Below are 72,089 nucleotides of genomic sequence, written 5' to 3' on the forward strand. Positions count from 1 at the left end.
TCAGGTACCATGATTGTCAATTTTCAGAGCATGATTGGCCTATACATAACAACTTTGATATTGATGAAGTTCAGCTCGACCCAAGAGCTCTGTCCGATGTCACTGATGAAGAAGAAGTACAAGTTGATCCTCGAAAATATTTGGATGGAGATCGTGAAAAGTACTTGGAGGATCCTGCTTTCGATACCAATTACTCTACTGATCCTTGTTGGCAGTACCCAGATCATCATGAAAACAAATATTGTGATCTAGAGTGTAGCCATACTTGTAACTACAAAACAAGGTCATCATCATATTTAGATAACTTAGTTTGGAGAGAGAGTGAAGTTAACCATTATTATGAACCCAAGCTTATTATAGATCTTTCCAACTGGAAAGAACAAAGCAAAGAAAAGTCTGATAAGAAAGGCAAGTCAAAATGTGAAAGAAATGGATTGGTTAAAGCCCAGATAGCTCTAGAGGAAGCATCACAGCAATTGGCGGAAAAAGAAAGGGAAAAGAATCAGGGATTTGACTTTGATTCCTTTATCGCAGGAACTATTCAGCTTAGTTCACAACATGAGCCTACTGATGTTGTTGATAAATTAAATGACTTGAATAGCTCAGTGTCCCAACTAGAATTGAAAAGTTTGATATCTAAGTCAATAAGCCGAGAAAAACAGGAGAAAGGAATGGCAAATCTGGCTCAATTAGAAGCTTTGTACCAATCTTCTTGGGATAGCCAGTTTATGGGTGGTGGGGAGGATTGTTTTCTCATAAATCAGTTCTGTTGTGAGGTAAGGAAGGATGAACAAATTGAGAAGGAAAACACGTACACCAGTTACTTGGACAAGTTCTTTAGCAGGAAAGAAGATACTGAAATGCTAGAAACTGAGCCAGTAGAGGATGGGAAGCTTGGGGAGAGAGGAAATGAGGAAGGATTTCTGAACAACAGTGGGGAGTTCCTCTTTAACAAGCAGCTGGAAGCCATAGGCATCCCGCAGTTTCACAGCCCAGTGGGGTCCCCACTTAAGTCAATACAGGCCACCTTAACACCTTCTGCTATGAAATCTTCCCCTCAGATTCCTCATAAGACATACAGCAGCATTCTGAAACATCTGAACTAAAACACTCAGCAGACATTTCTCTTTGTATTCTTCATGAAATGTGTTTTGTCTTTTTTATTACTAGTGTTTCATTTTTTTACTTGAATCATACGGTGTCATTTAGAAAGGATTTTATTAGTTCTTGGTTTTTAAAATCCAGACTTTTTTTCTACATGTGAGATGGTTTTCATTTTAACTGGCATGTCGTTTGCACACAAAAATAAAGAATAGAGCAAAATAATGCAATGCAGGAGGCGACAAAAGAAATGCACTAAGACAAGTAAAAAACATTCTCTCATAGAACAATGATCTGTTTTACAGGAAACAAAAATCTTGCCTTGAAATTTACACAGTGAGACTGTACATAACTGCATGAGAATATCTATTTTTTTCCTAAAACATTTTTCATTCATGAGTATTTTCAAGTTTTTCATACTGTACACATTTCTTAAAACACATGATACCAGCAGCAACTGAAAATGAATGCCGAATTTGGTACACATGTGTTATCTACCTCAAGGTAACAAAAGTATGTGGCAAAACATAGACCACCCATAGTGCTTCACATATGCACTTCTATTTAGCCAGCGTTTATTGTAGTAAACTATTCTTAATAAGATTCATGCACCGTTTATAAATGTTCTGGTATGCATTCTTTATAGTGAAGTGTTACTACATCACATCTTATTTATTTTAGCAAATCAGTATATTTTCTGTATTTAATTATAAAAAGTTAACTTAGTTTTTGAAATTTATTTGCAAATACACTTTTTCCATTTGGCACTATGGTTTGTTGCCTACTTAGCTGAATATATAATGTCAGCTCATCCTAAGGCTGTCCACGTACTTAATTTACTTAAGTATTCATTTTAAGTAAAGCGCTCACTGTGTATAGGAATTTGTATTTTGGAGGTGCTTGATCTATCTACAAAGAAACATTAGGAATTACTTTATTATAAAATGCTCCTAGAAGTCTTAACTGTGTTTATTTTTAAAAAAAAACAAAAACAAACCTGTAATGTTAGACTTGTGTGCATGGAAGTAATTAAGGTACATCATTATTGTAGTTTAAAAGTTGTACATGATAAGACATATTTTGTTTTTACTGTATGTTTTTACTGAATGATCTGTTCCCCATCCAAGGCAAGCATGAATAAAATTAGGTTAAATGTAGCATGTGGCATTGCAGTCTCTTAGAATTTGTTTCATCTATTTTATTTTATTGAATACTGTCTGTATCTTTGGTTATCCTGTTCAAAGAAAAAGGATAAATAAAACATGGCCAATGAATATGGCTCCTGTTGAACTCTTTAGGTAATGCAGATTACCTGCTAGAAAGAATAAAAATCACAAGCAAAACCTTTATCTAGTTCTACTCTCTTTGGCATCTTTTAAATTGTGGCCATACTTTATTTTTTAAAGATTTTATTTAGGGGCTCCTGGGTGGCTCAGTTGTTAAGCATCTGTCTTCGGCTCAGGTCATGATCCCAGGGTCCTGGGATCGAGCCCAGCATCGGGCTCCCTGCTCCGCAGGAAGCCTGCTTCTCCCTCTCCCACTCCCCCTGCTTGTGTTCCTTCTCCTGCTGTCAAATAAATAAAATCTTTTTTAAAAGATTTATTTATTTATTTGACAGAGCGTGCAAGCACGGAGGGAGGCGCCAAGGGAGGTGGAGAGAGAGAATCTCAAGCAGACTCCGTGCTGAGTGAGGAGCCCAATGCGGGGCTCGATCTCACAACCTCAAGATCACGACCTGAGCCGAAATCAAGAGTCAGATGCTTAACTGACTAAGTCACCCAGGAGCCCCCAAATTGTGGCTGTACTTTAAACTCTGTAAGACTAAACAGCTTAAAAGAAAAAGGTTCTTGGTCTCCACACAAAAACCTCTTATTGACTTAGCTTCACATATTAATATGGAATAAAGCTTTATATATTTCAAAACTATCAGATGTATGTACAGGCTTTCTAGGATGCAGGCAGAGGAACCTCCTTTAAATGTATTTGCTCTATGGTACATGATCCTTCCTTTGATCAAGAACTCATCTGTTTACCTATCCAAATATAAAACCCTTTTTCCTTTAACCTCACTTTTCTGTTTGTCTTCCATCCTTGTTTTATACAAAGCCAGTTCTATTAATATCCAGAATTCTGCCTTCCCAGTGACCTATTCACTGATTTCATTTGGTTTCACAGACCTTTAAAAAATACGGCTATTTTCTGGATGAGTATCAGTCACACGTGAATTTAAATATATATTCCAGTTATCTTAAAAGAGCAAGCTCTTACTTAGAATGGACACTTTCAGGTTTTCACCATTGGTTATGATGTTAAGCTAAGGATTTTCATATATGACCTTTATTATTTTGAAGTAATGTCCTTCTGTTCCTACTTTTGAGTGTTTTTTATTCGTGAAAAGGTGTTGAATTTTGTGACATGCTTTTATGGCATCTATTGAGGTGATCATGTGGTTTTTGTCCTTAATGTGAATTATATTGATTGATATTCATATGTTGAACCATTCTTGTATTCCAGGAATCCTGCTTCGTTCTGATTGTGTAATTTTTTTTTTATTTATTTTTTTATTTTTAAATATTTTATTTATTTATTTGAGAGAGAGAGCACATGAGAGTGGGGAGGGTCGGAGGGAGAAGCAGACTCCCCGCCGAGCAGCGAGCCTGATGCGGGACTCGATCCTGGGACTCCAGGATCATGACCTGAGCCGAAGGCAGTCGCTTAACCAACTGAGCCACCCAGGTGCCCCTGTGTAATTCTTTTAATGTGCTGTTGGATATGGCTTATTAGTGGTTTTTTTTTTTTGTTTTTAAGGGTTTTTGTATCAGTACTCATCAGGGATTTTGATCTGTAGTTTTCTTTGTAACACCTTTGTCTAATTCTGGTATCAGGATAGTGCTGGCCTCATAGGATGACTTTGGAAGTACTCCCTCAATTTTTTGGAGGAGTTTGAGAAGAACTGTTAATTGTTTAACTGGTAGACGTCTCTAGTGAAGCCATCTGGTCTGGGGCTTTTCTTTGTTGGGAGATTTTTTTATTATTGATTCAGTCTCCTTACTAGTTAACAGGTCTGTTCAGATTTTTAATTTCTTTACAATTCACTCTTGGTAGGTTGCATGTTTCCAGAAATTTATCCAGTTTGTTGGCATATAATTGTTCATTATAGCCTCTTATGATTCCTTTTTATTTCTGTATCAGTTGTAATGTGTTCTCTTTTCACTTCTGATTTATGTTGAGTTTTCTCTCCTTTTTCTTAGTGTAGCTAATGGTTTGTTGATTTGATCTATTCTCTATTTCATTTCTCTAATTTTTATTATCTCCTTCCTTCTGACAACTTGGGGTTTATTTGTCCTTTTTCTAGTTCGTTGAGGTGATTTGAGATTTTTTTTTTAAGTAGACTTATTTTTTTAGAGCAGTTTTAGGTTCACAGCAAAATTAAGCACAATGTACAAAGATTTTTGATATGCCTACTCCCCCCACATGCACAGCCCCCTGCATTATCTACTTCTCTTATCAGAGTGGTAACATGTTACAATCGACGAACCTAGATTGACACATCATTATCACCCAAAGTCCATAGTTCACATTAGGGTTTACTCTTGGTGTTGTATACACTGTACATTTAGACAAGTATAATGACATGAATCTACCCTTTTAGTATCCTACAGAGTAGTTTCACCTCCCTAAAAGCGCTCTGTACTCTACCTCCTCGTCCCTCCCTCCTCCCTTAACCCCAGGCAGCCATTGGTCATTTATTCTCCATACTCTTGCCTTTCCCAGAATGTCATATGGTTGGGATCATAGAGTATGCAGCCTTTTCCGACTGGCTTCTTTCACTTAGTCCTGTGCATCAGTTTGCTTGATTGTGTCTCCTAAGTCCCTTAGACTTTTTTCACTTTTGTTCGTTCTTTTTTATGTACTTCTGACTTGGTAACTTTAAATGAACAGCCTTTGAGTTCACAGATTCTTCTGCTTGATTGAGTCTGATGTCGATCCCCTCTAGTGAATTTTTCAGTTCAGTTTTTGTATTCTTCAGCTCCAGAATTGCTATTTTTTAAATATATAGTTTTGATATCTTTGTTATCTTATTTTGTTCACACATTGTTTTCTTGATTTTGTGAAGTTATCTATGTTCTCTTGTAGCACATTAAGCTTAAGATGATGATTTTAATTCTTTATCAGGTAATTCATAGATCTCCATTTCTTTTTGGTCACTTTATGGAGATTTATTTTGGTTTCTTTGATTGGGCCATGTTTCCCTGTTTATGTGCCTTGTTATTTTTTAATGTGATTTTTGCATGTGAGAAAATAGCCGCCTCTGCCTATCTTTATAGACTGGTTTTGTACTGGGGTAGATCTTCACCAGTCATCCCAGCTAGAGTTTCTGGGGGCATCTCAAACTTTCTATGGGAATGTGTCATCTCTGTACTTTCTGTGTGTAATCCAGCCCCCTCCTTACTCCAGGTTTGACAGTTCTTTTTCAGGATGTTGTAGTCTCTTGCTCTGTCGGGGGTCTGAGGTATCGTAGGTTCTCTGGCGCTGCGATAACCCACAAGCTTTCTCATGCTCTCAGGGGCCCCCAGGCATCCAAAGCATCATGCTTTGAGTCAGGCTAGACTGAAGCCAGTCTCTTGGGAAGACCCCCCCAAACCTGGAACACTTGATTGTTCTGTTCTTCTCATTCCTTCCAAGGGAGAAGCTGTGAGGTGGGCTTTTCTTCCCAATCATGAGCTATGCTGGCATGGGGGAGGGACTGACATCGTTGAAATGAAACCTCTTTTCTTACCCATTTCAGTGCTCCTGTTCTTGGCTTTGAGGTTGTCTCGGAAACTGTGACTTCCTAACTGGAGTTTTCTTTTCTTTTTCTTTTTCTTTTTTTTTTTTTAAAGATTTTATTTATTTATTTGAGACAGAGAGAATGAGATACAGAGAGCATGAGAGGGAGGAGGGTCAGAGGGAGAAGCAGACTCCCTGCCGAGCAGGGAGCCCGATGCGGGACTTGATCCCGGGACTCCAGGATCATGACCTGAGCCGAAGGCAGTCGCTTAACCAACTGAGCCACCCAGGCGCCCAAACTGTGACTTCCTAACTGGAGTTTTCATAAAGGAGACCATATGAGGTCTTTTTGGACCATATATTGTTAAGTCAGTGTTTCTGTGGGATGTTGAGTTCTGGGGCCTCCTATTCTGCCATCTTATGTTCAAAAATAATTTACTTTTTAAATGGCTTATTCTGAATTAGAGGAATGTTCTAGCTGTTGTGCAGCTTTCTGACTGGGGAATGATCTGTATCATTAGGTTTGTCATGTTACTGAACTGATGGTGGGACATTTCAACTTGTAGACCTATTTATTAAGCTTCGATATTAGGCTTAATTTGGAGCCAGTAGACCTCCCCACCCTCCCACTCCCACACTTTTTTGATGGTTTTTTAAATGCAATTTCAAGTGTATAGAAAAAGTATGGAATTTAAAAAGAACGTACATACATCACTTGCTTTGTTAGCTCATCTTGTTGATTTGCATCAGATAAACACCTATAGATAAAATTGAATCCCTCTGTTTAACCCTCCCACATTTTCCTGCCTCTCAGAGGTAGACACTTTGCTGAACTTTTTTTTAAAGATTTTTAAAAAAATTTATTAGCAAGCATGAGGGAGAGGCAGAGGGAGAAACAGACACCCCACTGAGCAGGGAGCCCGATGCGGGGCTTGATCCCAGGACCCCGGGATCATGACCTGAGCTGAAGGCAGACATTTAACCCACTGAGCCATCCAGACGCCCCTCACTTTGCTCAATTTTATACTTCGACTATGCATGATTTTGTAAACAATATTTTGCATGTTTTAAAATTCCATGTGGCATATTGTTCATATCTTCAACTTACATTTTTCACTCAACATGCCTCTGAAATTTAACTATGTTGACACATGTAGCTCTAATTCGATTTTCACTGCTGTGTTGCAATGTTTTTATCCACTTCTTAATCACTTTTATTCACATTTTATTCAAAATGACATTTGTTTTCAAAATTTTGCTCCTGTAAACATGTTTGCAGTAGGATTTTTTTTTTTTAAGATCTTACTTATTTTTGACAGAGAGAGAGAGAGCACAAGCAGGGGGAGCAGCAGAGGGAGAGGGAGAAGCAAGCTCGCCGCTGAGCAGGGAGCCCGATGCGGGACTCCATCTCAGGACCCTGAGATCATGACCTGAGCCGAAGGCAGATGCTTAACCAACTAAGCCACCCAGGCGCCCCTGCAGTGAGGATTTTTGTGAACCATGTCTAAGAGTGTCTTCAGGGTATAGATCTAGTTGCTGGGTCCCAGAGAATGCCTATCTTCAAGTCGTGAGATGCCATATTGCTGTCCAAAACGATTGTACTGATTTGCCCTGCTGTCAGCTGTATGCGAGGCTTCTTATTCATCCACAACCTCCCACACAAGAAACCAAGTCTTTGCCATTCAATTAATCCTAGCAGGCCTGCTGTGTGTAGTTTACTTTAGCTGCAATAGGAATCGAACTTTCTAATTCCAAACAACTGCATGACAGCCATGATTACACCTTAGGGATCTTTACGCAGCCACTTCAATTATGATGTGTAAGTCTTGTTTCTTATTTCCCACTGCAGTCGTTGTAGTTGGGAACAGGCGGTTTAAACCTTAAAGGCCAATTATATGATTGACACTGGGACCTATATCCAAGGAATCAAAGTAGAGCATCAAGTGGTGTTTTCAAAATAAAATTCAGCATGGTATCACTTTTGCTTCTAGGTTAAAATAGTGTGGGTTTTGCCCAGTATTGCTCCTTAAAGAATTCTTGTTTTATTTAAAAATACTGTTTTCTATCAGATGCTATGTACTCGATAGCATGTTTAATTTGACTGAATTGCTTACCTCCTAACATCAGCCTTTTCAGTTCCTGTTTACTGTTGAATTCCAAAGTAATAGAGGCTCCACCCTAAATGAGTTTATCATGTATCTAATATTAGTTGTGGTTTTACCCTCTGCCTGTTCCTATTAAAACTGCTTATCATTCAAGTCTGGTATTTTACAGTAAAATCTCCAGGATAGAGAAGAAAAAGGACAGACTGGGAGTTGGGAGGTCTGAGTCCTGAATCCATTTCACCACTGACTCACTCTTTGTCACTTGGGTGTCACTTATCGCTGTGGGCCTAAGCTTCTTATTAACTAGAAGCAAATTGCTGAGCCTAACAATATCGTCTACCTGGGACAACTTCTGAACAGGACACTGCCTTCTCGAATTTTAACCCAGTGTAATAGCCACAATGATTACCTTGTACTGGTATATACTGCTTTTAAGTCTTATTTCCATAATAGCTACATTGGACTGGGCATGTTAATCGTCTTTAAAGTAGGTTGAGAATGAAATTTTGTGTTCGCTGCACCCTTAACCATTTGGTGGCGGGCAAGAATCAAAAGTATTGGAACACCAAGATTGTTTACCTTTGAAAGAGCAGTGTGAGGGGCGCCTGGGTGGCTCAGATGGTTAAGCATCTGCCTTTGGCTTGGGTCATGATTCCAGGGTCCTGGGATCGAGCCCCGCGTCGGGCTCCTGGCTCGGCGGGGAGCCTGCTTCTCCCTCTCCCTCTGTCTCCCCTCACTTTTCATGCTCTCTCTCTATCTCTGTCTCAAATGAATAAATAACATCTTTAAAAAAAAAAAAGAGAGAGAGCAGTGTGAATTCACCCAGCTCTTTCCTCATACTGCCTGGAGGGGTCTCTTTATATAAGCCAGGTAAAGGGGAGCCTGGGTGGCTCAGTCGGTTAAGTGTCTGCCTTTGGCTCAGGTCATGATCTCAGGGTCCTGGATTGAGCCCCGCGTCAGGCTCCATGCTGAGCGGGGTGTCTCCTCCCCTCTCTCGCCGCTCGTGCTCTCTCTCTCAAACAAATAAAATCTAAAATGAATAAATAAATAAGCCAGGTGAAGAGAGGGACCTTTGTGAGCTCTTCCAACTGTTGGTATATAACAAGTATCTTACGGAAGAGAGGGATGGTTTATTACCCATGTTGGAGCACTATCTCAGTTCCAACGTAAAGATCTAACAATCAAATTCCATTGGATTTACATGTTTATCTTGGATGCCTTGGGATAATGCAATGGTGGTGGTAACACAGAATACTCCCCTTCTATCGCAACCATCAGCGTCTGCGATGCCTTGCCTCGCTCTTGGTACTGCTGCAGTAGGGTCAGGGGGGTGGTGTGCCAGATCCTGGGCTCCTGGTTCAAACTCCTGTCCAAAGCTGTTTCATCATGCCCAGAGTAAACCACAAACTTGGATCCATATTTGTCTGTATACTTGGACTCTGCCTCCACCCGAGCTTACCACTCCCACACCAACCTAGCTCGAACCTCTGAGATGGCTTCCACTGCCAAGTGAGACACTGAACCTTGCGGTATTGCATAGTCTTCAAGCACACGTGCTTCAGAATCGGATCCAAACCAGCTTAAAACTGTGTTCTGCTTACCGGCCTGGTACAGGTTATTCATTCTCTTAACTCCTCATTTGTGAAATAGGGCTAATGACACCTAATTCATGGGGCTGTTGTAAGGATCAAATGAGACGCTGTACACAAAGCCTCTTAGCCTGATTCCTGGTATTTTAGAAATTATCACTACTCTTATCCTCTTTGAATTATTGCCATTGTCTCCCAAATTGGACTGAAACTCTGACCATGACTTTGCTTTCAGTATTGCATCTCCATATCTAAGTGTCTTAGCTTCTGGCCTTGACCTACGATGGCTTTCTGTTCTAGCCATCGTGCTCATCAGCTCTGCCCAACTCCTGGCTCTAATTTTTGGTCCTTCCTCCAGCCCATACTCTTGCCTAAAGTACTTCAGCATAGACAGCTCTCAGATCCGTAAAGACTTCATTGCTTCCCCACCCGCCACCCCGACCCCAAACAAGCATCTTCATTTGGAAGCCAGAAGCCTGGGACTCACCTTGTACTCCTTGCTCTGAAAACCCATACCCAATCTTCTCAGTGGATCCTGTGGCAATATCCAGAATCTGACCACTTCTCGCCGTCTCCACACTGCCACGTGGTCTAACCCACCATCATGTGTGTGTTGGACTCTTTTAGTTAAAATCGGAATGACTTCCTCAGAGTAAATGTTAAAGTTTTTACTGAGGCCTATAGGACATCCCTCCTCTTCACTGAGCTCACATGGCTCCAGCCAGCAGTGTGGCTCCCGTCTCAGGGTATTTACTAGCTCTTCCCTCTGCCTGGAAAGTTCTTGGCCCAAAGAGCTGCATCACTTTCTCCCTCCCTTCTGAGAAGTCTGTGTTCGGATGTCACCTTATCACAGAGGCTCTGCCTGACCAGTGTATGTGCATATGAAGTAACATCCATCCATCACCCCTACATACCTACCCTGCTTCACTTTCCTTTCCATCACATACACAGACATATTATATCCTGATTTTATATTGTCCCTCTCCATCCACTTGGAATATAAGCTCCTTGAGGTCGGGACTTCATTCCCTTTGTTCACTGCTGTATCCTCAGCCCCCAACGTAGTGCTCGGCACACAGGAGGCGCTCAGTATTTGTCGAATGAAGGCATGAAGGAAACTAATGATAGCTACTGTTTTTTAGGTTCCTTTTGGATTGATGGGGCTCAGAAATAGTGAGGCTCTATTGATAGTTCTGGGGTTTGCCTATTCGTTTTGAGTTTAAGTTTAGTATTCATGGTTCTCCAGCTTTCTCTAATTTGCAGGGGGGAGTCTATAAATTTTGGATTCCTTAGGTATGGACTCTCCCAAACCAGCAAGCTCTCAGTAGTAGCCGTCCCAAGAGCGGTTAGAAATTCTCACAAAATGTAGTCTGGACTGGCAGGTTTATTATCCTGAATTGTGCTGTCAAATGTGGGTGCAGTTTAGGATAATGACTATATTTCTCCTGACTCAGCTGATGTCCTGTTTTCCTGTTCTCTTCGTTGGAATGACTATACCTGCCCAGGTTGCACAATATGTTCATGACCTAGTTAAGAGTGCAAGGTGATTTGTTTCTTAACTGCCTCTGTACTGTTCCTGTTCATTGTAACCCTGCTACATGAACCAGGCCTAGATTATATATTAGTTAAGGATCTATGGCAACAGAAACCTCATGCTAGCCTTTGAAAAAAAGGGGAAATTTATCAGGATTCAGGGGTGACTCCGGGAGCCCAAGAACTGGGCCTCAGGAAGAACCAGCATCAGGCCACAGGGCACCAGCAGCCCAAAGAGGGTCAGGCTGTTTCTCAGCTCTGCCTCATTCTCGACCAACCGGGCTTCCTCGTCCAAAGATGGCTTAACTCCCAATTCGAATGTAACTGTTCTGGCTGCATGGAATTCTGCCTGGCGGTCCACCCCTCTGTTCTCTCCCCCAGTTCAGAGTTTCTCCGGGAGAAAACTGCATTGGCCCACCCCTAGTCCAGCCAGCGATGGGCAGATGGTAGGCTGCTGTTGAGGAAACACTACTGCTGGCCTCAACTCTTATTGATGGAGAAAGGGAGGCGGGGAGGAGAGTCATATTTAGCCGGCTGTCCCCAGATGTCCCTGCGACACGTAGTAGGAAACTCTTTCTTCTTATTTGTAAGCCACCTCTGGACCACTCTGAAGGATGCTGTTTCTCCAACGGGACCCACGGGGTCCTCCAGCTTATCTCTTGTGAGTTTGTCAAGACAACCTATAGCTTTATCAGTCACAATTCTTTGACTTGTCTACAGTGGTTCCTGATTTTTAGAGCCTACTTCTAGAGTTTGTGTGAATTTCTTAACAACTGTCTGAGGCCAAGTAGAGCCGATATTATTATCCCCACCTGCAAGTGAAGGAAACGTAAAGAGAGACATTAAGTAGCTTGCCCCTATTGGGGCAGTGGTAGCATCGGGACCAGAATGTTTACCAAATTGTCTTCCAAGGGGCTGCACCAAGTTTCACTCACTGTGAAATTCCTCCATACAAATGCCCCTTTCCTCTCATTCTGGCCCGTGCTGCATATTACTGGGGGAGTTCATCATTTTTGTAATGATGTTACTTTACTTCTTATTTTATTTTTACTTTTTAAAAGATTTTATTGATTTATTTGACAGAGAGAGAGATAGCAAGAACAGGAACACAAGGAGGGGGAGCAGGAGAGGGAGAAGCAGGCTTCCTGCCAAAGAGGGAGCCTCATGTGGGACCCGATCCCAGGACCCTGGGATCATGACCTGAGCTGAAGGCAGACGCTTAATGACTGAGCCACCCAGGCACCCTATTTTTTATTTTTTAAAGATTTATTTATTTTAGTAATCTCTACACCCAGTGTGGGTGGGGCTTGAACTCACAACCCGGAGATCAAGAGTTGCATGCTTTGCTGAAGAAGGCAGCCAGGCGCCCCTTTCATAATGATTTTATTTACTTATTTTATTTTTTTAAAAGATTTTATTTATTTGACAGAGAAAGAGACAGCGAGAGGGGGAACATAAGCAGGGGGAGTGACAGACAGAGGGAGAAGCAGGCTTCCCACGGAGCAGGGAGCCCAATGTGGGGCTCGATTCCAGGACCGTGGGACCATGACCTGAGCCGAAGGCAGATGCCTAATGACTGAACCACCCAGGTGCCCCCATTCTTTTTTTTTAAAGACCATTTTTTCTTTTCCTATACAATGGCATTTTATTCACTAATAAAATAGAATGAAGTCCTGATACACGGTACAATATGGAAGAACTTTTTTAAATTTTATTTTATTATGTTATGTTAATCACCATACATTACATCATTAGTTTTTGATGGAGTGTTCCATGATTCATTGTTTGCGTATAACACCCAGTGCTCCATGCAGTATGTGCCCTCTTTAATACCCATCATCAGGCTAACCCATCCCCCCGGCCCCCTCCCCTCTAGAACCCTCAGTTTGTTTCTCAGAGTCCATAGTCTCTCATGGTTTGTCTCCCCCTCCGATTTCCCCCCCTTCATTTTTCCCTTCCTACTATCTTCTTCTTTTTTTTTAATATATAATGTATTATTTGTTTCAGAGGTACAGGTCTGTGATTCAATAGTCTCACACAATTCACAGTGCTCACCATAGCACATACCCTCCCCAATGTCTACCACGCAGCCACCCCATCCCTCCCACCCCCCACCACTCCAGCAACCCTCAGTTTGTTTCCTGAGATTAAGAATTCCTCATATCAGTGAGATCATATGAATACATGTCTTTCTGACTGACTTACTTCGCTTAGCATAATACCCTCTAGTTCCATCCACGTCATTGCAAATAGCAAGATTTTGTTTCGTTTTTTTTTTTTTTTTGATGGCTGCATAATATTCCATTGTATATATATACCACATCTTCTTTATCCATTCATCTGTCGATGGACATCTTGGCTCTTTCCATAGTTTGGCTATTGTGGACATTGCTGCTATAAATATCAGGGTGCACGTACCCCTTTGGATCACTACATTTGTATCTTTGGGGTAAATACCCAGTAGTGAAATTGCTGGATCGTAGGGTAGCTCTATCTTCAACTTTTTGAGGAACCTCCATACTGTTTTCCAGAGTGGTTGCCCCAGCTTGCATTCCCACCAACAGTGTAGGAGGGTTCCCCTTTCTCCGATCCCCGCAACATCTGTCATTTCCTGACTTGTTAATTTTAGCCATTCTGACTGGCGTGAGGTGGTATCTCACTGAAGTTTTGATTTGGATTTCCCTGATGCCGAGCCATGTTGAGCACTTTTTTCATGTGTCTGTTGGCCATTTGGATGTCTTCTTTGGAAAAATGTCTGTTCATGTCTTCTGCCCATTTCTTGAGGATTATTTGTTCTTTGGGTGTTGAGTTTGATAAGTTCTTTATAGATTTTTGGATACTAGCCCTTTATCTGATATGTCATTTGCAAATATCTTCTCCCATTCTGTTGGTTGTCTTTTGGTTTTGTTGACTGTTTCCTTTGCTGTGCAAAAGCTTATCTTGATGAAGTCCCAATAGTTCATTTTTGCCCTTGCTTCCCTTGCCTTTGGCGATGTTTCTAGGAAGAAGTTGCTGCGGCTGAGGTCAAAGAGGTTGTTGCCTGTGCTCTCCTCTAGGATTTTGATGGACTCCTGTCTCACATTTAGGTAAAGACCATTCTTTAAATATATTATAATGTTGCAAAAGTCCTTCATGATTTATATTTAAAACTTATAGTGTCTTTTTCATTAAAGATTGTTTATTTCAATGTACTCAATCTGTTAATATTGTCCTTTATATATTCTGAGTTCTGTATCATACTTAGAATGGCCTTCCTTACACCGAGATTATTGAACCAGTCTTCTCTGTTTTCTTTTATTTTTAAGGCTTATTTTACATTTATATATTTAATCCACCTCAGATTTATTTATTTGTTCTGCAGCTTAATTGATATAATTTATATAGTATACAATTTACCCTTTTAAAAAAGTATAATGAAGTGCTTTTTTTTTTAAGATTTTATTTTATTTGAGAGAGAGAGAGCACATGAGAGGGGGGAGGGTCTGAGGGAGAAGCAGGCTCCCCACCAAACAGGGAGCCCGATGCGGGACTCGATCCTGGGACTCCAGGATCACGACCTGAGCCGAAGGCAGTCACTTAACCAACTGAGCCACCCAGGCACCCCTAATTAAGTGCTTTTTACTGTATTCACAGGCTTGTGCAACCATCACCACACTCTAATTCCAGAACATTCTCATTTCCCCTAGAGAACCCCAGTCCCTGTTAGCAGTCACTCCCCAATCTCCACCCCTTCTCCATTCCCCTGCAAACACTAATCTATGCCTGTCTCTCTAGATTTTGCCTATTCTAGACATTTCATATAATGGATTCATATGATAGGTGGTCTTTTGCAAATGACTTCTTTCATTTAGCATACTGTTTTATATTTCATTTAGCAACATGTTTTAACACAGTGTAACATGTTGAGTACCTCATTTCCTTCTTTTGCTGAATAATAAGATATACCACAATTTGTTTATCCATTGATCACTTGGTAGACATTTGGTTTGTTTTCACTTTTGGCTTAGGAATGATGCTGCACACTGTTTTTGTGTGGAAGTATGTTTTCAAGTCTCTTGGATACATACAGAGGAGTAGAACTGCTGGATGACATGGTAACTTGTTTCACGTTTTGAGGAATTGCTAAATTCTTTTCCACAGTGGCTGCACCATTTTACATTACCACCAACAATGTATGATGGTTTCAATTTCTTCACATCCTTTTTTTTTAAAGATTTTATTTATTTGTCAGAGAGAGAGAGAGAGCACAAGCAGGGGGAGCAGGAGAAGGAGAAGCAGGCTCCCCGCTGAGCAGGGAGCCCGATGCAGGGCTCTATCCCAGGACCCTGGGATCATGACCCAAGCTGAAGGCAAACGCTTAACCCACTGAGCCACCCAGCCATCCCAATTTCTTCACATCCTTGCCAATACTTGGTATTGCCTTTTAAAAAAATTATTGTAGCTTTCCTAGTTAAGTGTGAAGTGGTATCTCCTTATGATTTTGATTTCCATTTCCCTGACTAACAATGTTGAGATAGTTTCATGTCTATAATGGCTATTTGTACATCTTCACTGGACAAATGTCTACCCAGACCCTTTGCCTATTTTTAAGTTGTATTTTTTTAAATTCTCATTGAGTTGTAAGAGTTCTTTATATATTCTAGATACACCCTCCTTAAGATATATGATTTGCAAATATTTTCTCCCATTCTGTGCATTGTCTTTTCATAGAATTACTTAGGAAATATTCCTTCCTCTTCTATTTTTTGGAAGAGTTTGGGAAGGATTGGTATTAGTTCTTTGAATGTTTGGTAGAATTCATCAGTTAAGTCATTTGGGCCTGAGCTTTTCTTTGTGGGAAGTTTTAAAATCAATGACTAATTATCATATTTACTTTTGTGTGTGATGTTAAGGTGGGACTCTAACTTAATTTTTTCTAAATAGAAAGCCAACTGCTCTAACACCATTTCCAGAGTATTCTACCCATTTCTACTAATTATTATGCCACAGAAACGTCTTTAGGACATTTTGGATCTTAACTGCCACTTTTGATGAGGCACAAAACAAATTTGCTTTATCAGTGGCTGTAATGTTAGAGCCTTGAGAAATTCTCTGTTCTGTCGGCATATGAGGTTGGAAAACAGAAGGGGCCAGGAATAGCTCATGACTTCCCCGTCTCACCATGGATGTGTCAGTGTGGTTTGGAATGCACACAAGGGCCCACCAACACCCTTAAGCCTTTGTCTCCAAGACTGAGTGCACGCCCTTGGATGCCTGCCTGCCCACAATGCAGCCGAGATCCAAGCCAGGCCAGAGGCTACCACTTAGTCTGCTGGCCTTGCTCTTGTGGCCTGGATCCCTGTCTCCACTGACTTCCTAGACTTGGAGTCAGCTTGCCCAGTTAGGCTTTCCCATCCTTCCTGCACCTCCCCCCTTCACATTCTTCTCAGACCCCCTACCTGGTCTTTTAACACACATTAGTGTCCAGTACTCCCACCACGCTTGGGAATAGTGAGCCCTGTACTCTGCTTTCTTCAGATCCAGAACACTGACTATTTTAATCAGCAACCCTTTCCTTCTCCAGTACATGCCTCTGCTTATCCCTGAATCCATTCTGACCTCTCCCCCTTACTCAGCCCACAATTGCTCACAACTCAGCATGAACATGCTCACTGAGCCATGACACCAGGAGCTATGACCTTGGACTCTGGACCCTCCTCTCTCTCCTGATACTATTAAAAAGGTGTATGTGACGCCATGGGAATAAAATGGGGTGGTTGAGAGCAGGAGTGGATGGTGAGAAGGAAGCAAAACAGGGCCTCGTGGAACATCTCTGAGAGGCCAGAGGGGGGAGGAGCAGTCAGCGTGGGAGCTGGAAAAAGTGACCAGAGAGCCAGACAGAGAAATCAGAACTTGGTGACCGAGAAGACATGAGATTGCTCCAGGGTGGAGGGAGAAAGCAACAGTACCAAATACTGCTGAGAGAGTTCACCTAGGATGCAGACTGAAAAGTACCCAGTGGATTTGGCAACACAATGGTCATCAGTGACTTTTGCAAACTGTTAACGTTCAGGTAGCTCCGCTGTTTCAGACCCTCAAGGCTTCCCAGTGCCCTCCAAAGAAAGCAGCCTCCATTCGGGCACTGCTTCTGCCCACTTTCACGCCTTCACACCAGGCTCTAGCCCGGCCGAGCTGCTTGCATGGACACAAGGCCATCCTCTCTCACCCCTGTGCACTTCCCTCAGCCAGTCACCCTTTTCTCCTCTCCAACTCCCATATGTCTTTCCTGACAAGCTCAAGTACCATCTCATCCACGGAGCCTTCCCTGGCCCCCAGGTCAGGCTGGGTGGGCCTCTTCTCTTTTCCCCGTCCCATCATGTGCTGGGATGAGTAAGGTACATTTCTTGGGTATTCTTGTCCACCTTCGTTCCCGTCTCCTGGCCAAGGCCTGCAGCACTGTGTTCCTGAGCAGGCAGCGAAGCAAGCCTTGCTGATGGAAGTGGGGGCGCATCGAGCAAGAACAGCTAAGTAAACACCTGCAAGCCAAATTGGCAGGCAGCGACAGAATGACTGTGTCAGCGCCTTGAGCTATGGACGCTCTCTTTGCTCTTCGGTTTCATGTAGGTCAGGTTTGCTAAGAGACTGGGACCAGGGGTACAATTTCTGATAACCGGGGGTCATTAGGTTGCAAAATCTCCAGCACCATCCAGGTCAGTGGCTTTTCACCATGCTACCTGTGCCTCTGCCTTGCTCACCCTCTCCACCTGCCCTTCCCTGCTCTACACACCAGTCTTTCCAGCACGGGACAGCATCCCGTTGATTCACATCTGCTTCTGCATTGATTGATCGCCAGATCTTCTCTTGCTCTGCCGTCCTCCTTTTTCTCCCCCAGCGCTCACACTGTGAAAAGGAACTGAGTTCGCTCTCGCTGGTTTGGTGTTAGAAGGTGGAGGAGGGGCCGTAAAGTAAGTTTCCTGGACTGAGAAGACACTTGGAGACTGAAAAACAATACAAGCCACTCCATACTGTTAACACCCAGTTTTATTCAGGGTAATTGACTGACGGGGGCAGGTGCATGATCCAGGACACTATGCAGCTCTTCTTTCCCCCACTTATCCCCCAACCGACCTTAATCCCCAGTTTTTATTGAGGGGCACGGTGGTGTGGTTACAGGGTAGTTAACTAAAGTGGCACCATCTGTGCACCAGTCTCCTCTACTAGTTATCTCAAGTGGTGCCTTCTGTGCGCCCCTTCAGGGACGGGCAGAACAAGCCTCCCCTCCTCGGATCAGGGCTTGCGTTAACCTGCCCAGGCCAGGAACAGTCAGCCCCCGAGGGAGGTCACTGTGCGGGCATGAACAAGATGGCGTCAGTGATGTCAGCACTCCTACATTTGGTTATTAGCTCCCCAAGGGCAAGGAGCATGCTCTTCCGACCCGTACTTGCTGAGCCCAAGTCCTGCTAAACCGTACGTACTGATTTCAGGGAAAATGGACTTTTTCATGATTACTGACCACGGAGGCAGGCCTTAGAGTGCCAGAAGCTTTTTTTTTTTTTTAAAGATTTTATTTATTTATTTGACAGAGAGAGACACAGCAAGAGAGGGAACACAAGCAGGGCGAGTGGGAGAGGGAGAAGCAGGCTTCCCGCGGAGGAAGGAGCCTGATGTGGGATTTGATCCCAGGACCCTGGGATCATGACCTGAGCTGAAGGTCGTCGCTTAACCGACTGAGCCACCCAGGCCCCCAGAGTGCCAGAAGCTTTTGAGCCACTCTGTGCATGGTTCCTAGGTGTGGAGTTGGAAACAGGCAAGATTTACGCTTTCTACACGGCTCCCTTAAAATCCGACTCCAAACTCGGGACCCCGCCCGGTCCTTACTTGAAGGCCAGGCACCCTCTTGTGGAAGAACGCTGTCTCAGAAAGGTCAGACCCCTCACCACCTTTAAAACCACACCTTACCCCTTTCTGGAAAACCCTTCAGGGGGCGAATGGGTAGACAGAGCTGTGCTTTTTTAAAACATGTAATATCATACATTGTTTTATTCCTGATAATGAAACTGGGCCTACTCATATTAGCAAATACAGCAAACTATACAAAAATAAAATAAAAAATCACCACAATCCCACCTGCCACAGATAGCCACTGTTGATATTTTGGTGTTTTTTGTTTTTGTTTTTTTAAAGATTTTATTTATTCATTTGAGAGGTAGTGACAGAGAGCACAAGCGGGGAGGAGGAGGAGAAGCAGGCTTCCCGCTGAGCAGGGAGCCCGATGCGGGGCTCCATCCCAGGACCCTGGGATCATGACCTGAGCAGAAGGCTGATGCTTAACTGAGCCACCCAGGCGCCGCTGTTGTTGTTGTTGTTGTTTAATATATGAGCTATGTAAAGAATCGACATAAGGATAGATACAGGGGCGCCTAGGTGGCTCAGTAGGTTAAGCCTCTGACTCTTGGTTTCTGTTCAGGTCATGATCCCAAGGTCCTGGGATGGAGCCTTGCATGGGCTCCATGCTCAGCAGGGAGTCCCTTCCGTTCTCTTTCTCTCTGCCCCTTCCCCCAACTCATGCACTCTCTCTCTAAAATAAGTAAATCTTTTAAAAAAAGGATAGATATATAATACGGGTGTTAAATATTTAACAGGTGAGGACATAGGTCTCTTTTGTACCTAAATGTACTCCTGTTGGTATCAGTGTGGCTGAACCCTGTGCTTCAAGCTTTGAGTCCCTCTTACGGTGCTCTCCTCTTCGTTTCCTTCCACGCGTCACCTTTTGTTTCCTTCCAAACTGTTTTGCCATTTTCTTCTTTTTTTTTTTAAGATTTTACTTATTTATTTGAGACAGAGAGAATGAGAGACAGAGAGCACGAGAGGGAAGAGGGTCAGAGGGAGAAGCAGACTCCCTGCTGAGCAGGGAGCCCGATGCGGGACTCGATCCCGGGACTCCAGGATCATGACCTGAGCCGAAGGCAGTCGCTTAACCGACTGAGCCACCCAGGCGCCCTTTGTTTTTTTTTTTTTAAAGATTTTATTTATTTATTTGAGAGAGAGAGAATGAGAGAGAGCACATGGGGGGGAGGGTCAGAGGGAGAAGCAGACCCCCTGCCGAGCAGGGAGCCCGATGCGGAACTCGATCCAGGGACTCCAGGATCATGACCTGAGCCGAAGGCAGTCGCTTAACCAACTGAGCCACCCAGGCGCCCCATTTTCTTATTTCTTCTCTTTATTGTTTATTGTCTCTCCCTCACACCCTCAGTGTAAGCTCCCAGAAGGCAGGACCATGTCAGTTTTGTTCAGTGATGTATCCCGAATGCCTAGAGCACTACCACACACATAGTAGGTGCTTCATGAATCTTTGTGGAGGATGGTTCCGGATTATATCTTCTATTTTTTATTACTGAAAATTAGTTGTTAATGTGTCTAATAACAAAAATGTGTAATATTCCATTCTAGAGCTATATCATGATTTATTTAATCACTCCCCTGCTGTAAGTCATTTAGGCTGATATAATTTTCCATCATGATAAATATTTTTTATGATAAATAATATTTTGATAGACCTCTTCGTACTCAAATCTCTTTTCATATTTCTTATCATTTTCTTAGAATACATTCTTAGAAGGTTAATTTCTGGGTTATAAGGTGGTAACATTTAAAGTTTTCCTGATGGCAATATCACGTTGATTTCCACGATGCTTGTACTATATGATAATATACATCCAGCCTCACCCAAATCATGCTGGTTTGGATATATCCTCTTCTTAATCTTGGCTAACTTCCAAGCAAAAAAAAAATTTCATCTCATTTTAGTTTGTCTCTGATTTTTAGAGAAGTTATAAATATTGTCACAGATATTGTCCGTTTTTTTTTTCTCCCTGTGGTATGTCAATTTATGTACTTACCCAGTTATGGGGGGATTTGTTTCCTTATTGAATCATGTAAGAGCTTTGTATTTAATATTGATAATAATGTCTATGTCTTTAGGTAGTACCCTTGTTGTATTCGTCACTCACATTTTGCCCAGATTACTGTTTTAGTTTTAATTATGGCTTTAAAAAAAATCTAGGAGTTAAAAAGTCCTTTTTTGCACTCAGATCCATCAGCCTTTTTCTTTGGTATGTACCACACTGCTTTTGTGCTTTGAAAGTTTGTTCTAAATGCAGAGAAAGTTCTTTTGTGGTTGCAGTTTCTTAATTCTTATATCGATCGCGGTATATGGTGGAAGGTGGCTACCTCAGCTGATTCCTTCCCCCAGTGATTAAGATTCCAATAACACATTAAAGAATGAATGCCTTTCTGGTGGATTTTTTTATTATTATTGTTTCATTGTTTACAAAGTACTTAAGTGTACTTGGATTTATTTGCTAGTCTGTATGGCATTCGTACTATACTGTGTTGATTATTGTAGCATTATACTTTTAATCTTTGTTTTTTTCAAATTTCTCCTTATCTTTCCTTTTTTTTTAAGATTTTATTTATTCACAAGTGGGGAGAGGAGCAGAGCAGAGGGAGAGGGAGAAGCAGACTCCCCACTGAGCAGGGAACCCAACACGGGGCTCCCTCCCAGGACCCTGGGATCATGACCTGAGCCGAAGGCACATAACCGACCGACTGAGCCACCCAGGTGCCCCTCTCCTTATCTTTCAAGAACATTTTTATCTACTCTCCATTTCCCAAAATTTTGCTGAACCAAGGAGATGATGCAATTTAATTACTTTAACACCTATTTCTGAACATGCTCGGGCTTGATGACACTTCCCATTGGCAATGCACTGTGCAGATTGCAGCTCAGGGCCGCTGTCAATGACTTTATTCTCTCCTTTTTAAAGATGAGGAAGCAAAGGTGAAGTAGGGCCAGGCTGTAGCTCCACAGAGTCCTCGTGAGCTACGGGAGACTGAACGGTAGGTGGGCAGGTGGGAGAGCCTGCCTTCCTAAGCCCCCGCTGCGCCTCTGGCTGCAGGGAGGGGGGGCCATGAGCTTGGACACGGCCTCATGGATTTCCTGAGTCAAGTCCTCAACTAGGCCAGTTCCCTTCATTTTCTCTCTGTTTTCACAGAGAGGTTTGAATACAACTCCCAAACACATTGGCAAAACTTGGGAACAAATCAGAAAATTTCACATAAAAATGTAGATTTCCAACTTCTCTCGAATAGTACAACAACAGAGGATGGAGGTGTTCCCACCTGGCAAAAATCTGGGGGATCAGCCCCTTTCAGATGATTTATGCGTTCCCTGGCTCACTTAGTTATTTTCTTGCCTGGCCTTGTAGGCCTCTGAGGGGACAATCCCAGAGTGTATGCTAGGTGTAAGGGGCCAGACACAAAAGGTCACACACTGTATGATTTCATGTATATGAAATATCTACAACAGGCAGTTCCAAGGAGAGAGAAAGTGGATTAGCGGCTGTCTAGGGCTGGGGTTGGGAAGTTGGGGAAAATGGAGGGTGACTGCTAATGAATATGTGGTTTCTTCTCGGAGGAATGAAAATGTTCTAAAATTGATTGTGGTTGCATAACTCTCTGAATATACTAAAAAAAAAACATTGAGTTGTATACTTTGAATGGGTAAATTGTGAATTACATCTAAATAAAGCTTTTAAATTAAAAATAAAATTTGAAAAAAAAAAAGCAAAGTAGAGAATTATATAATATACCACTCTTTTCCTAAGAGGGGGACAAAAACTATAGTAAAAAAATCACAAAGGAAGGATAAACTGTGAAATAAAAATAAATTGTTACCTATGGGAAAAGAAAGGGATGGGGCAAAGGGCCAGGGATAGAAGCTAGAATTCTCTAAACAGACTTTGTAGATTTGGCTTTGGAACCATGAAAATGTTTGTATAAGTATAGAACATTAAAAAAATAAATCCTTAAACAATGAGAAGCAACATGAACTTTGTATCAGTTATAGTTCTTTATACTTTGTATCAGTTATAGTTCTTTATAACTGTATAAAGAAAATCTCTTTCTAGTGACTTTCAAACAATTATTTGAGTATATCCCTAAGGACAAAAAGAACCTCGAGAATATCCTAAACTGTTTTCCATAATCATATTGTTAGTGATAGCATTGGTACTCTTATCTTAAGACTGTTGGATATATATTGTGTGAAAGAGTAAATGAGTGTGTGTTGAGAAGTGGGGTTTTTAGCGTGAGAGAAAGGAGTTCTGGAAATGAAGATCAATATAGTTAAATAACAACATTATAATCTTGTATTGGAATTGGAAGTATCAATATGAACCCATAATGTGTTTTATTTATCCATATTTATCAATCTCTATATTTACAAATTATCTTTGTCATCTCTCTCTCTTTGATATTGTGATTTATAATAAGAAATATATATTTAGTCTTCATCCCCATTTCTGGCACAGAGCTCCTAGAGCCCTTGAGATTTCCTAAGTGATAGGAGGGTTAAAGGTGTCTTTTGTTATGTTAATGGATGACTTTTGGACCCCACCTAAGGATGGAGGTCAGGGGAATCAATTGTGTGACTAGGGGGTTGGAACTGTCAGTCCCAACCCCCAACCTCAGGAGAGGGGAGAGGGGCTGGGTGGTTGAGTCAACTGCCAGTGACCAATGATTTAATCAGTTATGCCAATGTAAGGAAGCCTCCATAAAAACCCAAAGGATGGGGATCCGAGAGCTTCTGGGTTGGTGACCATGTGGAGAGGTGGGGGCAATGGTGTATTCCGAGAGGCCATGGAAGCTCCCCGCCCCTTTCCCATACCTTGTTTTATGTATCTCTTCCATCTGCCTGTTCCTGAGTTATATCCTTTCACAATAACTGGTGATCTAGTAAGGAAAGTGTTTCTCTGAGTTCTGTGAGATGCTGTAGCAAATTAATTGAACCCAAGGAGGGGGTCATTTGAACCCCTGATCTATAGCCTATTGGAAACAACTGATCTATAGGTTGGTCAGGAGGTGATAACCTGGGCTTGCAAATGGCATCGAAATGTGTGTGTGTGTGTGTGTATGGGGTGTGGAGACAATCTTATGGGACTGAGCCCTTAATCTGTGGGATCTGACACTATCTTCAGGTAGGTAGCGTCTGAATTGATTTGAACTGTGCAACACCCAATTGGTGTTGCAGAGAATTGCTTGTGGTGTGGGGAATAACCTCCACATATTTGGTGACCAGAAGTGTCAGGAGTGAAGTGTTTCATGTGAGTAGTAAAGGAGACACACAGGAAACAAAGATATAATAAGGAAGAACTGGGTTTTCTCCACACAGGTGGAAAACCGAGTCTTTCCTTTATACTATCTATCATCTGCCAACTATCATCCATCTATCTTTGTATACTGTTCTAGCTCTGACCTCCAAAAAGGCCTGTATATATAAAGGGCTAAAACAAATTATTTCTCATTCTCCATGGAGTTTACTTTCTATAGCTCTGTTCTCCTGGGAATTTGATAAGAGTGGAATGTCAGCTGCGTTACTAGGCAACGTTGCTTGTGGTAAAAATGGTGCACTGTATCTGGACAGTGAGGACAGTGAATGAATTAGAAAGACCTCGTGGGAAGCTGTGGTTTGGGAGTTTCCTGAGAATTATGACTTGGTACTGGACATGTCCCTTGTCGGGACACAGGAGCAAGCTAGTCCCATAGAACTGTTACTAGAGATATTGGCTCCTAATTGGGGTAAGAGGGTTTTATTCATTGTTTATCTGAAATTGAGGTTTAACTGGGCATCCTGCACTTTAGCTGGCAATCCTGTGGTGGGAACGCGGGTGGGGGTGTTGCTTTGCAAACTGGCCCCTGTACATGGAGGGCAAGGAGAGACTGAAGAAAGAGGCGGACCGCTCCAGATCAGTAGGTGGCAAGTTTAATCAGCAAGGGAACTTAACTTGTGAGGCTTGTCGTGTATGGCTAGCTGCAAGATGAGCAGATCTCTGCCTGCCAGAATCTTAAGAGTTTATACAGAGGCCTTAACTGGGTTCAGTTACAAGCACAGCCCAGATGGTCTCCACAACACCTTACGCTTTCAAGGCTATGTCCTTGGAATAGCTCCCACTGTGGGGGGGCGGGTAGGCAGAATGTATTTTCCAAGGACTTGGGGTGGGGTTGGGATGGGGGTTGGAGGTAGACAGATGGAGGGGGTGGGTGGTGGTGAGGAGCCTCTGATTTTCCCAGTCTAGCTCATGGGTCAACCAGCAGTCTACGCCCTCTCGATGACCTCCTCTGGTGGGGTCAGGGAGTGTAGAGCCTAGAGAAATGCCTGCCACCGCCTGGCTGGTGTGCTGTGTTTCCTGTCCATGGATCCTTATCGTAAGTGAAGTCAATGTCAAGTGTGGCCTATTATAGTTATGTGAGTCCAAATGTTTAAAAGAGCCTGAAGAGAATGCCAAAGTAGGCATTGTAACCTAGAAACGGTGAGCAGCTCAGGATCAGTCTCACCCTGAGAACCCAGATTGGGCTCTCTAAATAATATTTATTTAAAGGAAATGGCTGATTCCACTGGGACAGCAAAAGTACGGGATGAACCTGGAACCTCTTGTCTTACAGGAAAACAGGACCACTTGAAGATGACTACGTTCAGGTCAGAGAACTCAGGAGCTTGTGTGGAGAAGCTGGGATTTGCTTATGTGAAGAAATAGGGTATAAAGGAGGTATTGGGTATGTGAGGATTCATTATGTCATTTCCTCTAAATTTGTATTTTTGGATTGTCCATAATAGAAACCCAAAAATAATAAAATAAGAAGTGGCTGTGCCAATTTCTATTCCCTCCAGGAATTGTAGAACCATAAGCATAATTTAAAGTGGCTGCACAGAGTTGAAGTAGTATAAATTATTTATACATCCTTCTATTATTTTAAATGTATTTTTATTTTTTTAAAGATTTTATTTATTTATTTGACACAGAGAGAGAGACAGCTAGAGAGGGAACACAAGCAGGGGGAGTGGGAGAGAGAGAAGCGGGCTTCCCGCAGAGCAGGGAGCCCGATGCGGGCTCGATCCCAGGACCCCGGGACCATGACCTGAGCCGAAGGCAGACGCTTGACCACTGAGCCACCCAGGCGTCCCCTAAATATATATATATATATATATATATATTTGAAGATTTTATTTATTTATTTAATTGACAGAGAGAGAGAGAGAGAGAGAGAGGGACAGCTAGAGAGGGAACACAAGCAGTGGGAGTGGGAGAGGGAGAAGCAGGCTCTCCACCGAGCAGGGAGCCCGATGCGGGGCTCGATCCCAGGACCCGGGATCATGACCTGAGCTGAAGGCAGTCGCTTAACCAACTGAGCCACCCAGGTGCCCCCCCTAAATATATTTTTAAAGACAAGTTGTTATTTAGGTTGGGAGTTTGAAAACTTGGAGCGTAAAAAGACCACATTGTAAAAAACTGCAGAGACCTAATGTACAATGAAGTTAAGTGCATAAGTAATTGAAAAACTAGCTTTAACAAATGAAGAGCTAAGGTTGAGAGAGAATTTCAATTCTGTTCAACAGAATAAACCAGAGGAACCACACTGGCCATTATGGGAAGCAGGCACCTCTGAACTCCCTATTCTTTCCTCTGGGAGCAGAGATGGGGCAAACGAACCACCCTGGGTCCCCAGAAGCCCAATTCTATGAGTCTAGAGGCAAGGCAACCTTCCTGCCTCTACATACTGCTCTTAGGGCAAGTCATCACTCCGCCTTGCCACAAGGGGTCGTTCTGAGACAACCACCTGGAGGAGGGTCACTCCCCCCACTGGAGGAGCCAGGGTTACTAGGAGTTACTGTTCCAAAACCCCTTCTCATCTGTTCAGCCCCCCTGAGGAAGTTGTGCTGGGACACAGGCGGAGGGCAGCGCTGGATCTGAGTGCCCTCCTCAGGCAGTGTCGATGCTGGTAAGCCCCACGCTGTGGCTCAGTCTGCAGTGGGTCACCCAGATGCCCTCCGCCCATGGGACAGCCCCCACCCCCACACAGTGCCACTTGCTATCCTCCGTCCCCTTCTTTTATCCATCCCACCCCCCACCTTCCATCTCCTTGTGGAACAGCCCCAGGGCCTTAGCAGAAGGGTCTCTGTGGTTGAAGGCACCAGCCTTGAGGTCTACTCACAGTTACTGGAAAGCAGCTTTAAAAAATAGAAATAGCCGTGGTAAAAACTGTGGCCAGAGCCGTCAAACCACAGTAAGGCCAACTTCTCTTTCTTGAAAACTCATTTCTGAGAGGGGGTCTGTTTCGGGGGGGGGGGGGGGGGGGGACTCCAGTTCCTAAAGGTGCATTAGAATCCTGTGGTGGATGAGGGCCCCACTTTATCTGACCTTGCCTGACTTGTCAGCAGGAAACCGATTTCATAGCCAAACTGGGCCTTTTCTGGATGTGCAACTGCTGCCTAATACATATCTTTTAAATCAAATTTACTCTTGCTTTCGCTCCTTGATTTTTTGGGTAATGGAAACATATAATTACAATCATGCTGAAAAGCATTTGCTTCTAGAAAACTTCAATGTCTGGTTTTTAGAATGAAATGGGCTTTACTTCTTATGCCGTTCTTCTTCTGCCTGTTAAAACACTGGATGGCCTACCCTGGGAACACAGATTACAGTGTAATTATTATTTTGGTTCAACACATATAACAGGAAAGAAGCACAAATGGATAGGACTGTATTTTAGATAAAACAAAGTGTTCCTCTGCCGGCCTTTTAGGTCTTTTTCCTCTCCTGCTGCTTTAACAAATGCCACCCCTATTGTCCAAATACTGTGACTCTCTAAGCCTGTGAAGAGCAAATTTGGTTTTATGTGCTCTTTCCCTGCCATGACATTGATCTCTTGTCATTCTCCCCAAACTCATCTGGTATCTTTCTCTGCCTACTTTGAAGAAAAACTCCTCTTGTTCCTCCTAACCTTTTACTACAGATGTTCTGAAGACACCAAGAGAGAGCTGGGTGCTTTCCTTTTTTTTTTTTTTTTTTTTTTTAGTTCTGTCTCTTGGAGAGGAGAACATTTTATGTAAGACATCCACGGGCTCAAATCTCTCATACCCTCTATAAAATTCAACCAGACAAATATTTATCAAGTGTCTACAAGTCAGCAGGAATCTATCAGGAATAAATTTGGCTGCAAGTCACAGAAAAACTAACCTATAGAGGCTTAAAAAAATGAGATTCGTTTTTCTCATGTAGCAAAAATTCAGGAGACATGCAGCTTCTGGAATTGGTTCAGTGGCTGATTTGGAGAATATTATGGATAACATCTGTGATTGTTTTGCCATTTCCTCGTGAGTTCAAGGTAACTATTACAGCTCCATATTCATCCATATGAGTCCATATTCAAGGCGGGGAGAAGGATGAGGGGCCGTGCTAGCATTGTCTGTGCTTGATATTAGGAAAGCACAAGATATTCCAGAACCTCCCAACAGACTTTTGCTAACATCTCCTTGGCAGGACTGTGTCACATGGCCACTTTTAGCTGCAAGGGTAACTGGGAAAGCAACTATTTAGCTTTTCCCATCCCATATGTAGAGTCCAGGAGTTGGGAGTGGGCATTGGGTTAGCCAAACTACAGTGTCTACAATGAGACCCTTCCAACTATATTTGGAAAAGTAAATGTCATCAAGGAAGTCCAACATCCAAACATTAGGAGTTTTGGAGGAGAAAACAGAAAAGCAGAAAGGATGGCATCATCAATAAAATGCTTTAAGAAGATCTCCCAGAATCGAACGATGTAAGTTTATAGGTTGAAAGGCTCAACTAAGTGCCTAGCACAATGGATGAATATCACATATCATTGTGAAATTTCAGAACTCTGGGGTCAAAGAGAAGATCCTACAGGCTTCTGGAGAGAGAGAGAGAGAAAAAAAAAAAAACACAAAAAAAGGATCAGGAATCAACACTGGAAGTTAAAAGAACAATGGAAGAATGCCTTTAACAGTAGAAGCTAAAAGGAAATGGAGAAATGACTCTAAAATTGAATAAAAATAATTTACAATCTAGAACTTTATGCCCAAAGTATTAATCAACTGTGAAGGTGAAATAAAGACATTTTTAAACATGCCAGGCTTCTAACTTATTTCTCATACTCTTTCTCAGAAAGTTACTGGATCTCAGAAAGTTACTGGAGGATGTGTTTCAGCAAAATGAGGGAGTAAACCAAGAAAGAAAAAAGGCAGGGATACAGAAACAGGAGACCCAAGAGGGGTGAAAAGTGAAGGGAATCCAGGATGTTATTGAAAGGATATTACAGGATGACAATTGGGTAGCAGGCACAGAGGATGACCAGCCTGCATCTGAGCAAGTCAGAGGCTCTGGGAGACAGTTCTTCAGAAAGATGAAATTTATAAAATGCCTGATGTAAATACATGTCTTGAGAAGAGATTTAAACAACTGGAGGAGAATTTAAGAATGGATTGCTGAAAAGTTCATAGACAGCTAATAAAATACTAACCAAGTAGGGTGCCTGGGTGGCTTAGTCGGTTAAGCTCCTGCCTTCGGCTCAGGTCATGATCCCAGGGTCCTGGGATCAAGCCCCACATCAGGCTCCCTGCTCAGGTTCTCCCTCTCCCTGTACACCTCCCCCTGCTTGCACACGTGTGCTCTCTCAAATAAATAAAATCTTAAAACTAACCAAGTAAATAATTATTAACTCAAGGTAATGAAATGTACAAGAAAGGAAAAATAATCATAGTTTGTTACATGGCTCAGCTCTGTGTGACATACAAAATCATAATGTAAAAAAATGAATATTGATTTAAACAAAATTATGATATAACCATATCGGGTTGGTAGGGGAACAGAAATCTGAGTGCGGCAGGAAATGGGGGTGGAGTGAAGGACATATGTCTTCACCTGTCATGGTACGAAGACGACAGCTATATCCCAAACCAAAAATCAAGAAGTAGTAATCCAAGCATTCTATTTAAAGAGAGGCAAATACCAAAAGAATCAGTTCAAAGAGTTAAAAGAAGTTGTATATGGGGCTGGGAAATGGAAGGAGGGAGAAAAGAGACTGTTGTTTTTCCTAACAGATCTTATGAAACTATTGGACTCATTAAATCACCACTATGTCTAACTTCAAAACAAAAAAAGTAAAAAGAGAAAGAAAAACGTTGACACTCATATAATTCAAGTGGACTTTCTTATTATAAGTATCTTAAGATTTAGGTAAAATCTTACCTGGGTCAATTAACTTAATGGAACACAAATGGAATCACATTATCAGGAAGGGTTAACTATCACGTACGCATTTAATGCAGTGATTCTCAACCCTGGTTGCACCACTCTGGTTGGTCGCACAGGAGAATCACCTGGAGAACTTTTAGAACCTGCTCAAGCCACGCCTCACCTAAGCCAATCAAACGGAATCTCCAGAGCCAGCAGGGGCATCTCTAGTTTCTTTTTTTTTTTTATAAAGTACTTCAGGTGATTCTAAGGTGTAACAAGATTGAGAACAACTGGTCTCATGACCACCTGAGGAACATGTTTTTAAAAACTTGCCCTGACATTTCCTTTCGATGCAGCTCATATGATACTTATTCAGTAGCACACCATCTACTGAAGAGTTTGGCTCCACTTGCAGAAGAAGGAGGTGATGTGGAAGATGTAAGTGGAGGCTGACATGCGCACCTAGCCCGGAGGCAGGACCGGACCCGGCTACTAGGCTGCATGGAGAAGTCAAGGTCAGTGTCACCACAGTCCTAAGGTCAGGAGAACGGTGATCTCCAGTTTCAACACCAGATTAGGGTTGCAGGGTGCAGATCACAGATTTATTTACTTTCTTTTTTTTGCATTTTCAACTCCTCCTGAAAACCAAATGCTGTAAGATTTCCTCCTTACCAGGTGATTGGAGCAAAAGTTAGTCAGTGACCCCCTGAAAACACAAACACGTAAGATCAAGCCTTCAAAACCACTATTTTTAGCAGATGGTAAGTGCACCTGATGACCCATTATAATCCCCTACCTGTGTTTGGGCTGCCAGACCATTTTTGATTAGTCTTGTAGGTGGGATGGCTTCATGATTCATCAGGTCTGCATCCTATCTCTCTATCTATCTATCTATCTATCTATCTATCTATCTATCATCTATCTATTTGAGAGAGAAACAGAGAGGACAGGAGTAGGGGGAGAGGCAGAGGGAAAGAATCTCAAGCAGACTCCCCACTGAGTGGGGAGCCTGACTCAGGGCTCCATCTCACAACCCTGAGATCATGACCTGAGCTGAAACTAAGAGTTGGACGCTCAACCGACTGAGCCGCCCAGGCACCCCAGGTCTGCCTCCAATTTTTATTTTTATTTATTTTTTTTAATTTTTTTTTTAAAGATTTTATTTATTTATTTGACAGAGAGAGACACAGCGAGAGAGGGAACACAAGCAGGGGGAGGGGGAGAGGGAGAAGCAGGCTTCCCGTGGAGCAGGGAACCCGATGCGGGGCTCGATCCCAGGACCCTGAGATCATGACCTGAGCCGAAGGCAGACGCTTAACGACTGAGCCACCCAGGCGCCCTGCCTCCAATTTTTAAGAACACATTTTATGGACAAGCATTAGGTCAGCAGCAGTGTCCCACTTGGCATTCTTCATAAATCAAACGCAGAAAACCCTTGGAGGCAAGATGTGCCAGGATATTCAGGGCTGTATCAAGAACTCAAAGTCATTATCATTATCCTCCAAGTCAAGAGCAATGGCCTCAGATCTCTGCTCTTAGGATGTAGTTTTGGCAGTTATGGGGTGCCCTTATCTAAGGCATAGGATAGAAACTTGCTTGTAAGCAAAATAGAGTTCCATCTGCCTGAAGTATAAACTCCCCCTATTTGCCTCTAGGCTTTGCTAGATTTCTCTGAGGCTGGCCCTGCATCAGAAATGGAGATATGATAGCAGTGTTGTAAGTGCTTTGTGCGGATTATCATCACCGAGGACTTTAGTTAAAAATGAGTCAGATATCAAGGTAGAAGGCTCACGCTGGGATAGCACTGGGTTAAATACCCACAGGACAAAAGGGACTCTGGAAAAGATGTGAGGGAGGGCTGCTGGGAGGCTGCAGAAGGTGATGGTGGTGCCAGATGGCTCTCCTCCTTGACTTTTCTTTTCTCTTTATGCAACCCTCCTATCCCACCCATCTCTGCTGCTTGCCCTCTCAGCCTCTCCTGGGAAAAAACACAGGACCAGGCAGATTCTGGAGTGTTCCTGCATTCACACAAACCTCCGGCCTGGTATGTACGGCCGTCTCACCTGGCACCGAGCTCCACGGGGTCCGGGGACTGGGGAGAGTTCTGCCTTGCGGTCAGAGCCCTCTTGGGTGATGTGCCCACCTGTGTCCTCTCTGCCTGCTCTGCAAAGCCTGGGGCCTCCGTGGCATGTTGAGCTCAGGAACAACGGTAAAATGTAGCTCTGTGACATTAGTGGTGTAGAGGGAGGCGCTCCCCGGACCAGACTCAGGATCGCTTATTAAACTGGTGATCGAGCTTGGGAAGTTGTAGCTGGTAGGTCATAAGCCCCTCCCTAAGTGTATGTCTAAGTGGATGGGGACAGTAGTGCCTTGTTCTGGGTTTTTATAAACTGTGATCACCAGCCTTTTCCATTCCTTTGAATTTCACATGGTATTCGAAGAGGCATGGCTGAGAAACATGAACAGCTGCTCTTCATTAGCCCCTTGAGCAGAACGGGAACAGCAGCTGAAAGGCGGACAAATCAGGACGAAGGGCTCAGGGCGCCAGCAGCTGAGTGTGGTGGGTTAACAGGCGCACCCGTGGCTCTGTATGGGGCAGACGGAGGATGACAGCGGCTGAACTCCAACCTTGTCCAGGAGAGATGCCCTACCCTCCAGCTGCAGGGATGGTAAGTCAGGATGGGTGGGGTCTGTGGCTCGGGAAAAGTCCAGGCCCAGGGGACCCAGGTCATCGGTTCTATGTTAAAGGCTCAAAGTGTGTTTTCCTCAGAGTCTCCTTGGCCAGTCCTCTCCCTTTCCCCTCTTCCCTTTTCCCCCTCCCCGAGGTATAAAAGCTGAAGAGGGAACCCTCAGACATTGCTGATGAGAATGTTAGAGAGTGCAACTGCTGTGGAAAACAGTTTGGCGGGGCGCCTGGGTGGCTCAGTCATTGGGCGTCTGCCTTCCGCTTGGGTCGTGGTCCTGGCGTCCTGGGATCGAGCCCTGCATCGGGCTCCCTGCTCGGCGGGAGGCCTGCTTCTCCCTCCCCCACTCCCCCCGCTTGTGTTCCCTCTCTCGCTGTGTCTCTGTCAAATAAATGGGTGAAAAAAAAAAAAAAAAAGAAATCCTTAAAAAACAAAAACAGTTTGGCAATTCCTCAAAATGTTCAACACAGAACTACCCCATAACCTGTAATTTCACTCCTAGACATATACCCAAGAGAATTGAAAATCTGTCCACACACTTTGTAGAAGACTGTTAAAAAATATTCACGGCAGCATTACTCATAATATCCAAAAAGTATAAACAATCTATGTCCATCAACAGATGAATGGATAAACAAAGTTGCATAGATCCACACCATGGAGTATTACTCAGCCATAAAAAGGAAGGAAGCATTGATAAATGCTACACATGGATAAATCTTGAAAACATTATGCTAAATGCAATCAGACACAGAAAATTATTTGTTGTATGATTCAGTTTATATGAAATGTCCAGGATAGGCAGATCTATAGAGACAGAAAGTAGATGTTCTGGTTGCTAGGGGCTGGGGAGGGGAAATTGGAAGTGACCTCTTTTTGGGGAGATGGAAAGGTCTGGAATTTGGTAATGGTGCTGGCTGCTCACGTTGTAAATACATTAAAAACCACTGGGTTGTACACTTGACAATGGTTAAAATGGTGAATTTTATCTAAAACTTGCAAAAAATAATGGAAGAACAAAAAAAACCTTGATAACTTTCTTTAAAAGTTGCTATAAAAGTAAGCCTGGCAGATTTATTTTAGTAATGTTTTTAATTTCCAAAAACTTGTGTCACAGGAAGATTTTTAAATGGCTCGTGATGCCTCCAAATCTGAGGTATTAATGTTTACTTCAAAGTTTTATTCTAGATTCCTCTTTGCTGCTGTGTCTTGGAAAGATTCTTTCTGCTGAGTTTGTTACTTCTGCCATGCAGTTAGTTTTCTTTCAAAGTTTGGTGATTCTTGGGGGTTAGCTGAAGTTACTGATGAGGGTTTAGATCAGTACTTCTTAATTCTGGCTGACAATGAGAATCAGCTGGGAGTGCTGTAGCTGGCACGTAGACCAACTACATCAGAACTGGGGGAAAAGGGAGAGGCACTGGGCACTGGTACAGTTCCCGCAGGTGATTCTGTGTGCCAGGAGTTGAGAGCTACTAATTTAGAGCAACTGACGTGCTAGTTCTGGCCAAGTCTGAGTCCCTGCTTCCCGGTAGGCACTCTATCTCACATGAGAGTAGGGGCCCAGGGATTCTACCCTAGGTGACTGTGGTGCCCAGGAAACATTCATCATAGGTGATTGTGGTACCTGGCACACTCTATCCTAGGTGATTCTCTGGATCCAGGAATCTCTAATTTAGATGATTATGTGGGGCCAGAATCTCTGGGTGATTGTGGGGGCCCAAGAAAGTCTAATTTAGATGATTGGGGGGCTCAGGAAAGTCTACCCTAGTTGCTTGTGTATGCCCAGGTAACTCTGGTGATTGGGGAAATTCCTTAAGTTGATTGTGGGTATCCAGAAAACTCTACCTTAGGTGACTGTGGTCCAAATAAATGATACCTTGATTGACTGCAGATGCCCAGGAAACTATCTTCAATGATTTCAGGGTGCAGGAAACTCTGACTTAGATAGATCATTGTTAGCCTAGGAACTCTACCTCCAGTGATTGTGGACCCAAAAAACTCTACCTTGGGTTATAGAGGGGGCAAAAGTAATTTTACCATAGGTGTTTCTAGGGCTCTGGAAAGTCTACCTTTCGTGATGATGCAGGGCAAGGAGGCTCTACCTTATGGTATGTAGTCAGGAGACTCATCTTAAGTGATGGGGGTGGGGGAGGAATCTCTGGTAGGTGCTGTGGGAACCCCAAACACAACTTAAGGTGATCTAGGAAGCCCAGGAAACTCCACATTAGTTGACTATAACAGACACAAGAAATTCTAACTTAGGTGATTGGGTGGGGGAGGGCAGGAAGAATCTCTCAAATGACTGGGGTCCCAGAAAACACTCCTTTGGTGATATTTAGGGTCCAAAAAGCTATAGCTATAGGATTATAGGGAGCCAAGATTCTTACCTTGAGGTGATTATGGCGGGGTCTGAGAACACTATCCTAGGGGATTTGGAGGGCAAAAAACCTCCAGATTACTTGATTGGCATAAGTGGAACACAATCTTAGGTGATTCTGGGCACCCAGGAAAGTCTCCCATAGGTCCCAGGTAACTGGTTTATAGGTGATTATTGGGAGTGGAGGGAGGTTGGGTGTGGGACAGATATTTGTACATTAGGTGACTGTAGGGGTCAGGAAACTATACCAATGTGTGATTGCGCATGCCAAGAAAACTATTTAGCTGATGATGCTGTCCATGAAACTGTACATTAGGTAATTGTGGGGAAAATGGGTGCTTTTAACTCTACCCTTTGGTGATGAGGGGCCAGGGTACTTTTTCATAGGTGATTGTGGGTGCCAAGGTCACTATGACTTTGGTGATTGCGAATACCAGGACTCTCTAGTTAGGTGATTGCGTGTGCTCATGAATCTCTATATTAGATGATTCAGGGGCCTAGGAACTCGAGCTTAGACGATTGTTGGAGACAGATGATCCCAAACTGAGGTGATTGAGAAGGCCTGTAAATGCTAGTTTGGGTTATTGTAGGTGGCCTAGAAAATGTGGCTTCAGTGATTGTGGGAGCCCCAGGAAAGACTCGCTGGAGTGATTGTGGGCACCCAGGAAATTGAGGCTGAGGTGATGGTGTAGGGAGAGGAACACTACCAAAGTTGATATGGGGTACCAGGTTACCTACTTCAGGTGATTCTGGATGCCCAGGAAACTAAGTTTTTTGAAGTCAGGAAAATCTAATTTAGGTGATTATGTACCATTAAGGGAGACTTTATGTGAATCTGGGGTCCCAGAAATCTTCCATAGGTGAATGTAGGGGCCCAGAAAACTCTAGCTTTCGTGACTGTGGGAGAACAGGAAGCTGTACCTTAGGTGACTATGGGAGCTAGAATAATCTATTTTAGTTTGAATGTGAGGGTTAAGATAGTACACCTAAGATGATTGTGTGGGGCCAATATCATGTACCCGAGGTAACAGTGGGGGCCCAGGAAACTCTAGCATAGGGATAGGAGAAGAGGGTGGTCAGGAAATTCTTCCGTAGGTGATTGTGGGAGATAGGAATATGTGGCTGAGTTACTGATGGGTCAGCACATTCCAGATTAAAATGCCTATGGGGAAGCAGAAAAGTCTACCTGAGATGATGCTGGGCTCCAGAAACTCGATGGGAGGTGGTTGTGGCTCAAACTCTAGCTAAGATGATTGTGGGTATCCAGAAAAGTCTAATTTAAGGGGTTGTTAGGTCCCAAGGAACTCTATCATAGGTTATAGAGCCCAGGAAACTCTACCTTTAGAGATTGCAGGGACCCAGGATATACCTTAGGTGATTGTGGGGCCCCAGAAGTTCTACCTTATATGATTGTGGGTGGTCAAGATAATGTACCTTATGTGAATAGATGACCCCAAACATTCTACCTGATGTGTTTGTAGAGTCCCAGGAGTGTCTACCTTGGGTGATTGAAGGTGCCAAGAAAATTCTATTTTGGGGGCCAGAAAACCATACCTTAGTGACTGTGTGGGGCTTAGGCAGTTCTCCCTTAGGTGTTATGGGGCCGCAAGAAACACTACCCTAGAAATTATAGGTCTAGAAACTCTATAGAAGTGATTGTGGGGGCCCAGATGGTCTGTTTTAGATGATTGTGGTGGGCCAGGTACCTCTAGTTTAGGTAACTGAGGGGCCCAGGAAACCGAACTTTAGGTGATTGGATCCAAGCCAATGCTGCCAGATTGATTGTGGGGGGTCCAGGAGACTGTAGTTTTAGGTGATTTTAATGGACAGCCAGGACATACTCAGCTTAGTTGATAAATTGTTGGGGCCCAGAAAATTCACCTTAGGCAATTGTAGGTGGTCCAGGTAACTGCAGCTTAGGATATTTCATGGGGGGTGGGGGGAGAAAACTAGACCTTAGGTGATTGTGGGTGCCCAGAAAACTTGGCCTTAAGTCTTTGAGGGAGATAGGGAGTAAACCTTAGTGATTTTTTTTTTTTTTTTTTTGCAATACCCACCCCCCCATTCTACCTTTGGAAATATTGGAGGTCCTGGAATTTCTACCTTAGGTGTTTGGGGGACCCAAGAATGTATACCTTAGGCAATCTTGGGAGTCCAGGGAACTTTCAGGGGATAGTGGGGGCCAGGATTTCTACCTTAGGGGATTGTGGTGGTCAGGAAACCATACCTTAGTTGATTGTGTGTGGGGATCAGGAATGTATCCCCTAATGATTTGGAGTTATCAGGAAATTCTACTTTGGGTCATCTAGGGAATCCAGGAAACTCCCTCAGGTGACATTGGGGTCCCAGAAAACACTCCTCTAGGCGATCTTCAAGACCCAAGAAACTCTGATTGTTAAGGGGGGATGGTGGTATTCTCACCCGTAGGTGATTTTTGGGGTCTGAAAACTCTTAGGGGATTTTGGGGGCCCTGGGCACTCTGATTGATATCGGCCATCAAGGAAGCACAATCTGATGACTGTGGGGACCTAAAACCATCTGCCTTAGGTGATGGTGGAATCCCCTGAAACTTGATCTTAGGTGGGGATGGGGGGAGGTTGGGTGGGGGACAGGTAGCTCTACATTTTGTGATTGTTGGGGTCAGGAAACTATGCCTTATGTGATTGTGGGTATCCAGGGAATTCTCCTTAGTTGATTATGCTGTCCATGAAACTGTACATGAGGTAACTGTAGGGAAGGTAGGAGTCCGTGAACTCTACCTTTTGGTGATGAGGGGTCAGGGTTCTTTTTCATAGGTGATTGTGGATGCCAGGGTCACTGTGACTTTGGTGATAGTGGGGGACCCAGGAAACTTTAGCTTAGGTGATCCTGGGGGCTCAGGATTCTCTACTTAGGTAGTTTGTGCTCATGAATCTCTACATTAGGTGTCCTGGGGGCCCAGGAAACTAGAGCTTAGATGATTTTGGGGGGTGGATGATTATAACCTTAGGTGATTTAAACTCTGGCTTTAGTGATTGTGGGGGGCCCAGAAAAACACAGCCTCAGTGATTGCAAGGGGCCCCATAAAGTTTAGCAGAGGTGATGGTGGAGGGCCATTAATAGAGACCCTTCTGTGTTTGCGTGGTCCCAGGTACACTCCATAGGTTGATTTGGGGTTCCAGGTAACTTACTTTAGGTGATTCTGGATGCCCAGGAAACTCTGAGTTCCTTTGTAGCCAAGAAACTCTACCTTAGGTGATGATGGGGACCATTAATAGAGACCCTTCTGTGATTGTGTGGTCTCAGGAATCTTCTGTAGGTGAATGTGGGGGCCCAGGAAACTAGCTTTTTTGAGTGTGGGGCACAGGAAGCTGTACCTTAGGTGATTGTGGGAGCCAGAATAATCTACCCTAGTTGAATTAACTCATGTGAGGGGTCAGGATAGTACATTTGAGATGTCTGTATCATGTACCCACCCTGCAACAGTGTGGGCCCAGGAAACCTACCTCATGTTTCTGAATGAGACAGGATACTAAGCTTTAGTGATCTTCCAGCCCACTCAAACTTCTTGAAAATGAGGGCCCTAGGACTTCTAGGGGATTGCAGTCAGTAATTTGTACCTTAGATGATTTGGGGAGGCCAGAAAACTATTTCCTAGGGGTTTGTGGGTTGCCAGGAATTCTATCTTAGGGGATTGTGGTATTGTGGAAACTATATCTTAGTTCCTTGTGTGTATGGGCCAGGATACATTCCCCAGTGATTTGGGGTCCCAGGAAATTCTGCCCTGGGTAATCTAGGGGGCCCAGGATACTTTCTCTTAGTTGATTATGGAGGGCTCAAGAAATTCTACCTGAAGTGATTCTGGGAGCCTAGGATACTCCAGTGCTTAATCAACTAAGACTAAGTTTCCTAGTCCCCCTAGATCACCCAAGGTAGAACATTCCAGGCCTCTACCCACAATTAACTAAGATGTGTTCTCCTGACCTCCACATTTTTCTGAGTTTCCTGGGTTCCCCTAACTGCATAAGGTACACATTCCTGGCTCCCCCAAACACCTCAGGTATAGTTTCTGGGGTCCTCAATATTTCTGAAGGCAGAATTTTTGGCAGCCCCCAAATCACAAAGGTTTACCCTGTGTATTTCAAGGAACTAAGGTCGAGTTTCCTGGGCACCCAAGATTACCTACCTAAGGTCAAGTTTTCTGGGACCCCCACCATATCCTAAGCTACATTTCCTGCTCCCCGCCACCCCAGCAAATACCTAAAGTGAATTTCTTCTCCCAACAATCAACTAAGCAGGGGTGGAGTACGTCCTGGCTCTCTTTAACCACCTAAGGTAGACTGTTAGAAGTCCCCAACATTCTTCTAAAGTAGTGTCTTGACTTCACAAAATCACCTAAAGCTGTAGCCTCCTGGGCCCCCACAATCATTTCTGGCTGCAAAATCACCTAATGTACTGTCTCCTGGGTACCCCCACTTACACAAGCTTTCATGGGCCCCCACAATCACTTATATAGAACTTTGTGGGCCTAGACTTCCTAGGGTAATGTTTCCTGGAATCCCAGCATACCTAAGGGAGCACTGCTTAGGTCCCACAGAATCACTCCCCTATTGTTTCCTGGCTTCCACAATGAACTCCGCTGGACAGTCCTTGGCCCTTTTAATCACCTAGGGTAGAGTTTCCTGGGGGTCTACAAACACATCAGGTAGAGTATCTGGGGGCCTCCCAATTCACAAGGGATTGCTGGGCACCCCAATCATATAAGGTAGAGTTACTAGGGCCCCACAATCATGTAAGATAGTGTTACTGGTTCCTCAGAATCACCTGATTGTTTTCTGTGCCCCCATAATCCCCTAAGTTCAAGATCTTTGTTCTAAATATTTACTAGAGAATTTCCTGGCCCTCCATAAACAACCAGATTTTCCTGTGTTCCCACAGTCACCCAAGGCAGAGTTTCCTTGGCCCCCAATATTTACCTAAGCTAGTGTCTTGTGGTTATACAAAATCACCTCCAGCTACAGTTTCCTCACCCCCACGTTAATTCTTAGAGCATTTGTTTGCATGAAATCACCACAGTTGTGTCTTTGGGCCTGATAATTGCCTAAGATGTGGTTTTCTGGGCCCACAACAATTGCCTAACAAGGTATAGTCCCCTGCCCCTCCCCACCATTGCCTAATATAGTGTCTTGTGTCCCTGACCATCGTTTAGGGTACACTCTCCTGGGCCCTAACAATTACTTAAGCTAGAGTTTCCTGGACCCCCACAAGCACTTATGATATGGAAACAACCTAAGTGTTAATCGATAGACAAATGGATAAAGAAGTGGTTCTATATATACAATGAAATATTACTCATCCGTAAAAATGATTGAGATCTTGTCATTTGTTAACAACTTGGATAGACCTAGACAATATCATGTGTGGTGAAGTAAGTCTGACAGAAAAAGACAAATATCATAGTATTTCACCTATATGTGGAATCTAAAAAACAGAACAAATAAGATAGAGAAGCTCCTATCACAAAGAAAAATCTTGTGGTTGCCAGAAGGTAAGGAGCTGGGGGTGGGTGGCTGGAATATGTAAGAGGGGATTAAGAGGTACAAACTTCCAATTACAAATAAATCATGGGGTAAAAATTATAGCATACAGAATGTAGTCAATATTGTAATAACTTTGGCAAGGGGTAACTACACTTATCTGGTGAGCATTATTTGGTAATGTATATAAATGTTGAATTACTACGTTGCCTACCTGCAACTAATATTGTATGTCAACTATAAAACTTTTTTAAAGCAATACAGAAGGGAAGGGTCAGAAAGAGACCAAGTGTGGGTTGGCTTGTACATAACATGGTGTAAGGCCAGAGATTTGAGCCAGATACTGATGGCCTAGACCCTTGTGCATTAAGCAATCTGAACTGCTTTTGGAAACTGGGGTCACCATTGCAGTATTCAAAGCTGGGAAGCTTGATGCATCAACTGGCTGGCCTTTTTTTCTTTTAAAGATTTTATTCGAGAGAGCGTGCACAAGCAAGGAGAGCAGCAGGATCCCTGCTGAGCAAGGAGCCTGATGTGGGACTCGAGCTGGGTGGACCCTGGGACCCAGGGTCCTGGGATCATGACCTGAGCTGAAAGCAGGCACCTAACCGCCTCAGCCACCCAGGCGCCCTTGACTGGCTGGCTTTTTTTTTTTTTTAAGATTTTATTTATTTATTTGACAGAGAGCAAGAGCAGGAACACAAGCAGGGGGAGTGGGAGAGGGAGAAGCAGGCCTCCCGCGGAGCGGGGAGCCCGATGCGGGGTTCGATCCCAGGACCCTGGGATCTTGACCTGAGCCGAAGGCAGACGCTTAATGACTGAGCCACCCAGGTGCCCCCTGGCTGGCTTTTTAAAGGAAATGCCTCCTCATTGTAACATGGAGGGCCTTGGGAGGAGAGCGTTGCTTAGGCTGCAATTCAAAGAGGATGAGGGATTGACAGTTAAGTACTGAATTCTGTCACCCCCACATTTACACAGAGCAGTCCTAACTCCCAATGTGACTGCATTTGGAAAGTATTGTATTTAAGTCCCTAACATTAAAGGAGATGAGGGTGGGGTTCTAATCCAATAGGACTGGTACCTTGATAAGAACATGGATACAAGAAATGCATGCAGTGGGATGCCTGGGTGGCTCAGTCGGTTAAGCGTCTGCCTTCGGCTCAGGTCATGATCTCAGGGTCCTGGGATCAAGCCCTGCGTCAGGCTCCCTGCTCAGCTCTCCCTCTGCTGGCCACTCCCCTTCCTTGTGCTTATGGGCGCCCTTTCTCTCTCTCTCTCTCACACACCCCACTCCCCCCTCCCTGACAACTAAAATCTTAAACACATGCCGAGAAAAGTTCCTGTGAATGATGTGAGGTTATAGGCGAAAAGTCAAGAATTCTTGAGACCTTTTTGGTTCAAAATGATGCTTTTTATTATAGCATGGGGCCAGGGCCCAAAGGCAGAAAGAGCTTCACTTTTGCTGAATGAAGCTGGTGGGTATATGCTCAGTGCAGGGAGTATTAGATCATAAATGTCTTTTTCGAATTTCTACTCGAAAAACTACCAAGATTTCTCTGGTGCTTATCATTCAGCTCGATATTAACTATCCGTGAGATGTACAGGCAGCCCTGAGAGCCTTTAAAAATACAGCCTCCAGTTGAGGCGCTGGGCGGCTTAGTTGGTTGAGCATCCAACTCTGGGTCTTAGCTTAGGTCTTGATCTTAGGGTCCTGAGTTTGAGCCCCACAATGGGCTCCATGCTAGGCACTGTCAGTTAAAGATGAACATTTTTATTTTGCTTCTATCCCTCATTTCCCTCCGACCAATTTTTGGTCCTCAGATCTTTAAGGCTCATCTTATGTAACTTCAAGTGAATAGGGGGTGTAGAGCTGTCTCTACCTAGGGACTAAAACTGTCCCTATAAGTAACTGTTATGGAGGGCCATTGCTGCAGAGTCCAGAGGGGACATCGGGGTGGATTTATTGAGTGCTAAGGATCATTTTTTGGCTGGGTGAAGGAGTCAGGAACTGCCTGCATGTATCTGGACAACAGAGAACAAAGTGAAGAATAACACATTGTGATTATTATAGTGAAAATAAGAGCAATGTGAAGACCCTTTAGCGTGGACTACGTAGTCCATCTCCTGACCAGGAGTGTAACCAATCATTAAGTGACCATGCAGGGTCTTCGAGAGCACCAATTTGATCAGTCAAATCAGTAAGTAACCCTGTTATATTTTTGTTATAATCTGGAATGTAAACAGCATTCTGCTTTAATAATGCCATGTTCCTCCTTGTGCTGTTCTTAAGACCTCTAAGGCCATTCTATTTTGTAGAATGCTTTATGAATTTGGGTCATTTCAGTGTTTAATAGTGTAATGCTATTTTGAGAGTCATTTAAGGCCTTAAATGTGCATTTATCAAGGGCTTCCATGTACCATATGCCATTTTCTACACCTGCTAGAAGAAAAATAGAGGTCAGATGTCTGGACCCAGTGGAACACGGGTCTTGTCAGTGCTGGGAGCCCATCCATGGGTTGGCATATTCGGTTAAAATTTTGATAGTTCGAAGATGAGAGAAAGGCCTCTTATGGCCTTGAGGGTCCCATGTACTATTTTCCATAGGCTAGCAAGAAACTTTAGTAATGGAAATATCCTTGTATGTGCTGATATTGAGGTGATGCATCATATCATCTATGTACTGATACAACTGCTCCTCTGTACCATGTAATGGAGAAAACCACTAAGGGAGGCTTGAAGTGCTTGCTGGATTTGTGGCTTACTGCCCATATCAGGAAGGTTGGTTGTATAGCTCAGCAAAATGTGCCCATTATAAAAGTTACCAATTAGGTATGGTATGCATGTCTGCTAAAACTGTGGATACATTGGCAGAGTTGTCTGGGATAGATGCACAACATTTAGTCTCAGTATTAGCATAATAATTTCCTCTTTGACTTGTAGTCAGGATATCAATGGCCCTTAGGTTTTGGAGGGCCCTTTTCAAATTTGTGGGTGGCTTCATGTTGGGTTTGGTTAAAAGTGGCCCCTGTAGGCTTGGCTAAAAGCCTCTAGTTATAATTTTACATTGATAGAGGTATCTCCTGGAACAAACAGGGGTGAGGGATAAAACCAGCTAGAAGCCCTCTTTGCCTTATGTCTAGCCTTAGCAATAGCTTAGTAATGAGGAACTGCGGGCAAGTGGGAGACTCTGGAGAAGGGCATCCCCAAGTGCTTTCTCCAGTCTAGTTATTAAGGAAGGTGGGGCCATCCATTATCTCCACCATTTCATAGTTAGCCCCGTGGAGTGGGTGTGCTCTGATTTTTTAGTGATTTTGTTATCCCAGCCATAGAGAATTGATCAAGGTTATAGCGGAGTTGCACAATTGTTGGGGAGTCCATCCCCTTGTTGTTCTGTCTAAATCATCATATGCCCATGGGGTCCTTTTTATTATCCCCATAGAAGAACAAGCAGGAAGATTGTTTACATATGAGCTATTATGGCAATCTCTCTGAAGTTTACCTCAAGTTGTCTAGCTTAGGCAAACAAACCTTTAAAGACAAAACTAGAATCGAACCATCCATATGGATACGTTACTGGAACAGTTTTTCTAAATTCACCCTTATTTCCAGAAATAGCCCAATCAAAACTAATTCATATTAAAACAAGTCCAGTTTTAACAAACTTGGCCTATTTACGTAAGCTCAGCAAGAATAGTGACTGACCATACAGATCCTTATAAAAAGTTCCAGCAAGGCAGATTTTCTAGACTGAACTTGAGGCCAGATACAAGCCAAATTCTTGCCGTCAGACTTGCCTGCTACATCTGTTGATTTGAGTGAATTCCTCTTCTTCAAATCCCCCAAATATCCTGAGGTTTCTGCACCTTCCAGGAAAGGACATTTTTTACTCACCTGGTAAGGCTGCTGGGAACTCTGCAAGCAAGGTATCAGGCCAACATTTCCAAGGGGCCCCATTGGCTCCATAAAGTCCACCTTAATTCCTTAAATCTGTCTGGTCATATCTGAGTCTATGCATGTGTCTCTCAAATAGGACATTCCAGTCAAAGCCTTGGTATGTAACCAATGTTTCCGAACGGTGTCCTGTTATGAGGAGAACAGCTTCTTATTGAACTTATGCAAATAACTGTAATTGCCATGGAAGAAAGAATACTCAGAGTTTCTAGATTCTGGAGGGTTGAGGTAGGGAGAAAAATTAAATGTTTTAATTTGTTCACAAAGGGATATTTTATCCTTTTCCTCCATTCAGTCCTATGCTATTAATTTTTGTTTTTTGAATGTGGCTTTCCCATTTCTGGAAATTCTCACCCAGTTCAGTTTTATGATTTTAAATATATCAAAAACCTGTATTTGTCAAAAGCTCTTTTTATGAATCTCCTCGAAGATGACATTTTGCAAGAGCATCAAAATAACCATAAATGAGGGCGCCTGGGTGGCTTAGTCAGTTTAGTGGCTGGCTCTTGATTTGGGCTCAGGTCATGATCTCAGGGTCCTGAGATTGAGACCCACATCTGGCTCTGTGCTCAGCAGGGAGTCTGCTTGAGGATTCTCTCTGCCCCATAAATAGATCTTAAAAAAAAAAAACTATAAATGAGAAAAAAAAAAAACCCTCAAATGGACACGGTTAAAGACCTGAGAGTTCATTATAATGCATTTGACAAGGAAATCCAGTTATTTGTGACATAACATTTCAACAATTTAAGTAATGACCTTTTACTAGGACCTATTAAAACTTAAGGAATTTCGTATTTTCTAGATTAGTTATAGCATTTATCCATATAATACAACCTAAGGCTTATCATTGTTGGTTTGACAGTGCTTTCCAAGTAACTTAAGCCTAAGTAGTCAAAAAGAAATCTTGGGGGAGTTTGTTAAAACACCTCAACGTTTTAAAGCACGTACCTAGGGGCGCCTGGGTGGCTCAGTTGGTTAAGCGGCTGCCTTCGGCTCAGGTCATGATCCTGGAGTCCTGGGATCGAGTCTTGGCGGGGAGTCTGCTTCTCCCTCTGACCCTCCTCCCTCTCATGCTCTCTCTCATTCTGTCTCTCTCTCAAATAAAATCTTTAGGTACGTGGTTTTTTTTTTTTTAAACAGGATTATAGATCATTATACATTTAATATTTAATTCATATCAGAAAATTTTTTTTAAGTTTTTAAGTTATTTAAATTCCAGTTATTTAACATAGTGTAATATAAGTTTCAGGGGTACAACATAATGATTCAACACTTCCACATAACACCCGATGCTCATCAAAAGTGCACTCCTTAATCCCCATCACCTATTTAACCCATCACCCCACCCACCTCCATTCTGATAACTATAAAGAGCAAACTGATGGTTAAGAATCTGTTTCTTACTTCTCTCCCCCTTGTCCCTCCTTTGCTTGTTTTGTTCCATAAACTCCACCTGAGTGGAATCATATGGTATTTATCTGAGTGACTTACTTTGCTTAGCATTATACTCTCTAGCTCCATCCATGTCATTGCAAATGGCAAGATTTCATTCTTTTTTATGCCTGAATAATATTCCATGGTATATCTTCTTTATCCATTCATCAGTCAATGGACACTTGGGCTGTTTTAATATTTTGGCTATTGTAGATAATGCTGCTATAAATATTGGGTTGTATGTATCCCTTTTTGAGCTATTTTTGTACTCTTTGGGTAAATACCTAGTAGTGCAATTGCTGGATCATAGGGTAGGTCTATTTTTAACTTTTTGAGGAATCTCCATGCTGTTTTCCAGAGTGGCTGCACCAGAAAAAGACAGACTTTAAAACAAAGACTATAACAAGAGACAAGGAAGGGCATTACTATAACAATTGTAAATATTTATGCACCCAATACTGGAGCACCTAAATACATAAAGCAAGTATTAGCAGACATAAAGAGAGAAACTGATGGTAATACAGTAATAGTAGGGGTCTTTAAAACTCCATTTCCATCAATGGATAGGTGATTGAGGCAAAAAATCAATAAGGAAACAGTCATTGAAGGAAACATTAGACCAGATGGACATAACATATATTCAGATCATTCCATCCCCAGAGTATACAGTCTAAGTGTACATAGAATGTTCTCCAGAATAGAACATAAATTAGGCCACAAAACAAGCCTCAATAAATTTAAGAAGACTGAAGTCTTAGCATGTATTTTTCTGACCACAATGGTATGAAACTAGAAATAACAGGAAAAACTGGAAAAAAACAAACATAGGGAAACTAAACAACCAACCAATGGTTCAACGAAGCAAGCAAAGAAGAAAATAAAAAATACATGGAGGCAAATGAAAATAGACCAAAATCTTTAGGATGCAGAGAAAGCAGTTCCAAGAGGGAGGAATGTAGTGATAAAAGGCTCAAATAAACAATCTAACCTAAAGGAAGTAGAAAAAGTTCCAGGGGAGTAGAGAAAAGGAAATGATAATGATCAGAGCAGAAATAAATGAGAGAGACTAAAAATGAGTAGGAAAAAAAAAATCAGACCCCCTCCCCCAGAAGACCAGCACAAACCCTGCCAACACCACATCTCTGGACACTCGTGTTTTGCGGGACCTCCGCTCTGATGGGGGCAGGTGACCTTTCACAACCACAGTACTATCCACTTTGTTAAAACATGCTTCTCCCCTACTGGGAACCAAATGGTGCCCACAAAGGGCAAAGAGAACCTCTGCAGACAACTGGACTGGAGGAAGAAGACACCAAGACTCCACAGCAGAGCATGTGCAACACACGTGGGAGACTCTCTGTGAAGTGTCAGGCCCTAGGGAACAGGGGACACTACAGGGCATTACTGGACCTACTCTTCATAAGGCTACTATTGCTAAGACCAAGAGAAGCAGCTGGCTTTCCTAACACACACACACAAAACACAGAGCGACAAAAAGAAGAGACACAGAAATAGGTCTCAAATGAAAGAATAGGACCAAATCATAGCAAGAAACCTAAGTGAAACAGATATAAATAATATGCCTGATTGACTCATTCAAGTGTGGTAACATCTGCATCATAGGGATGTTAGAAGAAGAAGGGGGACAGAAAATTTATTTGAAGAAATAGCTGAAATCTTCCCTAATCTGGCAAAGGTTAACAGAAATCTAAATCTAGGAGGCACAGACAGCCCTCAACAAAATCACCAAAGAAGGTCCACACCAAGACAAATAGCAATTAATATGGCAAAAAAAAAAAAAAAATTTCAAAGCAAGAGAAAAGACAATTACATACCAGGGAAACTCCATAAAGCTATCAGTACAGTTTTCAGCAGTCACTTTGCAGACCAGAAGGGAGTGGCATGATATATTGAAAATGCTGACAGGAAAAAATCTGCAGCCAAGGATACTCGATTCAGCAAGTACATCACTCAGAATAGGAGGAGAGAGTGTTTCACAGACAAACAAAAATGAAAAGCATTCATGACCACTAAACCAGCCGTGCAAGAAATATTAAAGGGGCCTGTTTGCAAAGGCAAGACTGAAAGTGACAGTACCAAGGTAGGAAACACAAAAGCAGTAAAAGTACTTCTGTAAAAGCCAGTCAAGGGATTCATAAAAGGATGTAAAATATGACACCATATACGTAAAATATAGTGGGGAGAAGAGTAAAGAATATATTCATACTTATGTAACCACCAACTTTATAGACTGCTATAAGCAGAGGATGTTATACAGAAACCAAATGGTAACCACAAAAGAAAATCCAGTAATAGATATACTTGGATTCCTTTCTCTTTATTCTTTGCATATCATTAAAGAAAGCCAACAAACCATGAAAGAGCAAGAGAGGAAAAGATTAGAGAAAATCTATAGAAACAACCTCAAAAGAAGTAACAAAATGGCAATAAATACACATCTAATCAATAATTACTTTGAATGTAAACTGACTAAATGCTCCAATCAAAAGGCATAGGGTGACAAAGTGAATAAAAAATAAAACCCATCATGATCCCAGGATCTTGGGATCAAGCCCCACATCGGGCTCTCTGCTTGGCGGGAAGCCTGCTTCTCCCTTTCCCACTCCCCCTGCTTGTTTCTGCTCTCGCTAATTCTGTCAAATAAATAAAAAACAACAAAAACCCATCATAATGCTGCCTACACGAGACTCATTTCAAACCTAAACACAACTGCAAATTGAAAATGGAGTGGATGGAAAAGATTTATGCAAATGGAAGTCAAAAAGCTGGGGTAACAATATAGACTTTAAAACAGACTAACAGGAGACAAAAAAAAAAGGGACACTATATAATCATAAAGGGGACAACCCAACAAGAGGCTATAACAATTGTAAATATTTATGTACCTAACATGGGAACACCCAAATACATAAAACAGTTAACAAACATGAAGGAAATAATCGATAGTAACACAATAGTAGTAGGGAATGTTAACATCCCACATACATCAATGGACAAATCATCCAAACAGAAAATCGGTAAGGAAACAGTGGCTTTGAAGGATACTCTGGACAAGATGGATTTAACAGACCTATTGAGAACATTCCATCCTAAAACAGAATACACATTCTTTTCAACTGCACATGGAGCATTCTCCAGAATAGATCACATATTAGGTCACAAAACAAGTCTGAATAAATTTTTAAAAATTCAAAGTCATACCATGCATCTTTTCTGACCACAACGCTATGAAACTAGAAATCAACCTCAAGAAAAAATCTGGAAAGACACAAATACATGCAAGTTAAATAAGATGCTACTAAACAATGAATGGGTCAACCTAAAAAATTACATGGAAACAAATGAAAACACAATGCCCCCAAATCTTTGGGATGCAGCAAAAGCGGTTCTAAAACGGAAGTTTAGAGCAATACAGGTCTACCTCAAGAAGCAAGAAAAATCTCCAACAACCTAAGTATACACCTAAAAGGAACTAGAAAAAGAAAAACCCAAACCAAACACAAGGAAGGAAATAATAAAATTAAAGCAGAAATAAATGATATATAATCTAAAAATATAGATGAAACCAGGAGCTGGTTCTTTGAAAAGACCAACAAAATTGATAATCTTCTAGACAGACTCATTGACAGAGAGGACTCAAAATCACGAAAGAGAAATAACAACCAACACAACAGAAATACAATTGTAACAGAATATTATGAAAACCTATATGCCAACAAATTGGACAACTGAGAAGAAATGGACAAATTTCTAGAAATACAGAACTTAGCAAAACTAAAGCAGGAAGAGAAAATTTGAACAGACCAATTATCAGCAATGAAAGTGAATCAGTAATAATACCTATTCTCAAACTGTTCCAAATACAGAGAAGGAAAACTTCCAAATTCATTCTACAAGGCCAGTATCACCCAGACACCAAAACCAGATAAAGACACCACAAAAAAAAGAGAACCACAGGCCAACATCCCTCATGAATATAGATGCAAAAATCCTCAACAAAATATTAGCAAACTGAATCCAACAGTACATTAAAAAAATCATTCAGCACGATCAAATGGGATTTATTCCTAGGATGCAAGGGTGGTTCAATATTGGCAAATCAATCAATATGATTACTTCAGTAGATGCAGAAAAAGCATTTGATCAAGTACAACATCCATCCCTGATAAAACACTCAACATAATAGGTTTAGAGGGAACATAGCATAATAAAGGCCATATATGAAAAAATCACAGCTAACATCATATTCAATGGGGGGAAACTGAGAGCTTTTCCCCTAAAATGGGGAACAAGGCAAAGATGTCCAGTCTCACTACTTTTATTTAACACAGTGCTGAATAGCCACAGCAACTAGACAACATAAAGAAATAAAAGGCATCCAAGTTGGTAAAGTCGTAGTAAAACTATTTGCAGATGTCATAATACTATATATAGAAAACGCTGAAAACTCCAAAAAACCATTAGAACTGATAAATGAATACAGTAAAGTCACAGAATACAAAAATCAATGTACAGAAACCTGTTGCATTTCTACCCACTAATGAAGCAGAGAAAGTGAAATTAAGGAAACAATCCCATTTACAATTGCACCAAAAACAATAAAATATCTAGGAATAAATTTAACCAAGGAGATAAAAGACCTGTACTCTAAAAACCATAAAACACTGATGAAAAATTTCAAGACAATGCACAGAAATGGAAACACATTCTGTGCTCATGGATTAGAAGAACAAATATTGTTAAAATATCTATACTACCTAAAGCAATCTACGGATTTAATGCAATCCCTATCTAAATACCAACAGCATTTTTCACAGCACTGGAACAAATAATCCGAAGATTTGTATGGAAGCACAAAAGACCTCAAATACTCAAAGCAATCTTGAAAAAGAAAAAACTGGAGGTATCACAATTTTAGATTACAAAGTGGTAGTAGTTTAAACAGGTATGGTATTGGCATAAGAAAGACATGGATCAATGGAAAAGAATAGAAAACCCAAAAATAAATCCATGGTTATATGGTCAATTAATCTTCAACAAAGGAGGAATAAATATACAATGGGAAAAAAAGTCCCTTCAACAAATGGTGTTGGGAAAACTGGACAGCTACATGTAAAAGAATGAAACAGGACAACTTTCTATCACCAGACAAAAACAAAGTCAAAATGGATTAAAGATGTAAATGTGAGATCTGAAACCATCAAACTCCTAGAAGAGAGCACAGGCAATAATTGCTCTGACACCGGCTGTAGCAACATTTTTCTAGATATGTTTCCTGAGGCAAGGGACATAAAAGCAAAACTACTGGGACTACTGGGACTACATCAAAATAAAAAGTTTCCACAGAGCAAAGGAAACAGTCAACAAAAGGCAACCAGATGAATGGGAGGAGACATTTGCAAATGACATCTCCAGTAAAGGGTTAGTATCCAAAATATATAAAGAACTGATAAAACTCAACACCCAAAAAACGAAATAATTTAAAAATGGGCAGAAGACATGAACAGACATTTCTCAAAAGACATACAGTTGGCTGACAGACAGACACATGAAAAGATGCTCAACATCACTCATCAAGGAGTTGCAAATCGAAACTACAAAGAGATATCACCTCAAACCTGTTAGAATGGCTTACATAAAAAACACCAGAAACAACAAGTATTGGCGACGATGTGGAGAAAAATAAACTTTCCTGTACTGTTGGTGGGAATGCCAACTAGTGCAGCCACTGTGAAAAACAGTATGGAGGTTCCTCAAAAAATTAAAAATAGAATTGCTGTATGATTCAGGAATTGCACAACTGGGTATTTAACCAAAAAAACAAAGAACACGATTTCAAAGGGATACATGCACCCCTATGTTTATTGCAGCATTATTTATAATAGCCAAACAATGGAAGGGGTCTAAGCATCCATTGATAGGTGAATGAATAAAGAAGATACAGTATATATGTAGAATGGAATATTAATTTGGCTATAAAAAGAATGGAATCTTGCCATTTGCAGCAACATAGATAGAGCTATAGAAAATAATGCTAAGAGAAATAAATCAGCCAGAGATAGACAAATAACATGTGATCTCACTCATGTGGAATTAGAAACAAATGAGCAAAGGGGGAAGAAAGGGCAAAATTGACAAACCCTTAGCCAGATTCATCAACAAAAAAGAGAAAGGATCTAAATAAATAAAATCAGAAAAGAGAGAAGTAACAACTGACACCAGAGAAATACAAAAGATTATAAGAAAAAATGAGGGTGCCTGGGTGGCTCAGTTGGTTGAGCGACTGCCTTCAGCTCAGGTCATGGTCCCAGGATCCTGGGATCGAGTCCCACATCGGGCTCCCCCTGCTCTGTGGGGAGCCGGCTTCTCCCTCTCCCTCTGCTACTCTCCCTGCTTGTGAGCTCTCTCTGTCAAATAAAATCTTAAAAAAAAAAAAAAGAAAATATGAAAAATTATATGCCAACAAATTGGACAACCTAGAAGAAATGGATAAATTCCTAGAAAAATACAACCTTCCAAAAATGAACCAGGAAAAAATAGACCACCTGAACAGACCAATTGCTAGTAATGAAATTTAATTGGTAATCAAAAAATTACCAAAAAATAGAAGTCCAGAACCAGACAGATTCACAGGTGAATTTTACTACTCATTTTTAAAAAAATTTTTTGAATTTTACTACTCATTTAAAGAAGAATTAATAACCTATTATTTTCAAACCATTCGAAAAAGAGTAAGGAAAGCTTCCAAATTCATTTCCTGAGGCCAGTATTACCCTGATACCAAAAGCACAGGCATCACACTCACACACACACACACAAACTATAGTCCAATATCCCTGAAGAACATAGATCCAAAAGTCACAATATAAGCCAACTGTATACAATAATACATTAAAAATATCATTCACCACAGATCATGTGGGATTTATTCCAGGGATGCAAAAATGGTTCACTATTTGCAAAAAACAATCAATGTTATACACCACATCAACAAAACAAAGGATTAAGATCATATGATCATCTCAAATGATGCAGAAAAACTATTTGACAAGATTCAATGTCAACTCATGATAAAACTCTGGACAAAGTGGGGTTAGAGAGAACATATCTCAACATAATAAAGGCCATATATGAAAATTCCACAGCTAACAATACTCAAGATGAAAAACTGAGAGCTTTCTCTGTAAGGTCAGGAACAAGACAAGGATGTCCACTCTCACCACTTTTATTCAACATAGTACTGGAAGCCCTAGCCACAGCAGTCAGACAAGAGATGAGGTGCATCCATAGTGGTAAAGAAGTTGAACTGTCACTATGTGCAGACTGTATGATGCAATACATAGAAAATCCTAAAGATTCCACCAAAAAACTATGAGAAGTGATAAATGAAGTTAGGAAAGGGGCAGGATACAAAATACCCAGAAATCAGTACCATTTTTATATACTAATAACAAAGTAGCAGAAAGAGAAATTAAAAAAAAAAATACCATCTGCAATTGTACCCAAAAGAATAAAATACCTTGGAATAAAATTAAGAGGTGAAAGACCTGTGCTCTGAAAACTAAAACATTGATGAAAGAAACTGAAAATGCCACAAATGGAAATATATGCTATGCTCATGGACTAGAAGAATATTGTTAAAATTCCTGTTATATCCAAAACAATCTAGAGATTCAGTGCGATCCCTATCAAAATACTAACAGCATTTTTCACAAAATCAGAACAAATAATGCTAAAGTTTGTATGGACTTACAGAAGACCCCAAATAGCCAAAGCAATTTTGAGAAAGAACGAAGATGGATGTATCACAACCCCAGATTTTAAGATACACTATAAAGAGTAGTCATCAAGACAGTAGGGTACTGGCACAAAAACAGACACATAGATCAATGGAACAGAACAGACAGCCCAGAAATAAACCTATTATTATACGGTCAGTTTATCCATGACAAAGGAGGCAAGAATATACAACAGGGAAAAGACGGTCTTTTCAACAAACGGTGCTGGGAAAACTGGATAGCTACATGAAAAGGAATGAACCTGTACAACTTTCTTACAACTATACAAAAATAAACTCAAAATGGATTAAAGACCTAAGTGTGAGACCTGAAACCATAAACATCCTAGAAGAGAACACAGGTAGTATTTTCTCTGACATTGGCTACAGCAACATTTTTCTAGATAGGTCTCCTAAGGCAAGGGATACAAAAACAAACTATTGGGACTACATCAAATGCTTTGGCAGAGCAAAGCAAACCATCAACAAAGCAAAAAGGCAACTTACTGAATGGAAGAAGATATTTGCAAATGATATATCTAAAAAGGGGTTAGTATCCAAAATACATAAAGAACTTATACAACTCAATGCAAGAAAAAAAAATCCAATTACAAAATGGGTAAAGAACACAAACAGACACTTTTCCAAAGAAGCCATACTGATGGCCAAAGACACATGAAAAGATGCTCAACATCACTCATCAGGGAGATGCAAATCAAAACTACAATGAGATATCACCTCATACCTATTAGAACGGCTAAAAGACACAAGAAATAACAAGTGTTGGCAAGGATGTGGAGAAAAAGGAACACTTGTGCATTGTTGGGAATCTAAAATAGTACAGCCACTGTAGAAAACAGTATTAAAGTTCCTCAAAAAGTTAAAAATACCATATGATGCAGGAATTCCACTACTGGGTATTTAACCATAGTAAATGAAAACAATTGGGAAAGATATATGTACCCCTATGTTCACTGCAGCATTATTTATAATACCCTAATTATGGAAGAAGCCTAAGTGTCCATCAATAGACAAATGGAGAAGGAAAATGTAGTATATGTATTTACATGTATATACATATGTGTGTGTATATGGGAGCCTGGATGGCTCAGTTGGTTAAGCATCCGCCTTCAGCTCAGGCCATGATCCCAGGGTCCTGGGATCGAGCCCCATACTGGGCTCCCTGCTCAGTGGGGAGTCTGCTTCACCCTCTCCCTTTGCTGCTCCCCCTGCTTATGCTCTGTCTCAAATAAAATCTTTAAATGCACACATACATGCATACTGGAATATTATGCATCTATAAAAAGGATGAGATCATTCCATTTCAGACAACATGGATGGACCTAGCGGTTATTTTAAGTGAAATAAGACAAAGACAAATATCCCATGAAACCACTTATATGTGAAATCTAAAAACAAAAACCCAAATTCACAGATATAGAGAACAGGTTGTTGCCAGAGAATGGGCACATGCTGGATGGGGGAGGGGTGTGTGTGGACAAAATGGGTCAAGGTAGTCAAAAGGTACAAACTTCCAATTATAAAATAATTAAGTCATGGGGATGTTATGCATAGCATGGCAACTATAATTAAAATACAGGCATACCTTGGAGAGAGTGCATGTTCAGTTCCAGATGATCACAATAAAGTGAATATCACAATAAAGTGAGTCAAATAAATTTGTTTTCCAGTGCATATAAAAGTTATGTTTGCACTAGTTTATTAAGTGTCCAATAGTATTAGATCTAAAAAAAAAGTACATACCTTAATTAAAAATACTGTATTGCTAAAAATAAATGCCAATCATCACTTGACCTTCCCCTGAGCCCTAATGACTGATCACAGACCACCCTAACAAATATAGTAATAATGAAAAAGTTTGAAATATTCTGAGAATTGCCAAGATGTGACACAGAGAAATGAAGTGAGCAAATGCTGCTGGGAAAATGGTGCGGATGGAGTTGCTCAAGGCAGGGCTGCCACAAACCTTCAATTTTTTAAGAAATGTATTATCTATGAAGTGCAGTCAAGTTAAGCACAATAAAATGAATTATGCCTGTACAGTATTACATATTTGAAAATTGCTAGGAGAGTAAATCTTCAATTAAAAAAAAATTTTTGTACCTCTGTATGGTGATGGGCGTTGACTAGGCTTTGTGTGATGATCATTTTGCAATATATACAAATACAGAATCATTTTGTACATGGGAAAGTAATGTAGTACCCTATGTCAATTATACCTCAATTTGAAAAAAAAGCTAATTACATCTATTAAGCATTCTGAACACTTAATATGCTTGCCTTTGTGTTGATAATGAATTAGGGTGGGTAGTAGTCCTCAGGAATTTGTGCCTCTTTTAATAATTTACAGCCCATTTGATGGAGATGAGAGAAGGGAAGGAGGGTAGTAAGTAAGAATAAAAGTACAAAGCAGCAATGTAAGCAAACTGTGGAGTACCAAGAATGCTTAGAATCAAGAGGGAAAATGGTCTCTTGCAAATTCACTGAAAAGATAAAATTTAAGTTGGGTATTGAAACATTTTAACTAGCGAGGATGGTGGATGAGAAGGGGGGTATTATTGGGGAAATGGCATGAACAAAAATTGGTGCAGAGGAAGGACAGCATGAATCCAAGGAACAGTGTGATAGACTGGCAGGAATATTAGGGAGAAGTGAGGGAAAGCCCTCTAGGGGATTTAGACTGGTTCCTCTGAAGGCCATGAGGACCCTATAAAGATTTTTCAACAAGGACATATCCCTGAGAAGTATCTTACTAGTTACTCCAGGTAGCAGAGTTGTAGATGGATTTAGTATGTAAGGATGAAATGTGTTAAGAAAGTGGAAGGCAGGTTATAAGCGAATGTAAGGTCATAAGGGAACGGCTTCTAGAGGAAGAATGGAGAACATCTGTATTAAAAGAAACAGACTTCTGGGAAAGATGGTGAAGTAGGAGGATCCTAAGTTCACCTTGCCCCACCATATACCTAGAGAACACTCACATTAGTGTAAATAGCCCAGAAAATGACCCAAAGACTGGCAGAACAGACTCTCCAGAGCTAATCATAGAGAAGAGGCCACATGGAAAAAGGGCTGGAAGGGTGGAGATGCAGCCAGGAACCCACCTGACCCAGGAGACTGTGGGAAGGAGGGACACTGCAAGCACAGAGAAGGGAAAGAAGCAGATCCCACACCTGGCACCCCACACATGGGGGACCTGCACTGGGAAGATGAGTCCGCATAACATCTGCCTTTGAAAGCCAGAGGGGCCTAAGAATCAGTGGGGCTTAACATCCAGAACGTAAAAAATCTAAAAAATCGGTGGCTCAGCTCTGGGAGAGCTGGAGGGTGATAGGAAACTGAGTCTCCACCCTTAAAGAGACAGCATAACAAACAACCCTGCGGAGATACAGCATAAAAGTGGCAGTTTGAAAAAACGCCTAGGGCACATGGGAAGAAGATTTATTTACTAATCTCAGAGTGTGCACTGGAAGGGCAGGGATCTTTGGGCGACCTCTCCAAGAACAAAAGAGCTGGTGGGCACTATTTAGCTCCCCTGCCCCCAAGCCTAAGTACATGGACAGCTGCTGGAATGAGTGCCGCACAAAGCTCTCCACCTAGCTTGCTAACATGTGCCCCACCCCTGCACTCTACTGCATACTCACCCTCTCCAACACCCTCCTGTCTTCCAGTTCTCCAAAGCGGCTCCAGGTCCCTTCCCGTAGACCTGCACAAGCCTGGCTAACAGCATGCCCCACTCCCACGCTCTCCTGTGCTCCCACACCATCCAGCCCACACTCTGCAGGAGTTCTCCAAAGTAGTGTGACAAGCATGGCATTGTGCAGGCAGTCCTGACCGGGGCTCAAGTGATTCCTGCCCTGGGGAGAGGGGAAGATGACCACACTCACCAGCTCCACTGCAGTGCCAGCAGTGGGCTGAGGGTAGTCACCTGGTCTGACTGCAGACCCCTCCCAACAATGAAAGCCTCAAGGGACAACACAGTTTGGTGTACCTGTATCTCTGGCAAATGTCTGGTCTGACCCAACTCAAGCTGAAGTTGACTCCAGACTGGCCCATTAACAACACAGGCAGTGAGAGCCACTGCAGATGACTGGACTAAAGGCAAACACAGCTCAACCACAATGGTAGGGCACACACAACACACACAGGAGACAGCCTTGAAGTGCCAGATTCTGGGAGCAGGGGGACACTGCACTGCAGGGGACTACAGGACTTCTTCATAAAGTCACTACTTCCAAGAACAGGAGACATAGCTAACTTTCCTAACACACAGAAAGACCCAGAGCATTAGACAAAATGAGGAGACAGAGGAATGTGTCTCAAATGAAAGAAGAGGACAAAAATCATAGCGAGAGAACTAAATGAAACGGAGATAAGCAATATGCCTGATAAAGAATTTAAAGTAATGGTAATAAAGATACTCACTGGACTTGAGAAAAGACTGGAGGATCTCAGTAAGACCCTCAACAAAGAGATAGAAAATATAAAAAAGAACCAGAGATCAAGAACTCAATAACTGAAATTGAAAATACACTGGAGAGAATAAATAGTAGACTAGAGGAAGCAGAAGAACAAATCAGCTACCTGGAAGACAGAGTAATGGAAAGCAATCCAGCTGAATAGGAGAAAGAAAAAATAATAAAAAATGGGAATAGATCAGCAACACCATTGAGCATAGTAACATCGCAGTATAGGGACCCCAGAAGGGGAAGAGGGAGAGAAGGGGGGTAGAAAATGTATGTGAAGAAGTACTAGCTGAAAACTTCCCAAATCTGAGGAAGCAAACAGAAATCCAGATCCAGGAGGCACAGAGTCCCCAGCAAAATCAACCCAAGGAGGTCCACACCAACACATGTAGTAATTAAAATGGCAAAAAGTAGTGCTAAAGAGAGAATTTTAAGATCAGCAAGAGAAAAAGAAAACAGTTACATACAAGAGAAACCCATAAGGCTATCATCTGTTTTTTTCAGCAGAAATTTGTAGGCCAGAAGAAGGTGGCATGATACATTCAAAGTGCTGAAAGGAAAAACCATGCAACCAAGAATACTCTACCCAGGAAGGCTACCATCCAGAATCAGTGAAGAGATAAAAAGTTTCCCAAACAAAAGTTGAAGGAATTCATCACCACTAAATGAGTCCCATCAGAAATGTCAAAGGGGACTCTTTGAGCATAAAGGAAAGACAATAAGCATGAGTAAGAAAAGTATGAAGTGCAAAATCAGTAAAATCATGCATATCTATAAAAATCAGTCAAGGGATTCACAAAATCAAAATAAAGTGTGATACCATATACCAAAACATGGGGGAGGAGAGTAAAAATTTATTGCTTTTAGAATGGGTTCAAACTTAAATGACCATCAACTTAATATAGACTGCTATATGCATACTATATTATATATAAACCTAATGGTAACCATAAATCAAAAACCGGTAATAGATATGCAAAAAATAAAGAGAAAGGAATCTCCGTTTATCACTAAAGAAATCCAGCCAATCAGGAGAAGAGAACAAGGAACACAGAAGAACCAGAAAAATAACTATAAACAAGTAACAAAATGGCAGTAAGTACATATCTATCAATAAATACTTGGAATGTAAATGGACTAAACTCTCAAAAGACATAGGGTGACAGAATGAATTAAAACAAAAGACCTATGCTGCCTACAAAAGACTCATTTCAGACCTAAAGACATAATCAGACTGCAAGTAAAGGGATGGAGATGCCTGGCTGGCTCGGAGGAGTACATGACTCTTGAACTCGGGGTCATGATTTGAGCCCATGTTGGGTGTAGAGATTTTTTAATAAATAAAACTTAAAAAAAAAAAAAAGTGAATGGCGGGCGCCTGGTGGTACAGTCGGTTGAGCATCTGACTCTTGGTTTTGGCTCAGGTCGTGATCTTGAGGTCGTAAGATCAAGCCCCAAGTCAGGCTCTGCAATCAGCACAGAGTCTGCTTGGGGTTCTCTCTCCCTCTCCCTCCCCCACCACTGCTTGCTCACTCGCACTAACAAATCTTTTTTTTTTTTTTTTTAAAGTGAAGGGTCAGAAAATCATTTATCAAGCAAATGGAAGTGAAAAGAAAGCTGGGGTAGGAATACTTACATCAGACAAATAGATTTTAAAACAAAGACTGTAACAAGAGACAAAGAGGACATTACAAAATCATAAAGGGAATAATCCAACAAGACAAAACAATTGTAAATATATATGCACCCAACATGGAAGCACCCAAATACATAAAGCAGCTATTAACAAACATAAAGGAAGTAACTGAAAGCACAATAGTAGGGCACTTTAACATCCCATCTACATCAATGGTTAGATCATCTAAACAGAAAAATAACAAGGAAAGAGCTTTTAATGACACAAGGACCAGATGGATCTAACATATATTCAGAACATTCCACCCTAAAACAGCAGAATACACATTCTTTTTGAGTGCACATAAACCATTCACCAGAGTACATCACATGTTAGGCCACAAAACAAGTCTCAACAAATGCAAAAAGATGAAGTCATATCATTCATCTTTTCCAAGCACAATGGTATTTAACTAGAAATCAACCACAGTAAAAAAATCTAGAAAGAACACAAATATATGGAAGTTAGATAACATGCTACTAAACAATGAATGGGTCAACAAAGAAATTGAATAAAAAAAAATATGGAGACAAATGAAAATAAAAACAATAACCCAAAGGGTGCCTGGGTGGCTCAGCTGTTAAGCATCTGCCTTCGGCTCAGGTCATGATCCCAGGGTCCTGGGATCAAGTCCCACATGGGGCTCCCTGTTCGGCAGGAAGCCTGCTTCTCCCTCTCCTGCTCCCGCTACCCCTGCTTGTGTTCCTGCTCTTGCTCTCTTTCTCTTTCAAATTAAATAAAATCTTTAAAAAAAAAAAAAAAGACCCAAAATCTTTTGGATGCAGCAAAAGCTATTCTAAGAGGGAAGTTTATAGCAATACAGGCCTACTTCAAGAAGAAAAATCTCAAATCAACAACCTAACCTCACCAAAAGTAGAAAAAGAACAAACAAAACCCCAAACCAGTAGAAGAATAAAGATTAGAGCAGAAATAAATGAAATAGAAACTTAAAAAAAAAAAAAAAATCAATGAAACCAGGAGCTGGTTCTCTGAAAAGATTAACAAAAAGCCAGACTCCTTAAGGGAGACGGGGGGAGGGGTAATGAGCGCACAGTCAAAATCGGAAATTAAAGAGGAGAAATAACAACCAACACCACAGAATATAAGAGATAAGAGAATATTATGAGAAATTATATGCCAACACATTGGACAACCTAGAAGAAATGGACAAATTACTAGAAACATATAAACTCCCAAAATTGCATCAGGAAGAAATAGAAAATTTAAGTAGTTTACTAGCAATGAAACTGAATCACAAATCAAAGAACTTTCAATAAACAAGTCCAGGACCAGATGGGTTCACAGGTGAATTCTAACAAACATTTAAAGAAGAAGTTAATACCTATTCTTCTCAAACTATTCCAAAAGACAGAAGAGGAAGGAAAATTTCCAAATTCATTCTACAAGGCCAGTATCACCCAGACACCAAAACCAGATAAAGACACTACAAAAAAAGAGAACCACAGGCCAGTATCTCTTAATATACATGCAAAAATCCTCAACAAAATATTAGCAAACCGAATCCAACAATACATTAAAAAAATCATTTACCACAATCAAGTGGGATTTATTCCTGGGATGCAAGGGTGGTTCAATATCTGCAAATCAATCAATGTGGTATTACACAACAACAAGAATAAAAACCATATGATCACTTCAAGGGATGCAGAAAAAGCATTTGACCAAGTACAACATCCATCCATGATAAAACCCTCAACAGAGTAGGTTTAGGAGAACATAATTAAGGTCATATATGAAAAACCCACACCTAACATCATACTCAATGGTGAAAAACTGAGAGCATTACCTCTAAGCTCAGGAACAAGACAAGGATGTTCACTCTCACCACTTTTATTCAACGTAACTGAAAGTCCTAGCCACAGCAATCAGACAAGAGATAAAAGGCATCCAAATTGGTAAAGAAGTAGTGTAACTCTATTTGCAGATGACATGATACTACATATGGAAAATCCTAAAGACTCAACCAAAAAACCACTAGAACTGATAAATGAATTCAGTAAAGTTGCAGGATATAAAATCGATACACAGAAATGTATTGCATTTCTCTTGGTTAATAATGAAGTAGTAGAAAGAAAAATTAAGGCAATAGTCTATTTACAATTGCACCAAAAATACCTAGGAATAAACTAAGGAGGTAAAGGGCCTATACTCTGAAAACTATAAAACACTGATGAAAGAAACTGAAGATGACACAAACACATGGAAAGATATTCCATGTTCATGGATTGGAAGAATAAATATTACAAAAATGCCCATACTACCTAAAGAAATCTACAGATTTAATGTAATCCCTATCCAAACACCAACAGCATTTTCCACAAAAATATAACAATTCTAAAATTTGTGTGGAACCATGAAGATAGGCAAAGCAATCTTGAGGAAGAAGAACAAAATTGGAGCTATCACAATCTCAGATTTCAAAATATACTATAAAGCTTAGTAACCAAAACAGCATGGTACTGGCACAAAAAATAGACACATAGACCAACAGAACAGAATAAAGAGCCCAGAAATAAACCCATGATTATATGGTCAATTAATTTATGACAAAGGCAGGAATATGCAATGGGAAAAAGACAGGCTCTTCAATAAATTGTGTTGGAAAAACTGGACAGCTGCATGCAAAGAATGAAACTGGACTACTTTCTTATAAACAAAAATAAACTCAAAATGGACTGAAGACCTAAGTGTGAGACCTCAAACCATAAAAATCCTAGAAGAGGGGTGCCTGGGTGGCTCAGCTGGTTAAGTGTCCAACTCTTGGTTTTGGCTCAGGTCATGATCTCAGGATCATGAGATGGAACCCCTCGTTGGGCACTGTGCTCAGCGGGGAGTCTGCTTGGGATCCTCCTTTTCTCTCTCCTTTTGCCCCTCCCTCCCATGCACATGCACACTCTCTAAAATAAATAAATCTTAAAAAAGAAAATCCTAAAGGAGAGCACAGCCTCTGACACTGGCCGTACCAACTTTTTCTGGATACTTCTCCTGAGGCAAAGGAAACAAAACAAAAACTGTTGGGACTACATCAAAATAAAAAGCTTCTGCACCACAAAAGAAACAACAAAGACAACCTACTGAATGGGAGAAGATATTTGCAAATGACATATCCAATAATGCTTCATTATCCAAAATATTAAAGAACTTATGCAACTCAACACCAAAAAAACCAAATAAGCCAATTTAAAAAATGGGCAGAAGACACGAACAGACATTTCTCCAGAGAAATCCAGATGGCCAACAGACTTGTGAAAAGATGCTCAGCATCCCTAATCATCAAGGAAATGCAAATGCAAACCACAGTGAGCTATCACCTCACACCTGTCAGGATGGCTAAAATAAAAAGAGGGGCGCCTCGGTGGTGCAGTTGGTTGAGTGTCTGACTCTTGGTTTCAGCTCAGGTCATGATCTCAGGGTTGTGAGATCGAGCCCTGCGTTGGGGATCCTGTGCTCAGCATGGAGTCCACTTACGACTCTCCCTCTCCCTCTGCCCCTCCCCCCAATCCATGCACCTGCAAGTGCACTCTCTCTCTCTCAAATAAATAAATCTTAAAAACAAAAATGAAAACAAGAAACAACAGTGTTGGTGAGGATCTGGAGAAAAAGGAACCCTCTTGCACTGTTGGTGGGAATGCAAACTGGTTCAGCCACTGTGGAAGATAGTATGGAGGTTCCCGAAAAAATTAAAAACAGAACTACCATATGATCTAATAATTCCACTATTGGGTATTTACTCAAAGAATACAAAAACAGTAATTTGAAAGATACATGCACCCCTATGTCTATTTGCAATACTCAAGATATGGAAGCCACCCAAGTGTTCATCAATATATATACCACATCATCTTTATTCATTCATAATCATATACACACACGTACATACACACAACAGACTATTACTCAGCCATCAAAAAGAATTAAAATTTGCCATTTGCAATGACATGAATGGATCTAGAAAGTATAATGTTAAGTGCAATAAGTCAGTCAGAGAAAGACAAATACCATATGATTTCACTCATAGGGAATTTAAGAAACACAACAAATGAACAAAGAAAAAAAGAGACAAAAGACAGACTCTTAAATACAGAGAACAACCTGATGTTATCAGAAGGGAGGTGAGTGGGGGAGTGGGTGAAATAGGTGATGGGGTGTATTAAGAATACACTTATCATGATGAGCACTGAGTAATGTATACAGCTGTTGAATCCCTATGTTGTACATCTGAAACTAACACTGTATGTTAATTATGCTGGAATAAAATAATAAAAAAAAACTAAAGAAACTCAGAAAAAAAAATACAAAGAATACATTCTGGAAGTAATAGATGTGTGGGTTAGGAAAACCAGGCAGGAAGATGATGAGGGTGAATAGGGTCCTAAAAGACTTCAAGTTTACAGGGAAGGTACAACTGGAATAAAACTGAGTTTGAAGCAAACAACATTTACCCATAAGTGCCCACCTAGATTCTAAAAATGCAGGGGAAACCTGAGAGAAGATACTAATGAACATATTACTCTTTCAAGTAGACAACAGATCAGGCAAAAATTTGAGGGAACCACTGTTTTACAGGCTGATAGGTAAGATTCTCACTTGGAAATGCACTTCAACCCAGCATCCCAAGAATGCCTTGAATGGTCCCATTCATCAGTAGCACATCATGCTAATCATCTTCCTCTTAGGAGTCCAGACTACTTAGTTTATGGAACAACCATCCACATGCTAAAAACAATGAGAAGACTATTCCTTTGTCTTGTGGCTAGATATTATAGTCACAAACACTCCCCCAAACTGGAATGCCTCATCACTCAGCACGGTCAGTGCTGCTCACCTTTAGGATATTGTTTCTTACCACAGATGATTAACACATGTGTCTAATCCTTCATTGACTCAAAGAAACTGACAGGCCCTCGGTTAAATTACGGTTTGAGCAATGGCTGCACAACTCCAGCCTCCTAAAATACTAGTGGAAAAAAGTGCTGGAAGAAAAGAAGTCTGTCAACCGAAATAAAGGGAATTTTCCAGTACATGGAAAACAACTATCAGACTCATTCACTAACCTATACAATTAGCCAAGAAAAGAAAGTAAGAGATCAATATTAGGAAAGAAACATTAGTTAGAACTAGTGAGTGTTCAAGATAGCCAGAATTTGTAATCTACATTAAATTTCTCTTCCAGATAGCCATAACCAAATAATAAATATAACAGGGAAAACTGATCCTTTGACTCAGGAATGAATTGAGTTGTACTGGTAACATAAGTCAGTTTAAGCAGAAAAGGGAATGTATGGAGTCCCAAGTAGCTTTTTTTTTTTTTTTTTAAGATTTTATTTATTTTATTTGAGAGAGAGAGAATGAGAGAGACAGAGAGCACCTGAGAGGGGGGAGGGTCAGAGGGAGAAGCAGGCTCCCTGCCGAGCAGGGAGCCCGATGCGGGACTCAATCCCGGGACTCCAGGATCATGACCTGAGCCAAAGGCAGTCGCTTAACCAACTGAGCCACCCAGGCGCCCTGGAGTCCCAAGTAGCTTTAGGCACAGTCACATTGTGAGACATCAGCAATGTCACCAGAACTGTTTCTGCCCATTCTATCCTAACCCAAATCTCTGACCTCTGTCCTTCTGTGAGGTCTTCTCTTCCAGTCGGGTTCTCTCCATGCACTGGACACCTCAGCTGAGAAAGAGTCTCATCTGATAGTATCCGCAGAAATCCTGAAATTGAGTCCGGCTAAGTTCACTGAGGAATGGACTCTGTTAGGCCAGGTCTGGGTCATTTTCCCGAACTTGGGGTAGGGTCAAATGGGGAGGAGTCAATCCCACCAGAACCACATGGCCTAAGAACAAAGGAGGGGTAGTTTCCCCCCCTAAGAAAACTCCGGGTGTCAGGGGAAATGGGGGAGACAAAATGTCCTCTCTAGATTCCATTCCCAATAGCAGTAGAACTCAAAGTGTTGGAATACATCTAAGAACATAGGATCTATACGAAGGAAATCATAAGAGACCTAAAAAACATGAAAGAAGAGTTCACGTTCTTAGACATGTTCTTTACAATAATGTAAAGATACTAATTTCCAAATTGATCTATGATCTAATACCATTCTAACAAGAATCCTAAAGCAATGTCTTAATGCATTCCTTATAAACTGTTTTTCGGAATTCACCTTAAACAATTCACAAAAATAGCCAAGGATTTATTTTTTCTCTTCAAAGAAGAGCACTGGGGAGACTAGATTTAGACCACTAGATATTCAGGCATACATTAACATATAGTAATTCAGACAGAGTGCTATTAGCAGAGGAAAAGGCAAGTCAACAAAATAGAGAATACTTTCAAATCAGTAGAGGGAAAAATGGACTATCTGCAATGCTGAAATATCTATCCCAACTCTTAGAAGAAGTGAATCCCACTTCATATTAAAGAACTACAGACTGGATCAGTGACCCAGAACACAGAAGATTTTCTTTATAATCTTAGGACAAGGATGACCTTCCTAAAAAAGACTCAAACTCCAAAAGTCATAAAGGTAAACTTTTAGGATGATTTAATACTGGCAAGAGTGTGAAGAGCTAAGCATTCCCTACCCTGGTGTAAGTTTGGATTGGTAGACTCTATTTTGAATAATAATTTGGTGGTAGCCAAGTTTTAATACACATAAATTGATTCAGAATCTCTTTCTAGGATTCTCTCCTACAGACATAGCCATGCATGGTTACGCACACAAAAAATTGTGAGACGTTTCTCATAGCCCTTAAGAAACATGCTAACATACAGAGCAATGAAAAGCTACATCAGCTCGATCCCACAACCCCGAGACCATGACCCCAGCCGAAATCAAGAGTCAGACGCCTAACTGACTGAGCCACCCAGATGTTCCTTGACTAGTCTTATGAACCCTTTCTCTTCAGAACATAGAGTTCTGCCTTGCTGTTCCATCCTAGTGCATTCTGCATTATTGTAGAAGTTGATGTAACCTTTCATTGTGCTGGGTGTAGAGCTGCTTGGGATTCTCTCTCTCCCTCTGGCCCATACCCCTGCCCCCACTGCTCACACTCTCTCCCTCCCCTTTCCCTCTGCCTCTCCCCATCTCCCTCGCAAAAAAAACAAAACAAAACCAAAAACTTATCAAAAGAGCAAGTCCAGTTTTTAGAAAGGCCTGAAAGGATACCATAGTATTTTTTGAAACCAAGTATTAGTATTTTCATTAAAGTGTGCAAAATATCATTTCTAGCAAGTGCCAAATGGAAGACCAAGCCCTGGAGTTCAAAAAGGAAACAATCTTCTGAACAAGGAGCACCAAGGCGGTCTTCTACTCCAGCCACACTACCCATGGCCATGACGATGCCAGCGAGCCAGTGTCAGCCAGATTACTGAGGGTTTACCACATCGGCAATGTGTACAATGTTCTAGACAGTTTCGGTTGCTAGAATAAGTGCACTGACTGAAATCAACAAAGGCTGGACAACCTGTTCTTCCAAAATAAGTGGAAATTATATTATTAATTCGGACATTAATGCCTATAGTTTTTCTCCTTGGGCATGTTAGTTTCTTGGTTCTGTTACTGCAGAAATGGGACTCAGGCCAGCAGTTCCAGCTAGTGTGCACAGAAGGACTTCCATTACATCTGCATTAGAACACAGTGGAATTCCAGACCACTCAATGTTCATGAATATTCAGTTAACCATAGGGCCAACTTTATTTCTGGAGCACCACCTCCCACAAGAAGAGCTCTTGCTTCACTCAACAGCACGTAACACACAGGGCGTCATGAGTGGAGCACTCTGCTTCTTCAATCACCAATTTATTAGAACTATGCACAACTGTAACTTTTTCCAGTCCTCTTGAGCAGTTTGCCGGAACCACTTAAATTGACCCCCTCAGCTAGCTCAGCCAAATCCAGCATGTCACCAGTGAGTTGGTCAACATGAGCAACTGGCTTGGTTCCAGTTGTCTTACAGAGGACTTCAGTGTCTTCTCTTCCAATATCCCTAGCCACCATAATCTTCATTTTGTTCAGGAAATTTTAATGCAAGATCTCTAAGAGCAGCTCTTAAGAATAGACTTCTGTATGAGAACATTATATCCGGTTTAAAAAATTTGCCTCACTAAATTTAGAATATAGGCTTCTTCCTTAGCACTGGGCCCATCTGGGCATCGGAAACTACTATGTGATTATCTGTATCTGTTCTGGAAGCGGATAAGGAAAACCCGGTAAGCCCAATCTTAGCCTTTTCAACTCTGGTTAAGTCATCTTATGGGTGAGAACCAGCCCTTCTACCAACTTGTAATCATCATTTGTCCCACCCAGTTTTGTTATATATATAAGCTATATATAGTTTATATGTAAACTATACATACATAATTACACATACATATAAACATTTATTTAAACTAGAACAAAACAGGGGAGGCTGGCTGACTCAGAGCAGGAGACCCTTGATCTCAGGGTCATGAGTTTGAGCCCCACGTTGTGGCTAGAGATTAAATACATAAACTTGGGGTGCCTAGGTGACTCTGTTGGTTTTGGCTCAGCTCATGACTTCAGGATGAGATTGAGCCCCCAGTTGGGCTCCACGCTCAGCAGGCAGTCTGCTCAGTGGGGAATCTGCTTGAGATTCTCCCTCTGCCCCCTCCCACCCCCTCTCTCCCAAATAAATCTTTAAAAAAGAAAAAAAAAGTAAAAATAAGCTTTTTCTTTTTCACCGCCATCCTGCTCTGCGTGGCTGGCTGCTTCTCGCCATGTCTTCTCACAAGACTTTCAGAATCAAGTGATTCCTGGCCAAGAAACAAAAGCAGAATCGTCCCATTCCCCAGTGGATTTGGATGAAATCCGGTAATAAAATCAGGTACAACTCCAAGAGGAGGCACTGGAGAAGAAGCAAGCTGGGTCTATAAGGCGTCACACATAATGAGATGACACACTTAATTGGCACAATTTAATTAAGCTGCATGAAGATCATGTGTTCTATCATTCTGTAAACATCCTTCCTACTTGGCCACAGACTTGTCTTATCATGGAAATGATTTTTCTGTGACTATGCCTCTGCACCAGTAGGTTGGTTCAGTAATAAATGTGAGACCTTTTGGCTCTAATAAAATAAAAATAAACTAGAACAAAACAAAACAAAGTTCACCCATTCCCTGACAACTAACAATCTGGCATCAGTGAGGTTGTTTTTTTTTAATTTTTTAATTTTATTTACTCTTTCTAGATTCCACCTGGGAGAGAGATCATCAGTATTTGTGTTTTCCATCTGACTTGCTTCACTTGGCATAATGCCCCTGAAGTTTCTTAACTACTTTGGTATCTCGAAGATCTACACCAGCAGCTGTGGCCCAGTCAATCACTTCCCTCACTGCATTTCCATTTACTGGAGAAAGCAGACTTGAACACGAAGAAAACTTTGAGTTCAATGAAGCGGTTCCATTATCAAACAGTTTCTCGGTCACTCAGTTCCACGGGTCTAGAGGAGTTAAGATTTCAATACCCTTTTCCAAATCCTTCTGGAAGGACATGGAAATGATGGTTGGATGAATCTCTCTGAAAAAGCTTCAGACAGGAATCTAAGAGAACCAGCAACGATGATCATCAATGTGGTACCACCTCCTGCTTCTTCATCTCGGGTCTTGGACAGCTCCACCTGCATTCTGGCTGCTGGATGGAACACTTGCATTTGTTTCAAAATAGTGGCACCATGGTTTGTAATGGCCACATCCTTTCCCAGCTTCACTTATTTTTATCCTTTTGGTCCCAGGTTTGTTCTAATAGCATCAGCAAGAGCTGGCCCATGGAGAGACTGCCGAGCAGATTTGGGCTGGCATGTTGGGGTCCTCATGGTGCCTTTCCAGCGGCTGTTGGCAGCCCTGCGGAGCACCCGCTCCAGAGCACCAGGGCTTGGACATGGCAAGCCTGGAGGGTCTGGGTGGGCTCAGAAAGGACAGATGGATGTGGATTCCAGCTGGCTGCAGAATGGCATGCACCGTTCACCACTGAAGTGGATTAGAACATGTCACTCCAAAATATGAAACTGTGGCGTATTATTCTGAGCTTAAGGCAACTGAGAAAGAACACACACAGGAAGGGCTCTCTGCCCTCTACTTTTCTGCCTAAGAGCAGAGCATAAATTTCCTATGAGAAAGTTGTTTTTTTTTAAAGAGCGAGCATGTGCAAGCACACGTGGGTTGGGGAGGGGCAGAAGGAAAGGGAGAGAGAGAATCTTAAGCAGGCTCCACACCCAGTGCCCAGCCCAACACAGGGCTTGATCTCACCAGCCTGAGATCACAACCTGAGCCAAAACCAAGAGTCAGGTGCTTAACTGACTGAGCCACCCAGGCAAACCGCCCTCCCCCCCTTTTTTTTTTTTTATTAGTTTCAGAGGTAGAATTTAGCTGATTCATCAGTTGCATATAACACCCAGGGCTCATTACATCAAGTGTCCTCTTTAATGTCCCCACCCACCTCCCCTCCACCGACCCTCAGTTTCCTATAGTTAAGAGTCTTTTATGATTTGCCTCCCTTTCAAACTTCATTTTATTTTTCCTTCCCCTAGGTTCATCTGCTTTGTTTCTTGAATTCCACATATAAGTGAAGTCAACTGTATTTGTCTTTCCCTGACTTATTTCACTTAGCATAATACCCTCTAGTTCCATCCACGTTGTTGCAAATGGCAAGATTTCATGCTTTCTGATGGCTGAGTAGTATTCCATCATGTATATATACCACATCTTCTTTATCCATTCATTTGTCGATGGACATCTGGGCTCTTTCCATATTTTGGCTATTATGGATATTGTTGTTATAAGCATCCCCCCCTTTTTAAAGAATTTTTAAAAGTAATCTCTATCCCTAGCATGGGGCTCAAACTCATAACCCCGAGATTAAGAGTCACATGTTCCACCAACTGAGCCAGCCAGGTGCCTCGAGAAAGGTGCCCTCTTATACCAGGAAGGAGAGAACACTCATCACTGGAGATGGAAATCAACACCAAAAAGACTGTACAAACTGGATTAAAATAACCCTCATGTTCCATTAGTTTCCCCCATCTATTTCCTAGTCCCTTTCCCCAGAATATACTACCCCTACCAGTCTAACCCCTTTGTCTACTCCAGGATGTATCACTTGTTGTTAAAGTAGTATATAAACCCTGAATCTACACATTTCTTCAAAGTTTTCACTCTTCTATAGTCTCCTGTAAAAACATCAAGATCCATGTTTTTCACCTGTTAATCTGTCTGCTAAATTCACAGGCATCAGGTGGAGAGCCTAAGAGCTTAGAGTTGAAGTTTTCCTTTCTATCACCTGGCAGGTGATGGGTTGACTGCAAAACGGGAGGTGGAAGTGAAGGACTTTTTATGAGCTTGTGTATTGATTAAATGTTTAAAATAAAGAATTGTATTTAAAGAAATAAAGGAAATTTTCTTCAAGTTACTCCTACGAATGAAGTCTTATTAAACCTCAAGGAAAACCAACAATTTTTGAAAAAAGATACATAAGTTTATTAAAAATTTGAAGATATTTAACAATTTATTGAAGTAAAAAATATAAATTCTTTATAAAATCTAGAAAGGTAGAATTAGGAATTCACTTTCAAAGGATTTAGAAAGAATTCCTTATAAAAGTTTTTAATATTACATTCCTTGTCAAACTGGGCCTTGGAGGGCTTTTGGCATCCCACCCCTGACTGACTGCCTTGAGAAATGGGTCTGCAGTAGCACATGAAACTGGATAGACGATAGATGCATATTCACTCTTATCCGAAGGTAGCAAAAAGCACCAGGTTTCCTACTTACTAGAATGTAGCTTCTACTGCAATTCTTTAGAGAAATGAACCTTTAGAATCCATTTTCCCCCCACTCAAAGAAGAACCATTTGTGCCTTTGTCCTAATACTGAGTACTTGCCAGGAGTGAAAACTCTGGCTGAACCATCACCACAGGACTCCTTAGATGAGGGCAGGTAAAAATGTCTCAGAAGGTGGTTTACTCTGT

General features: G+C 41.6%; 2 protein-coding genes, 1 long non-coding RNA gene and 2 pseudogenes across 4 annotated transcripts in view; 3 read left to right on the forward strand and 2 right to left on the reverse strand.

The window, feature by feature from the left end:
• MAPK6 (mitogen-activated protein kinase 6) overlaps window positions 1–2,335 on the forward strand; it is a 39,294-nt gene extending 36,959 nt beyond the window's left edge. For both annotated transcript variants that reach the window (XM_034994769.1, XM_034994770.1), the window contains exon 6: window positions 5–2,335. In XM_034994769.1, the coding sequence (XP_034850660.1) occupies window positions 5–1,106 (1,102 nt within the window). In that variant the 3' untranslated portion in view covers window positions 1,107–2,335. The remainder of the gene's footprint in view (window positions 1–4) is intronic.
• Window positions 2,336–15,143: 12,808 nt separating this feature from the next.
• On the forward strand, window positions 15,144–30,545 carry LOC118003013. The gene is made up of 3 exons (XR_004677242.1): window positions 15,144–15,192; window positions 25,580–25,613; window positions 30,528–30,545. It is a non-coding gene; the product is annotated as an uncharacterized LOC118003013 (long non-coding RNA).
• Window positions 30,546–67,469: 36,924 nt separating this feature from the next.
• LOC118003087 lies at window positions 67,470–70,282 on the reverse strand (annotated as a pseudogene).
• LOC118003089 lies at window positions 68,842–68,997 on the forward strand (annotated as a pseudogene).
• A 1,427-nt stretch (window positions 70,283–71,709) lies between the features above and the next one.
• The window catches only part of BCL2L10 (BCL2 like 10), a 3,980-nt gene continuing 3,600 nt past the window's right edge, over window positions 71,710–72,089 (reverse strand). The window contains exon 2 of the mRNA XM_034994614.1: window positions 71,710–72,089. This exon is cut by the window's right edge and continues 216 nt beyond it. The gene's annotated coding sequence lies outside the window, so the exon portion shown is untranslated.

This window comes from Mirounga leonina, unplaced genomic scaffold (assembly GCF_011800145.1).
Source record: "Mirounga leonina isolate KUSES-001 unplaced genomic scaffold, KU_Mleo_1.0 Mir_91, whole genome shotgun sequence".
NCBI lineage: Eukaryota > Metazoa > Chordata > Mammalia > Carnivora > Phocidae > Mirounga > Mirounga leonina.